The sequence below is a fragment of the Sceloporus occidentalis genome, unplaced genomic scaffold (genome assembly GCF_023333645.1).
Source record: "Sceloporus occidentalis isolate IW3139 unplaced genomic scaffold, rSceOcc1.0.p SCAF_21, whole genome shotgun sequence".
Taxonomy (NCBI): domain Eukaryota; kingdom Metazoa; phylum Chordata; class Lepidosauria; order Squamata; family Phrynosomatidae; genus Sceloporus; species Sceloporus occidentalis.
This window is the reverse complement of record NW_028317001.1, coordinates 12,224,643-12,296,536: the sequence shown is the minus strand read 5'-3', so window position 1 is coordinate 12,296,536 and position 71,894 is coordinate 12,224,643. Positions and strand designations below refer to the sequence as shown.

Below are 71,894 nucleotides of genomic sequence, written 5' to 3'. Positions count from 1 at the left end.
CCCCCACTATTAACCAGCCCCACTTTGCCATCCTTCTCACACACACAATCTCTCACTGCCCCAGACATTCGAAGAAGCTAGTTCCCTTTCTCTTACTACCGGTCCCCAAATTTCTTCAGCCAACATCCCACAAATTCCAAGTGATATCATTGCTATTCTAGCTTGCTCCAACAAATCTCTGCACCCCCATCTAACTAACCTATACCAACCCCCATTATCCCCAGCCAAATTTATAACCCAAAGCAATTATCTAGACTAGTAGCAATGAAAACCTAAACTTAACAAAATATAACATAAACAGAGATATGGACATAAAAATCGTACAAATAAAATCATAAGGGCCTTTTTTTTTCACAGCTACATTGAAAAAATATTTTTGTATTCCTTCTTTACAAAAATATTGTTTGTTCACTTCTTTGATTTGTGTGGCTTCTCTCCTGTGTAGCCTCTCTGGTGTTTGAATAGGCCTGACCTCCGAGAAAAGCATTTCCCACAATGCTGGCATTTGTACGGCTTCTGTCCTGTGTGGATTCTCTGGTGTCTCACTAGGTTTGACTCTTGAGAAAAACATTTCGCACAATGCTGGCATTTGTATGACTTCTCTCCTGAGTGGATTCTCTGGTGTGTCACTAGGTTTGATTTCAATGAAAAACATTTCCTGTGGTGGAAATATTCCTTGTTGAAATAAAAAACTATAGAAAGAGGGAGTCACCTTTGTCAGCCAGAGAGATGGTTTTTGAAATAAAGGCTTGGAGTTTAGAAAAACTAGAGCAAAGGAATAATGAGTGCATCTTGACCTGGAGGTAGAAAACTTGCTCAGGGATGTGCTGAGTACCATTTGGGTGAGAAAAGCATTAATCTCCATGGTTTCTTTCCACAAAATCCTAGAACTGGCAGTTTAGGATGGAGTGTTTACAATTCTTAGAAACTGGAGAGGAAAAGTGCCTCACTGAACTACAGATTTAAATATTGTAGAGGATGCTGCTATCACAATTAAACTAGGCTTTAAAGGCCTCTGGGACTCCTAGTAGGCCACAAGTTGAACATGGGCAAACAGTGTAATGTAGCAGCTAAATAGGCCCATGTGATTCTAGGCTGCATCAATACAAGAATAGTTTCTAGATTAAGGGAAGTAATAGTGCCACTCTATTCTGCTTTGGTCAGGCCTCGCTTGGAATAATCCTGTGTCCAGTTCTGGGCCCCACAATTAAAAAGGATGTCGACACATTGGAGCATGTCCAAAGGAGGGCAACCAAAGTGGTGAAGGATCTGGAAACCATCAAGCTCTATGAGGAGCAGCATAGAGACCTGGTTATGTTTAGCCTGGAGGAAAGAAGATAAAGAGTGGATATGATATCCCTGTTTAAATATTTGAAAGGGTGTCATGTTGCGCAAGGAGCAGGCTTGCCTTTTGCTGCTACAGAAAAAAGGAGACACCACAATGGATGCAAGCCACAGGGAAAGAGGTTCCACCTAAACATTAGGAGGAACTTGGTGACAGTAAGAGCTCTTTGACAGTGGAATATACTCCCTTAGAGTTTGGTGGAGTCCTCTTCTTTGGAGGTCTTTAAAGAGAGGCTGGATGGCCATCTCTTGGGGGTTATTTGAATGTGTATTCCTGCATGGCAGAAGGGGATTGAACTGGATGGCCCTTGTGGTCTATTCCAACTCTATGAGTCTATCATTCTAGTGGAACCAAAGCAACATGATAATATGGTATGAAAGGGCCCTCAGTCTTTATAGAAAGAGCAATAGATTCAGGTTCCTTACCTACAGAAGCCACATTCTCGTAATTGTCCATCATTACATAATTGTACAAAAGTTTCTGTTTCTTCGTCAACAAATTCCATTCACCCTCTGAGAAATATACTGCCACATCCGCAAAGGTCACCTGAAATAGGAAATAGCCCTCATCCAGAGAGTGACTATGAAAAGGGGAGGAAAGCACATGGTACATCCAAATATTATTTCATCACTTCAGAATTCAGTCCAGGAAATAAAGTTTAAATTCTGTTAGCAAGCAAAAAGCTACTGCCTTTCCCCCCCATTTTATGAATGAATATATATATATATATATATATATATGTATTTACAAAGCTTGCATTTTTACAACAAGATAAATAAAAACATATATCAACAAGCTATAAATCTGTTATATATTAGGATTATACCTGAAAACTTTCCACACGAAACTGTATAATTTTATCTCTAGGTATGAATAAAACGGTTTTGTTTCTTGTGCCTCTCTTTAATGAGCAGCCGCTAAATATAGTCTTATAGCTTCCCAATCCTTTTCCCATTTAACCATATCCTTCTTGTTTATTAATGCTGTTAATCTGTCTGGATCTTTCAATTCCCAGATTTCGTTTTGCCAAGTCTCTATTTGTGGGATTATTATAGGTAATTTCCAGTTCTTTGTTATTATCCTTCTTGCAGCCGATATTAAGTATAATAATATTTTCCAATATTTCCTTTCTTCCTCTGGGTCTAGTAATGAGGTCTTGTTTAACAGATATATTTCTGGTCTGAACTCAAAATCAATTTTTAATATTAACTTTGTTTCCAAATGAATCTTCACCCAAAATGACTTTATATATATGCTTTGCCACCACATATGTAAATATGTACCTATTTCTTTTTGGCATTTCCAACACCGGTTATTCTTTAATTTATAATTTTTTCTAGTGAGAATGGTGTTTGATACCATATATTTACAACTTTAAAATAATTTTCTTTTATTGTTTGTGCTACAGTATTTATTTTGTTTTTAATCTAGCTTCTTCCCATTTTTCCAAGTCTAAATTGTATCCTAACTCTTGTGCCCATTTTATCATCGAATCTTTAATTTCCACTTCTTCAACGGATCTTTTCAGTAAGATGTTATATATTTTACATAATATATTTTTTCATCTTATTTCATTAATATTCATTATATTCTTTCTCAAAACCAAATAAACTCTTATCCTTTGTAAATCTGGCTTGGTAGACCTATTGTGACAAGGTCTATCATGCACATGATGAATTGGGCACAAGGCCATGAAGTTTCATGTTGCCAATCTCTTCCTTTTAGTTGGTTTCAAGGTGCTACAAGATTCCTTTGCAGACTGTTGGGCATGCTTTGATTGTGAATTCCTGCATGGCAGGGGGTTGGACTTGATGGCCCTTCTGGTCTCTTCCAACCCTACGATTCTATGATTCCTTCTTTAAGTTGAATATAATTCAACCAATTCATATGACCTAGTTTAGTTATGATTTCTTCCTTTAATCTTAATATAACATTTCCTTCATTATCATGAGTTCATATGTCTCTGTACCTTATCCATTTATGATCTTTTCCCCATTGGCCTAAAAAAGCCTCTTGTGTGGAAACCCAAAGCGGAAGTCCAATGTAAAACATTTTTTCACAGTTAGCCAGTTATTAATGAAAGGTTTCCTCAGTAGATGTTCATTAAAGACTTTGTTCCATTGTGCACATCATATGCCTTTGAGATCCAGTTTGTCTTGAATCTTTTAAATATAATATAAAATATAATAAAATATAATTTAGGCCATGGCTGGGATATTGTGGATGGATTAGGATACTGACATTCCCTGCACATACAGTACATTTAGCCCCAAAATAATTATGGTGCATTTAGCCATTTCTTGCCAAATTTTGGAGGCAAATATCATTTTTAAAAAAACAGTTCTGGGGAGCACTCTGGACTTGAGGGCCACTGGGCCCACCCCCAATTTAGATCCAGAGATGGTCTTCCATATCCCCAACATTTCACAGTCAGGAAAAACAAGGCACATGTGGTCAAGCAACACCAGAAGGTGGAGAGGGTGGCCAAGGTTGTTTATGAGGAAGATCACACAAGCTAGGAAGGGCACAGCAGTTTGCTTTTGTCAGGGATGATGGGAGTTGTAGCTCTTCACCTCTGGCTCGAACTCACCATCTTGTTACGCACCGGCGCTGACCAGTTTTGGCCAGTGGTTAAAGCTTTGCTCTAAAGCAGCAGAGTTACAGAGAATAGGCTGAAGACCCTGACAAACTCTCCAAGCCTTCTCACTCTTGCTTCCACAGAAGTCTTCCCACTTCTTCAGGATCCAGCTGGCTCTTGTATCTTCACCCAAGACACCAGACAACTCAGTAGTCTTATATAAAAGATCTACTTTATTCTACTATATACAGCTCCAAAACTATCCAACACAACTCCAGTAATACTCCAATACTCCTCACTACTACTACCCACAAAATACATTGGGATTCATAGCCATTATTATAGTCATTGCAAAACACCACCCACTGTTGTCTGTTTCCACCCAGTGGGCGTGTACATCCACTCTCATTGGTTCTCTTGGTTCAACCCACAATTAATGATTTCATCATTTCACCTTGTCCACTTAACAATTCTCAGGTGTGTTCAATTATCCACTTTACATTTCTGTCCTTGGCATTTAGGACTTGCTAATTCCATTACCTTTTACACCTGTGTGGCTTCTAATTGCTTCTGCTGAGTCACCCTGACTCTCACATACATGTTTTATTTCTTTGACTGTATATCCCAAGTTGCATTTTCCTTAACAATCCCCTCCGAAATAAAATATTGTATGTGGCTTACAATGTCATTCCAACCATTTGTGTCAGCCTTTCATGTTTTTCCACTGTCAATGCTTTAGTAAACAAATCTGCTATGTTATTTTGTGTTTCTATGTATCTCAACTCTATTTCTCCTTTTTGAACCATGTCTCTTACATTTTGGTATCTTACACCCACATATTTGGTTCTGTTCTTCAAACTTTCTGTTTCAGCCATTGCTATGCATGATTGCGAATCTTCTTGAATTTCTACAGGTACTTTGAAATTTTCGTTCAAGTCATTTAACAATTGTTCAAGCCATTGTACCTCGTTCACAATTTCGTTCAAAGCTGCAAATTCTGCTTCAGATGTGCTTAATGCTACGTTTGTTTGTTTTCTGCTTCTCCATACAATTGGACTTTCACTATATTTGATGATCATTCCTGTGACTGACTTCTTGTCTCCTAATTCTGATGCAAACGAACTGTCTACAAAACAATCTAAATCTTCATTACTGCTTCTGATGATTAACTTTTTGTCTAGAGTCCCTTTCAAATATCTTAACAAGTGTTTCACAGCTGTCCAATCCTCAACCTTAGGATCACAAAGTCTTCTGGATAAAACGTTAACGGCATACGAAATGTCTGGTCTAGTGTGGCAAGAAATGAACTGTAGAGATCCTATGATGCTCCTGAAAAATGTCTTGTCCTCAAAATCTCTGGTTGTTGGCTCAGAAACGAAACCAGTTGTCATTGGAGCTCTAACTATCTTAGCATTTTGTAGTCCACACTTTTCAATCAAATTTTCTATCTTCTTTCTCTGGCTTAGTAAACAATGTCCTTCTTGTGTCCATTCAACATTAATGCCTAAATAAGACTTCAACAAACCTAGATCTTTTAAAACAAATTTTTCTGACAACTCTCTCTTAACTGACTCTATTTCCTGTTTTGACTTTGCTGCCACGCACAAGTCATCCACATAAATCACTAACACTATGTCTCCTTTTGTATAAACACAAGCATCTGCTACGCTTCTCTTGTATCCTAACTTAACTAACTCATCATTAATGCACAAATTCCATGCTCTGGCACTCTGTTTTAAACCATACAATGCCTTCTTCAACCTATAAACTTTCTGACTTCCATTCTCCTCAAAACCTTGTGGCTGTTCCATAAAAATTTCTTCATCCAAATTTGCATTTAAATAAGCTGTTTCAAAATCAAAATGTTCCACAACTAAATTCCTTCTTGCTGCTACAGCTAACACCATTCTCAAACTTTCTGGCTTTGCTGTTGGAGAATAAGTCTTATCAAAATTCTCATACTGCTGTTGTGCAAATCCCTTAGCTACCAATCTTGCTTTGTATTTAATGCTTCCATCAGGCATTTCCTTTCTCTTGTACACCCATTTACAACCAATCACTTTCTTATCTCTGGGTCTATCAACAACTTCAAAAACATTTTTGTTCACCAAGCAACTAAACTCACTATCCATTGCTTCACACCATCTTTCTTGTTCTTCTCTAGAAAAGGTTTCTAACTCTTCAAAACTCTCAGGCTCTTCTACAACTGTACAAGCTCTTGCCTGTGTCACAACAAATCTATCTGGTGACTTTCTAACTCTGTGACTACGCCTGGGTACGAATTCTGTCATTCTAGTGGTTACTGGTCTTGATTGTGTCTCCCCATCTGAGGTACTACCACTACTGCTAGTAGAGGCTTCTGGCTTGACTGAAACCCCTCCGTTTCCTGAAGTTGGTTCAGCCTGGGCTTCTTGCTCACTTGAGCTTCCTAGCCTCAAGAACACTTCCTTGTTGGCATGCAGCTTGTCCCAGCCAGCATGTCTTTCAAAATTTGCAGACCTGGAGTACTGTACTTCTCTTCCTGCCAAAAGAAATTTGTAGCTGTTCCCTGAGTATCCTAAGAACATAAGCCTTTTGCTTTTTGGTTCTCCTTTTCTACTAAAACAAGCAGGTATGTACACATGTGCATATTGTCCAAACACTCTTAAATACTTGAAATTTGGCACTCTCCCATACAAGACCCTGTAGGGAATGTCTTCAATCTCTGAATGAAATAATCTATTACTTATGTGTATGGCAGTCAGAGTAGCTTCACCCCAGAAACTGTCACCTACTCCTGCATCTGCCATCAGGCAAGCAGAAATCCTTTTAATGTCTTGGATTTTCCTTTCTGCTAGACCATCCTCACTTGGACAAGCAGGGTTGGTGGTTTCATGTCTTATCCCCACCTTCTGAAACCAATTATACAGCTGGTTGTTTAAAAATTCTCCACCTCTATCTGTAACAATTGTCCCAACTCTGCTATCAAATTGTCTCTCTATCATTCTTACCCATGCTTTCAAACGTTGCCCAGCGTCAGACTTATTTTTCAATATTCTTACAAAAGCATACCTTGAATATCTATCCACAATTACTAGGAAATATTTGCTTCCTCCTAAAGACAAACAATTTGCTTGGGCTACATCAGCATGTACAAATTGAAATGGTCTTTGAGCAATTCTTCTGGATTTCTTAGCTACTGGAAAAGCTCTGACCTTGACTTGATTACAAACTGTACAGTCTAAATGATTTTTACATTCTGCCACTTTCAGATCTGGACACATGCTTATTAAATTCTTTAAACACTTAAAACTTGCATGGCCAAATTTTCTATGGAGCTCATGTATGCAGTCTTTGTGCATCGGAACATTATCAATATTGTTAGCATTCTCAACTTTGTAATTATCAACATTTTCTTCTAAGAAATAAAGCTTATCCTTTTTCAAACCTATGCCAAGCAGTTCCCCATTCAAGGTTATTTTACACAAGTTCTTTTCAAATGTGACTATGTATTCTCTGTCTGTTAATCTGCTCACTGATAACAAGTTGTTTTCTAATTCTTTTACATGCAAAACATCATTAAAGTTTTCTTTCAGCCCTGGAATGTAAACTGTTCCCATTTGATTTACAGTACTGAGCTCATTCCCATCAGCCAAAACTACAGCATTTACATTGGCTGGCTTTTTATCACTTATCATGTTAATATTGTTACACATGGAGGATGAGGCTCCTGAATCTACAAGCCATTTAGAGTTTGCATTTCGTTTTTCTTTTATCATGGTCGCAAACCCCTTATTATTATTTCTATTGTCCTTCAAAAAAGGCGGCTTGGACTGCTTCTGCCTCTGGTCGTGCCGTGGTTGCCATCTGCTCTCTTGCTTGCTTCTATCAGCAGCCAACTGCTTGCAGTGCCTCTGCAGATGTCCTATCTTCTTACAGTAGAAACATTTTCTTTGTTCCCTCGAAGAAGCTGCCTGGTCCAGCCCACGCACATCAGGCTTGGCTTGCTTACTTGGCACGCTCTTAGAAGTTGCTGCGTCATTCCTCTCAGACAACCTCCTCTGGTTTTCTTCCAGAATCCTGGCCACAACTAAGTCTGTCGTTAATTCTTCTGTCGGTAAGTTCTGCAAAGCATTGGTGATGTTGCCCCAAGTAGGATCTAATGATTCAAGAAATATGTAGCACTGCTGTTCTCTACTTATTTCCACTCCTCTTAGCTCAGCCTGCACAAACAAGTCTTGCATCGTTTTTAAATGCTCTACCACACACTGTCCTTTTGCCATCTTCTGCCTATAAATTCTCTTAGACCATAGCATTTTTGCAAAGGCAGTAGAAGGAGTGTGTAGTCTCTGCAGAGTGTCCCAAACATCTTTGGCGGTTTCCTTATCTCTGACATCATTAATCAAGTCTTCTTCCAGCATTAGGAAAAGACAGGCCTTGGCTTTATTATCTTTCTCTTTTATGGCTGCAGTTGCTGCGGCTGGCAGCCCGGCTTCAACAGTGGCCCACAAACTTTCTTTTACTAGTAGAGACTGGGCATAAATCTTCCAGGTGGAGTAGTTGCTTATGTTCAATTTACTAAACTTCAAAATCTCCATCTTAATTTGTGCAGTGACTCAATTGACACAGTCCTTCTGAGTTTGCACAGCTGACCCCTTTCGGGCTTAATCAAAACACAGGAGGAGTTACTCACGGAGCTTATCAGTGCAGCGCAAACAGCTTGCTCTGATCTGTCTTTTACAAAACTGTCTTCCACTCTCTGGAACTTTCAGCTTCTGTGGATGCTGGGTGCTGCAGTAACTGGGCCCGTAACCCTTGTCAGGGATGATGGGAGTTGTAGCTCTTCACCTCTGGCTCGAACTCACCACCTTGTTACGCACCGGCGCTGACCAGTTTTGGCCAGTGGTTAAAGCTTTGCTCTAAAGCAGCAGAGTTTCAGAGAATAGGCTGAAGACCCTGACAAACTCTCCAAGCCTTCTCACTCTTGCTTCCACAGAAGTCTTCCCACTTCTTCAGGATCCAGCTGGCTCTTGTATCTTCACCCAAGACACCAGACAACTCAGTAGTCTTATATAAAAGATCTACTTTATTCTACTATATACAGCTCCAAAACTATCCAATACTCCTCACTACTACTACCCACTACTACCCACAAAATACATTGGGATTCATAGTCATTATTATAGTGCTTGGATCATACCACCCACTCTTGTCAGTTTCCACCCAGTGGGCGTGTACATCCACTCTCATTGGTTCTCTTGTTTCTACCCAGAATTAATGATTTCATCATCTCAGCCTTGACCACTTAACAATTCTCAGGTGTTTTCAATTATCCACTTTACATTTCTGTCCTTGGCATTCAGGACTTGCTAATTGTATTACCTTTTACACCTGTGTGGCTCCTAATTGCTTCTGCTGAGTCACCCTGACTCTCACATACATGTTTTATTTCAATCACTGTATATCCCATGTTGCTTTTTCCTTAACAATGGCAGCCAATGGGAGCGGAGGAAGGTCCAGGTAATGGGAAGGAGGCCACGCCCCCTCAGGAATGGGAGCCAATGGGAAAATCACATTAGTCCCCATAGACTTCGGTTTTATCAATCAAGAACATTCCTAATACAGCGCTGCCCTCTTGTGGATACTCAGGGCACTGCAGCCTCCTTGGGCTTCTCACCAACTTCTATCCTGGACCGCCATCTGGTGGCCACTCTTGGCAATTCACTAATAGCAGTAAACCAAATTAAACAGTATATAAAACAACAACATGAAACAAGCTAGACAAGGAAACTGTTACATGGATTTGTAATTGGTTGACCATTAACTTTGACGCCATCCACTTCATAAGGTCCTTTAATTCCTTTATGTCTTTATGTCTTCCTCCAATCAATAAACGTCTACCTGGGGTTCTTCTGTCCTGGGGCAGCTATCAAGCGACTCCCTCACTGCCAGGTCCCAGGCTGTCACTCTGCCCCCCGACGGCCTTCCTTTCCCCATTCTGGTGCCGGAAACCCAAATCCTCCAGTGGTGGCCTGGATGGTGTGAGCTTCAGGAGGTTTCCCAGTCTTGGGCTTGGCCCTAGTTCCTCTGAAGAAGGCACCTGCTCCTCCACCACCAGGATCTCCAGAACCACCGGGTTCTCCAAGAACTCTTCTTGTTCCTGGGTCTCCATTGGAGTTAAAACTGTGAGACTTTGCAAACTGCCAGATCTGGAGTCAGTCCTGTGCTCAAAAAATAAAACTCATTTGAAACAAAAGAAGCTTTATTGATGAATCCAGGCAGAAACATCCATTAACACCTTTTTGCAAAGTCTGAAGTCCAAAGGAACTTGGTCCCTTCTTAACCCACTCAACCTCTCCCTAAGCCAGCCCCCAATTCCCAAGATAAAGCAACACAAGCGGAGGTTGCATAGATACCAAGGTTGTGTATACTCCCCCTTCCCTTCCCCCAGACAGCCTCACCTTGAAGAGCGGTGTTCCCAAGCCAGCTTCCCTCCTCCTTGATAACCAGTCTCCAGCTGCAACCCCATCGATCTCTCCAAACGCCCTCCTTCATCTAAAAGCCACTCGATCTGTCCTTCTAATTTCCCACTACATGCTTTCTATAACCCATCACTCTACACTACCTACTATGAACTACAACTATAACTCCTCTTTAATAACCAAATCCTAATATTTTTACTCTTTAGGACAGAACCCTTATATACTGTTTCTGACACACAATGGACCAGTCCCAATCCTTCAGGTATACATCACCAGTCTGAAGTGACAATTCTCCCATCTCAGTCTTTCAGGCAAGGAGCATCAGCGTGAAGTCATAATGAGCCTGAGTTCAAATTGGGCCAGTCTGAATCCTTCAGGTGAAGTCACAATAGTACCATCTCAATTCCTCAGGCAAGGAACCTCAGGCTGAGATCACAATGGTTCAGTTTCAATCCTTCAGGAAAGAAGCATCAGCATGAGGTTGCAATGGGCCAGTCTCAATCCTTTGGGTAAAGAGGACCACCCTGAAGTCACAATTGTACCATCTCAATCCTTCATCCAAGGAGCATCAGACTGAAGTCACCATGGGACAGTCTCAATGTTTCAGGCAAGAAGCATCAGCCTGAGGTCGCAATGGGCCAGTCTCATTCAGGGAAGGAGCACCAGCCTGAAATCACAATATGTCATGAATACTTTTATTCATGCATTTATTCATTTGGGATTCTAGGTTTACGTTTAGATTAGAGTTAAGATAGATGGGATTTATGGTGGGTTAAAATAATATGTTTTAATATGTGCATTAATAGAAGATACAGCGCGCCCGCGCCATACGCGGGTGCGCTTTACGCGGCTTGAGCATACGCGATCAAGCCGCGGGGCGCACGCAGGGCAAAAGGGGTGGCATGTCCCATTCAATTGCATGGGCGCACGCGCCTGTTGCACCCCGCGCGCCACCGCGCCACCATGCACGAGCCCCATTGTTTACAATGGGGCTTGAGCATAGGCAGAATTTGCCTTACGTGGAGGAATCCGGAATGGATCCCCGCGTAAGGCGAGGGCCCACTGTACTAGAAAAAGGTAGAGAGATCATGGCTAAAGAATGTGATTGTTTGCTAGGATTGGAATGTGTGGGAATCATCCTTCTAACAGAGGCTTGAGTTTAAAAGACTGGTCTCTGTAAAAGGAGGGAGAACATAGAGAGTTATTGGTATTGTTATATTGTATTGTGTTGTTATGTGTTTATGCTTACTATATTTTTATACGGTATCATATTAGATTAGGATTGATGGGGTTTCATTATATATATATATATATATATATATATAGTTAAGCCATAATGTTAATTAAAACTGTTGTGTGGCTGAGTTCTGTGGTCCAAGGCCAGAGGTGCAGTGGTTGGGATAAGGCACATGAGAGCTTAATAGTTTTTAGAAACGCTGCCACAATCCCAGATGGGAGGACACTGCGCAGGGAAGTGCTATCCAATTAATTAGCTTTATTGGTTAATGGGGTGGCGTTAATTTATGGTTATAAAAGTGATATAACTATACTTTCTTTCATTCCTGACAAAAAGTCACTTCTGTTGCATGTATCTTCTTCTTCAATAAAAGCTGTTCCTTTTTCAAAGTAGTGCCTTTTGTGTTGCAAGAAGGGCTGCAATTAGGACCCTGACAGATATCTCTCTCCCCTTCCATTCCCCCTGCTATCCCAAAAGGGCTGGAGAGCATACCAAACCAACCACAGAACCTTTCCCTGCTCTTGTGTAATGCCTGGTCAGCCAAAAATAAAACACACATAGTCCATGATCTCCTTCTGGACGAAGAGGCTGACCTGGCTTGTTTCATGGAGACCTGGCTGGGTGATGGTAGCTCAGCCACCTGGGATCAGGCCTTACCAGCCGGGTTCTCCGTCAGTGAGCAGGTAAAGGGAGTGACTTTGGTCCATGAAGACAATCTTGCTTTGGCCAGGATACCTATCCGTAAAATGGACCACATCGAATTTATTTACCTCAGCTTAAAGACTAGGGAAAGTCTAGGGATTGTGTTGGTTTACCATCCATCCCATTCCTTAACAGACTCTCTAGCGGAGGTGACACAACTGGTCTTTGAGCTGCTGCTGGATTCGCCTAGGCTTTTAGTCCTGGGCGACCTCAACATCCCCCTCGATGCCCCTCAGCATGCGCAGGGATTGCCAGGGCCTAGATGCTGCTGCTTATTCCGCTGGAGGCCTTTGCAGGAAAGGAAGGTATGCTCTGGGGGTTCAGTAGCCTCCCCTTCCTTCCTTCCTTCCTTCCTTCCTTCCTTCCTTCCTTCTTTTGAGGAGACCGCAATGGAGCCCAAGGTGCAGAGCTGGACTCAGGAGAGAAAGGCAGGAAAGGAAGGCTCTAGTTTGGAAATATAGCTCTCTGTATCCTGTATGTTTGTGTGTTTCTGTGCGTGTTTGCCTCTGTTGTTCTTATGGCTGGGAATGGAGCTGAGGACTGAGGAGAGAATAAAGGGTCAGTTTTGTGCAAATGCAGAACTTCTGTGCATCAAATAGTCCAGTGTGTTGAAATAGCAAAGAACTTTATTGAGAACACATAGAAATTCAGTGTTTAAGCAAGAACTGCCCACTCCAATCCAAACAATACATTAAAACCCCAAAACCTAAAACTCCCCCCTCTTCCAATCCTAGCCCCCACCTCCAATTCCCACAGTCTATGCCCCAAAGGTAACAAGGCCCCCTTTGCCATTCCCAGAAACTAACCCTTTCTGTCAATACCTGCCCCCAACTTTCTTCAGCCAACACCCCACACATTGCAAAAGCTATCATTCCCATAACTATTCTAGACATCTATAACAAATCCCAGCCCCCGAACTACCGAACCTATACCATGACCCACGATCTCCAGCCAAATTTACAACCCAAAGTAATTATCTATACTATTAGCTATTAAAACCTTAAAATAACAAAATACAACTTTAAAACACAAACAGACATATCGACAGACAAAGCTTACAAACAAAACCACAAGGGCCTTTTCTTAGCACCACTGGATTGAAAATATATTTTTTGTATTCATTATTGACAAAAATAATGTTAATTCATTACTGGGATTTGTATGGCTTCTCTCCAGTGTGGACTCTCTGATGCTTGACAAGGACTGACTTGTAGGGAAATCTTTTTCCACAATGCTGACATTTATGTGACTTCTTTCCTGTGTGGACTTTCCCATGACTGACAAGTTCTTCTGTAAACAAGGAAAATGACAGACAAGACAATCTCAGCATTAAGAGAAGAAGATGTTACCCCACGATTTAGCCCCACGTTCACCCCTCCCTATTTCAGATTAGATTAATAAAGTTGGTGTGAGAGACCTGAGCATGACCCTGTTCTGGATGCCCCCAAATCTATATAATGTTTGTATTCTTACTCATAGGATCTAGCAAAGAAGAGACCGAGGGAACTTTGATGAGGGAATCAGTGGAAGCAGATAGTCAAAGGACTGCTGAAAAACATATTCCATTAAACATGGTTTGCAGTAAACTCCTGCGGCTGTGAGAGGGTCTCTCTGGTCCTTTTTCCAGGCAAAGCATTTTTCGAGGCAAAGCATTCTCTGAAGATGCCAGCCACAGATGCTGGCGAAACGTCAGAAAGAAACTCTGCCAGAACATGGCCACATAGCCCAGAAAACCCACAAAACACTGTGTATGCCGGCCATGAAAGCCTTCGACTTTACATATCATACAAACATCACAAAGTATAAACATTCCAATTACAGTAATCACAGGACAGTTATGCTGTTATGACTGGAAGTAAACATATATGCAATTATAATTATATATACACACTGATGTTGAACAGAACGTGGGCGGTGTATACATGTGCAGGTGCGTCCATGTGCATGCTTATGTACCCACATATTTCTCCATGCGTTTGCTTAAGTTTAAATTGTATGCAAGTAGAAGAGTATATATAAATGTGTGTGTGTGTGTGTATATACGTGTGTCTCTGTGTGTGTGTATATATATATATATAATCCAACATATATGTGTACATGTGCTTGCATCTCTCTCTCTCTCTCTTTCTCTCTCTCTGTGCGTATATATATATATATATGTGTGTGTGTGTGTGTGTTTAAATACGTGCGCATACACATGCACACGTTCAGACAGGTATCTATGGATATGTATAGGTTTATCTATGGATGTTGTATGCAAGATCTATAGACTTGAAACACTATATATAGGTTCATAAAGGTATAAGTCTGAGTGGTCTTAGATAGAGATGCCTCCACATACATACATATATGAATATTCAGAAACACACATGCACACATCCATCTGTTGTTGTCCATTGTTCTGGTCCGTTGTTCCAGGTGATGCTGGAGAAGATGCCCTGCCTCCATCAGAACCAGAGGCTGCAGGCGATGAGGAGAGGGACTCCTTGCCCAATGCATCGCTCACCTGGAGGGCCAGCACCAGGAAGGTCACAAAGGCCCCGTTCCCACTCCCTCATTTGCCCTGGATAGAACTGGGCAGATCCGGGTGCCCCATAACGAATCTCCCCAGAAACAAGTTCCTACTACCCTTTACCTCAATCAGGGTAATCTACCCCCTGAACTTGACCCAATCATGACCGGGGCTGAGTTCATATTTGCCGGCAGCAGGGAAGAGCCAGTTGTTTTCAAAAGGAAAGGGTCCATAGTCCGCTTTCAGAAAAAACGCACTAAGGGGGATTTGCCCTGGATCTCTTGTGCAAGCCCCTGACAGAGTTGTGTTAAAATTGGTGTGAGTGTGAACTTCCAACTTTTAAACTGGTTTGGGAACCAGGGTAAAATGTAGTCTGAATGGCCTTATATTTAAGGGTGAAGGAAGCAAGAAACAACAAGCAAAGTCTAAACACTTCCTTTTACCATTGCAGCGTTGGAGCGTGTCGCCACCCTTGAACTGTCAATCACTCAACTGCAGCAAGGCCAGGAGCAGCAAAGAATGTGGCTAAACAACTCCGTGTGTGGCGTTTCCAACAACAATGATGTGGGTCTTCCTTTTTTATTTTCTCTTCCCTTGGCACTTTCATTCCTTTCAGATGCCCCAAAGACCCCTTCTCAGCATGCGCAGGGATTGTAAGGCCTTTGCTGCTGCTGCTGTTTATTCCATTGTCGGCCTTTGGAAGAAGGGAAGGACTACAGCCTTTTTTCCTTCCTTCCGAAATGGAGCCCAAGCTGCGGAGCTGGACTCAGGAGGGAAAGGCTGGGAAGGCTCTGCTTTGTACATATAGCTCTGTCTCTCTGAGTATATATGTGTGTTTGCCTCTGTTTTTATGGCTGGGAATGGAGCTGAGGGCTGAGGAGAGAAGAAAGGGTACATTTTGTGCAAATGCAGAATTTCTGTACACCAATGAGTCCAGTGTGTTGAAACAACACAAACTTTATTTCAAACACATAATCAGAAATTCAGTGTTTAAGTCAGAGCTGCCCTCTGCAAAGCAAACATTAAAACCCCAAAATCTAAAACATCACACTCGTCCAAACCTGGCCCCCACCTCGAATTCCCACAGTCTCTGTCCCACAGATAACAAGGCCCCCTTTGCCATTCCCACAAACTAGCCCTTTCTGTTAATACCTGTCCCCAACTTTCTTCAGCCAACATCGAACAAATTCCAAATGCTATCATTCCCATAACTGTTCTAACCAGCTGCAGCCAATCCCACCCCTCTGTTTAACTAACCTATTCCACCACCATGATCCCCACTCAAATTTATAAACGAAAGCAATAAGCTATAATAAAGGCAATTAAAACCTCAAAATAACAAAATATAATTGAAAAACATAAACAGGCATATGGACACACAAACCTAACACAGGAAATCACAAGGGCTTTTTCTTATCACCACAAGATTTAAAATACATTCTTTGTTTTGCTTCTTGATAAATATAATGTTAGTTCATTTCTGGAATTTGTGTGGCTTCTCTCCTGTGTGGACTCTCTGATGTCTCACTAGGTTTGACTTCTGAGAAAAACATTTCCCACAACGCTGGCATTTGTATGGCTTCTCTCCTGTGTGGACTCTCTGATGTGCCAATAGGTATGACTTGGAAGAAAAACATTTCCCACAATGCTGGCATTTGTATGGCTTCTCTCCTGTGTGGATTCTCTGATGTGCCAATAGGTATGACTTGGAAGAAAAACATTTCCAACAACGCTGGCATTTGTATGGCTTCTCTCCTGTGTGGACTCTCTGATGTGCCAATAGGTATGACTTGGAAGAAAAACATTTCCCACAATGCTGGCATTTGTATGGCTTCTCTCCTGTGTGGATTCTCTGATGTGCCAATAGGTATGACTTGGAAGAAAAACATTTCCAACAACGCTGGCATTTGTATGGCTTCTCTCCTGTGTGGACTCTCTGATGTGCCAATAGGTTTGACTTTGAAGAAAAACATTTCCCACAATGCTGGCATATGTTTGGGTTCTCTCCTGTGTGGACTCTCTGATGTGCCAATAGATATGACTTGGAAGAAAGACATTTCCCACAATGCTGGCATTTGTTTGGGTTCTCTCCTGTGTGGACTCTCTGATGTGCCAATAGAGATGACTTGGAAGAAAAACATTTCTCACAATGATGGCATTTGTTTGGGTTCTCACCTGTGTGGACTGTCTGATGTGCCAATAGGTATGACTTCGAAGAAAAACATTTCCCACAATGCTGGCATTTGTGTGGCCTCTCTCCTGTGTGGACTCTCTGATGTGTCACTAGGTATGACTTGGAAGAAAAACATTTCCCACAATCCTGGCATTTGTTTGGGTTCTCTCCTGTGTGGACTCTCTGATGTGCCAATAGGTATGACTTGGAAGAAAAACATTTCCCACAATGCTGGCATTTGTATGGCTTCTCTCCTGTGTGGACTCTCTGATGTTTCACTAGGTCAGACTTCCAGGAAAAACCTTTCCCACAATGCTGGCATTTGTATGGCTTCTCTCCTGTGTGGACTCTTCGATGCATGACAAGGATTGACTTGTAAGCAAAATATTTCCCACAATGCTGGCATTTATGTGACTTCTCTCCTGTGTGGACTCTCTGATGTTTCACTAGGTCAGACTTCCAGGAAAAACCTTTCCCACAATGCTGGCATTTGTATGGCTTCTCTCCTGTGTGGACTCTCTCATGCCTGACAAATTCTTCTGTAAAGGAGGACAATGACAGACAAGACTGAATCTCAGTGTTAAGAGAGGAAAGTGTTGCCCCAAGATTTAGCCCCACGTTCATCCCTCCCTATTTGAGATTAAATTAATAATGTTGGTGTGAGTGAACTGAGCATGACCCTGTTCTGGATGCCCCAAATCCATATAATGACTGTATTCTTACTCAGAGCTACCAAAGAAGAAATTGAAGGGGAACTGTCATGAGGAAATCAGTAGAAGCAGATAGTCAGACAGTTGAAAAATATTCCAATAAATATATGTAAAAATACTTTGATTGAAAAGTGGCATCATTTCCTGTGAGACTGCCATAGAGTCTTGAGTCAGAGCACATGGCATGATGCAAGCTAACTGCAGAGGATGCTTCATGCTGTGAAGCACCAGGACATGACTCACAACCAATACAGTATACAGCTCACATGTGGATTGATGTGGGTTGGAGTTGTGTGTACAAGAGATTGTGAAGTTGATGGAAGTCAGAGAGGAGAGCTGGTACATATTTGTTTTCTATTGCAAGTCAAGCTAAAGAACCTCCAAGGACTTGGAGGAAATCAACTGTGGCTGTGAGTTATTTTTAAGTGTGGAAAGTGGTTAATGCATTGCCAATAGCTATATCTGGAGATTTGCTACTGTACTCTGCTATGTTATTATTGAACTCTGGGAGTGTCGGCTTCAGACTGTGCTATACATTGGCTTTGAATGGGACCAGAATTCAGAGCCAAGAAGGACCTGAGAGCCGGTGTGATAATCCTTTTTGGCTGAAGTATTTCCACCAAGCACCCATTTAATTTAATTCAGTTTCAGACAATTCTATCCCCACCCAGGAAACATCCTAAAGCAATTTAAACCTTTTTGAATGCTCAGTTTCTGCCCCCAAGCAACAATTTCAGTATAAATATCAGCCCCAACTGGCTATTCTTCAGCATCAGTCCAGTTGCAGACTTACACTCCGTTGGTTTACATTGCTAAACACCTCACTACACTCACCAGCCTCACTTGCTATAGCAGTTACTGACTTCTCTCCCCATTCTGGACCCACAGCAATTGGAATCAAGATCCATCTAGGTAATGTATTACCATTAGCAAAGCCTCACACTATTCACCACTCCCACCTTTGTTACCTAGTTCTTGCATGTGGTGCGTGAACACCTATATGTGTATATGTGTGTGTGCGTGCATGTATTTTGCTTTCCCCCTAAATAAAACACAAAAGCCTATTTGAAACGCCTCTGGAGTTCTGTGTGCTTCTGGGCCTGGTATAGTTGGGATGAATCCCGAGGTCACTGTTGCCTCAATCTCTCCTTTGAGCTACATATGAAATTCCCCTAAAAGCATAGCACTTGTGGGTGTCCTCCCCAGACTCCAGCATTTCGAGTGACAAAGGGCCTCTGGAATCAACCACAGAGCTAAGAAAGCTCAGGTTGGAAAAGAAACATTAGAGAAAGAGGAATTTTTGTGATACCCTTTCCTCTCTTCATAGACATTGCTCATAATTGCTAAATGGAACCCTTAATATGTATGAAAACAAGGGCCTGATTTCAAGTTCATTTCCTAAACTCAGTGTTCTACATGGGGCTACCTTTGTACCAAGTTTGGAAGCTTCAGTGAGTTGAAAACATGGCAGCCAGATTGGTCACCAGAACATCTAGGTCAGACCATATAACACCAGTATCCCTACATTGGCTGCCAATTAGCTTCCGGGCGCAATACCAAGCGTTGCTTATTACCTTTAAAGCCCTACATGGCTTGGGCCTGAGCTACTTGAGGGAAGGCCTCTCCCTACACCATCCGCCCCTCACTCTCAGAACATCTGGGAAGAATCTATTAGATTACCCAAAGGTCAGGCTAAGAACAACTTCTCACAGAGCATACACAGCCATGGCCCCCAAGTTAAGGAGCAACTTGCCGGAGGAGATCCATCTTAACACCACCTTGGATGCTTTCAAGAAAGGACTTAAGATGGATCCCTTCCAGCAGGCTTACCCAGCTGACCTCTTTAAAGAACTTAAGGAAAAATCCCACTTCTGATCACAACTGTGCATTTTAAATGATGTTTTTATTTGTCCCAAATTGAGTTTTAAGCGTTTTGTTGTTTTACTGTGTGTAAATTGGATGCTATTGTTGTTTTGTGGCTATTTTACGGTTGTAATACCGCCTTGCTCCATTGAGAGAGGCGGGTAAATACAAATAAAACATTATTATTATTAGTAGTAGTAGTAGTAGTATAATCTGTGAGGTTGGTGGCTGCCTCCCAATCCCCAAGGCCCCTCTCCTGGTCCTTCCCAGAGGTCCCTTTCTCTCCGCACAGAGCTAGGCGATCCTGGCTTTGCTCCTGCCTCCCCCTCCTGGCTCCCATAGGCCTAGAATCATAGAGATGGAAGAGACTACAAGGGCTATCCAGTCCAACCACATTCTGCCACGTAGGAATCAAAGCATCCCTGACAGATGGCCATCCAGCCTCTGTTTGAAGATCTCTAAGAAAGGAGACTCCACCAAAATCTCAGAGGGAGTTTGTTCCATTGTCGAACAGACCTTACTGTCAGGAAGTTCCTTCTAATGTTGAAGTGGAATCTCTTTTACTGCAGTTTGCATCCGTTGTTCAGTGTTCTAGTCTCTGGAGCAGCAGAAAACAAGCTTGACATTCCTTCAAATATTTAAACAGGGCTATCATACAACCTCTTAACCTTCTCTTCTCCAGGCTAAACATCCCTAGTTACCCAAGTCGTTCCTCATAGTTTCCAAATCCTGCACCATTTTAGTCGCCCTCCTTTGGACATGCTCCAGTTTCTCCACATCCTTTTTGAATTGTGGTGCCCAGAACTGGACACAATATTCCAGGTGAGGCCTGACCAAAGCAGAATACCATGGCACTATTACTTCCCTTGATCCTGACACTATACTTCTATTGATGCAACCTAAAATCGCATTGGCCTTGTTAGCTGCCACATCACACTGTTGACGCATGTTCAACTTGTGGTTTACTTGGACTCCTAGATCCCTTTCACACGTAGTTTCATTCAGCCAGGTGTCCCCCATCTTATATCTGTGCATTTCATCTCCCTCTTAAGCCTGATCCCCTTCCCTTTCTCCCTCCGCTCTCCAACCTTCCTTCTTGCCCATCTGCACTGCTTCAGTATTTCACCTTCACCATCTCTTTCCTGCCTTTCTGTTTTTCACATTCGCTCTTTCTCTCTATCACAGACACACACCAACAGAGTGTGATGCATAAAAGGGACACTTTGAGGCTCATTTGTTGAGAAAGGCAGGATAATCCATATGCAAATTACTCATTGGGAAAGGCAAAGCAAGGGGGCTGGGTCCTGGACTTCTGTTTTGGTGAGGATCAAGCACCAGGGAGCAGTATTGAGACATCTCTAAGACAGGGATGGGCTACTGTTGGGGATTGGGGGTGTCACATTGGCCCCCTGGGGATCTCAGGGGCAACTGCACATTGTATTGCCTTAAAATAGGAATAAAGTTTTGTGCCTCAGTATCCCATTGCATCCCTTTGGGGAAGTGAAGCAGAACCTCAAAAGGCTGGAAGAGGGCCAAAAAAGGAAACATACTCAGAGATGTGCTACCATTTCAATGAGAAATGCATTACTGGTAATCTCCATGCTGTCTTCCTACAAAATCCTAGCATTGGTGAGATATCTGGGGGTGGAACTTAGTTTCAGAATTAAAAAGTCCTTTGCTTCCACCAAAAGGTTTATTGAGAAACTCAGGCAGAAAGGTCCATTAATAAGTCTAAGCTGTCTCTGAAGTGTCTAAACCTTTTCCCTCCGTCATTAACTACCTTCACACTCCTAACTTTTCCTCCCCTTCAGCCCCTAACCAGCCTGGCTGCCAAGGTACCGCTTGCCTTTTTCTTTCACCGTTCACATACGACTCTCCACCTGGGGGCATGTCTTCCACCCAAAACTCACAAACCAGTCAGCTAAGAGCCTCCACAACTGCTTCCTTTCCCCAAGCCATTCTAGGCCCCATTATACTTACCAACTACTTAAAACTACTAGCATTTAAACTACTAACAATCCCCCCTAAACCCTAATACCATTCTGGATGAACCACAGAACCTGCTTCTGACAATTGGCAGTTTACAATACAGTATTTAGAATCCTTATAAAGTGGAGAGCAATAGTGCCTCACTAAACTACTAATTCAAATATTCTACAGGATGTTGCTATCACAATTAAACTGCGCTTCAAAGGGATCTAGGACTCCTAGTAGACCACAAGTTGAACTTGGACCAACAGTGTGATGCGGCAGCTAAAAAGGCCAATGTGATTCTAGGCTGCATCAATACGAGTATAGTTTCTAGATCAAGGGAAGTAACAGTGCCGCTCTATTCAGCTCTGGTCAGGCCTTACTTGGAATAATCCTGTGTCCAGTTCTGGCCTCCGAAATTCAAAAAGGATGTTGACAGGTTGGAACATGCCCAGAGGAGGGCAACCAAAATGGTGAAGGATCTGGAAACCATCAAGCCCTATGAGGAGCGGCTTAGAGAACTGGGTATGTTTACCCTGGAGAAAAGAAAATTAACAGCGGATATGATATCCATGTTTAAATATTGGAAAGGGTGGCATTGAGGATGGAGCAAGCTTGCTTTTTGCTGCTACAGAGAAAAAGAGACACCACAATGGATGCAAACGACAGAGAAAGAGGTTCCACCTAAACATTAGGAGGAACTTTGGGACAGTAAGAGCTCTTCGACAGTGGAATATACTCCCGTAGAGTTTGGTGGAGTTCTCTTCTTTGGAGGTCTTTAAACCGAGGCTGGATGGTGCTTTGAATGGGTATTCCTGCATGGCAGAAGGGGGTTGAACTGGATGGCCCTTGTGGTCTGTTCAAACTCTATGATTCTATAATGCTAGTGGATTCCGGTTCCTTACCCACAGAGGCCACGTTCTCATAATTCTCCATCATTATATGATTGTACATAAGTCTCTGCTTCTTCGACAACAGTTTCCATTCATCCTCAGTGAAATATACTGCCACATCAGCAAAGGTCACCTGAAACAGAAAATAGCCCTCATCCAGAGAGTGACTAAGCAAAAGGGGAGGAAAACACATGGTGCCTCCAAATATTATTTGAATACTTTAGAATTCAGTCCAGGAAATAAACTTTAAATTCTGCCAGCAAGAAAAAAGCTACTGCCTTTGAGATCCAGTTTGTCTCAAATCTTTTCAATATAATATACAATATAATAAACAATATAATTTAGGCCATGGCTGGGATATTGATGATGGATTAGGATACTGACTATCCCAACACATACAGTACATTTAGCCACCAAAGAATTATGGTGCATTTAGACATTTCTTGCCACATTTTGGAGGCAAATGTCATTTTTATAAAGCAGTCCTGGGGAGCACTCTGGGCTTAAGGGTCACTGGGCCCACCCCCAATTTATATCCAGAGACATTGTCCCATAGCCCCCAACATTTCATTGATGGGGAAAAACAAGACACATGTGGACAAGCAACCCAGAAGGCAGTGAAGATGGCCAAAGTTGTTTATGAGGAAGATCACACAAGCTAGGAAATGCTCAGTAGTTTGCTTTTGCTTCAGCCTCCTGGGAAGGGCCATATCCAGTCTCCCTCTTTCCTCTCCTCTCCCCACTTTTGAGCTGATAGGCTGTAAACTCAATTGCACTCAGGAACTGAAGTGAGCTGAGAAAGGGGAAAGTGGGAGGAGGATAGACCAACTGGGACATGTTTAAAAGCCCCTGAATAAGTGGGGTGACAGAGGATTAACCAGGACTGTCTCTGCCAAACTCGGACAGTATATTAATTGCTTCCTTTCATAAATTGGCCCAGAAGTGACACAGATGAAGCTAATAGGATAGTGACTCACCAAAGAGCTGTTGTACTTCGGCAGCCTCTTTCTGTTGGAGCCCAACTCCCTCCGCTTGGCCTCTGTGTCGGCCATCAGGTGGTCAAGGGGTCCTGGTGGCCCTGCACTTGGTCACTTCCAGCAAGAGAGGCCCAAAGCCGTGTCCAAAGAGGCCGAGATGGAGTTCCTGAGAAAAAGGACAAGGGTTAGGATTGGCTTGGCAAGAAACCCTGCAGCACTCAAAGACGCAGAGAACAGCATCCTGCTGGTGACACACGTAGATGACATATGCCTCATTTGGGCCAATGCAGAGGTGGGCATCCCCTTCCTCCCTCTGCTTCAAACAAAGCTTCCCAGACCTAGGATAGATTCACTGCAGCTCCCCTACACAACAGATACTCCATGCCTTATTAGAGTGGAGAGGGATTAGGGGATGGGGAATTTGAGAGGGCCCTGGTTATGTCCCCGTAGATAGATGTGAAATGAGTGCATCATAAATAAATAAATCATCTGCTGAAACCTGCAGAGGTCCCCAGTGCTTTTCCCCATCATCAGCCCCTTTCCCAAGAAGGCCGCATCCACACTATAGAAATAAGGCACTTTGACACCGGTTTAACCGCTCAATGCTATGGAATCCTGGGATTTTACATTCTCTGCCAGAGAGCTCTGGTGCCACAACAAACTACAAATCCCAGGATTCCACAAAGTGGAGCAGGAGAGTTAAAGCGGTTTCAAACTGGATTATTTCTTCAGTGCAGAAACAGCCTGAGTCGGTTGTAAAAGGGTAGAAGTGCCCATGTCTTGTTTCATTCTTGGTAATATGAGTTATTCTGGTCTGTCTCCTTCCTTCTTCCCTGAAAATCTCTCAATAAGGAAACTGGGGAGACTTTTAAAGCCTCCCAAAGGAGCCATTTTTGGCCTTTTTGGGGGACTAGCCTCCTCTTAGAAGCCAAAGCCCAACGTTTGTGAAGAATCAGAATAAGGCTTGTATTAAAACTATCCTTTCCATTTCTGATCCCTTTTAAAACCCTTGTTCCCCAGAAGGAGCAGAGCTGTGTAAGAAAACCCTCTCAGAAAAGAGACACAAAAGACACACAAAGAGACACACTTGCTTCCTTTTGGCCCAAGGAGCCTGGCCTCCTTCTCTCTCTGGAGCCTCAGGAGAGAAAGAGAAGCCTCTGTTCAACTGAGGCCTCAGAGAAGGTTCTGGAACATTACTCCCCACAGTCACAAGCAGCACAAAATGGCCACCTCCACCTTAGCGCTTGGTAGTTGGAGGCCTCAGCACAGCAGTGAAGCCTACCGCTTCCAGGCCTTGTCCCTCTCTTCTCCACTCCCCTCCTTCCTTCCCTCCTTGTCTCTATCTCTCTCTGTCCCTTTCTCACTCTCTGCTCCTCACTCACTCTTCCGGGCGCAGAGCTAAATAGAGAGGCAGAAGCTCCTCCCCTTCTTCATTCTGGCCAATGGGGCAGAGGAGCTGGAAGGCCCCGCCCCCTGCCCCACCCTCACAGGCTCCTCCTGCAGTTAATATGGAACAAGGCAGGAGGGACTGAGGGACCCTGGAGCCCCAGCCACACGGACACTGGCCAAAGGCACACATTCCCAGAGCCTAAGACCCATGAAATGGCAACACTATGCAGTGCAGGACCCTCCTCTTTCTGGCCCTGTGGATGCTGGGAAATACAGTCCAGGAAATACACTTTAAGTCCCATTGGCAAGAGAAAAGGCTACTACTACTCTCTGATGTCTCACTAGGTGTCAGAACCTGTTATTAAGATCAGTTGTAAGGTTATATCTTTTCAGTTCATGTACATTTACTTGATTTTAAAACCTCCCAAAGGAGCTACTTTTGGGGTAGTTTGGGGGACAATCGTCATCTTAGTGGCCCTCCTATTAGAGACCCCTCCTCTTTTGACCCAAATCCTTATGAGGCCCAAAACCCCTTTGTTAGGAAGCAAACACCAAATATCTCAGGAAGGCTCTATATCTGTGAGGGTTGGAATCCTCTGATCAATGGCCCACAACCAAATGTATACCAAAAGTAGAAAGTCTATTGTAAGAGCATTGAAGTAGTGATCTGTAACACTTTTTTGCAGAGTCTGAGGCTTCAGAGAAAAATGTACACTTTTAAAATTATTATGATGATTAACCTTTATGTATAAAGCGCTGTAAATTTACACAGTGTTGTACATACAAAAACACCCCCTACTTTCTCCCCTCTGCTAGTTCCCCACCCCAGACACACTTAGCCAGGTCCCCATCACAACCTAGCCTCACTCAAGACATTTGCAACATTGCCAGCTAAGAATAGTTGTCTAAAACAACACTCCAAAGCAGTTAATGGGGCCCCACTTAGAAACTAACACCACTTTAATATTCTTCCCATATACTCTCCACCCCCCCAACATCTTAGCTAACAGAACAATATAGATCAGATATCTCAAAACATACATGAAGTGATTATACATGAACTGAATATATACAGCATTATAACTGATCTCAATAACAGGTTCTGACAATATCTCCCAAGGCCCCCTCCCTCCAGGACCCCCTTCCACTCTTCCCCTCAGTCTCTCTCTCTCTCCTCTGAAGGCCTCCAACTGCCAAGAGCTCAGGCAGAGGCAGCCATTTTGTGTTCCAGTGGCCATTTTGTGTTCTGGGGGCCATTTTGTGCTGTTTGTGACTATGGAGAGTGTTCCAGAACCTTCTCTGAGGCCCCAGTTGAACAGAGGCTTCTCTTTCTCTCCCTGAGGCTCCAGAGAGAGAAGGAGGCCTGGCTCCTTGGGCCAAAAGGAAGGAAGTGTGTCTCTTCGTGTGTCTAGTCCTCTCCTTTCTTGGGAGTCGCTGTGGGGCCATGAGAAACCATGGAACCTCAGAATATGATCAAGATTGCAAGGTTCTTTCTGAGGAAGGAGAGGCAAACTAGGAGAGGTTACAGCCTTTTGCTTTTGCCTGAGCCTCTGGGAAGGGCCCCTCTTCTCCTTTCTCCTTGGCTGTCTTCATGGAGGGCAGACTCCTTTTGCCCTTTGGACTCAGTTTGCAGCAATGGCAGTGAGCTGAAGAGAAGGGGAGAAATGACAGCAGGAGGAGGCAGAAGAAGAAACCAGGACATTTTAAAAGCAGCTGAGAAGATTGGAGGGCAGCGGATGAATCAGGGGGAGGGTCCCTGCCAAACTGGGAGAGTTGGAGGACATGCAGAAGGAGCTGGGCCTGGAAATGGAGGAGGAGGGGGGGGCTTGCAAAATGACCTCCGTGGATGAGAAAGCTGGGCCAAGTCCATGAAATGAAATGGCCCAGTGAAATGGTGTTCATAATATAGGAGCCAGTGTGGCATAGTGGTTTGAGCACAGCTGAACTATGACTCTGGAGATCAGATTTGGAATCCCAGCTCTGCCATGGAAGCCCATTGGGGGACTTTGGGCAAGTCACACTCTCTCAGCCTCAGGGAAAGGCAATGGGAAAACTATTCTGGAGACATTTGCCAAGGAAACCCTGTGATAGGTCTGCCTTAGGGTCACCATAAATTCAAAACAACTTGGAGATACACAATAATAACAACAACAAAAGCAATGTCTATTATATAAAATGACAAAAACAAGAGTTGCTCTTGGAATTTACATTGTGTTTCTATGTTTTGAAGCTTTGGATGGTTCAATCCATTGGTAAAGAAATCTGTAGATAGAGAGGTCCATCATCGTCCTCCTCCTCATCATCATGAAAAAATAGAGGGTCTTCTTTATCAGATTTTTATCAGGAGGGCAACTAAAATGGTCAAGGGTCTGGAAACCATGCCCTATGAGGAACGCCTTAGGGAGCTGGGGATGTTTAATCTGGAGAGGAGAAGATTAAGAGGTGATATGATAGCCTTGTTTAAATACTTGAAGGGATGTCATATTGTCATATTCAGGATGTCCTGAAGATAGAGGCTCCTCCCTCCCCAACTGTCATCGTTTGGCCTCTGAGGGAGAGAGAAGGCTGGCCCAGTACCATCAGGGGCTAGCCTGAAGACAGAGGCTCCTCCCTCCCCAACTGTCATCGTTTGGCCTCTGAGGGAGAGAGAAGGCTGGCCCAGTACCATCAGGGGCTAGCCTGAAGACAGAGGCTCCTCCCTCCCCAACTGTCATCGTTTGGCCTCTGAGGGAGAGAGAAGGCTGGCCCAGTACCATCAGGGGCTAGCCTGAAGACAGAGGCCCCTCCCTCCCTAACTGTCATCTTTCGGCCTCTGAGGGAGAGAGAAGGCTGGCCCAGTACCATCAGGGGCTAGCCTGAAGACAGAGGCTCCTCCCTCCCCAACTGTCATCTTTCGGCCTCTGAGGGAGAGAGAAGGCTGGCCCAGTTCCATCAGGGGCTAGCCTGAAGATAGAGGCTCCTCCCTCCCCAACTGTCATCGTTTGGCCTCTGAGGGAGAGAGAAGGCTGGCCCAGTACCATCAGGTGCTAGCCTGAAGAAAGAGGCTTCTCCCTCCCCAACTGTCATCTTTCGGCCTCTGAGGGAGAGAGAAGGCTGGCCCAGTACCATCAGGGGCTAGCCTGAAGAAAGAGGCTCCTCCCTCCCCAACTGTCATCTTTCGGCCTCTGAGGGAGAGAGAAGGCTGGCCCAGTACCATCAGGGGCTAGCCTGAAGAAAGAGGCTCCTCCCTCCCCAACTGTCATCTTTCGGCCTCTGAGGGAAAGAGAAGGCTGGCCCAGTTCCATCAGGGGCTAGCCTGAAGAAAGAGGCTCCTCCCTCCCCAACTGTCATCTTTCGGCCTCTGAGGGAGAGAGAAGGCTGGCCCAGTACCATCAGGGGCTAGCCTGAAGAAAGAGGCTTCTCCCTCCCCAACTGTCATCTTTCGGCCTCTGAGGGAGAGAGAAAGCTGGCCCAGTACCATCAGGGGCTAGCCTGAAGACAGAGGCTCCTCCCTCCCCAACTGTCATCTTTCGGCCTCTGAGGGAGAGAGAAGGCTGGCCCAGTTCCATCAGGGGCTAGCCTGAAGATAGAGGCTCCTCCCTCCCCAACTGTCATCGTTTGGCCTCTGAGGGAGAGAGAAGGCTGGCCCAGTACCATCAGGGGCTAGCCTGAAGAAAGAGGCTTGTCCCTCCCCAACTGTCATCTTTCGGCCTCTGAGGGAGAGAGAAGGCTGGCCCAGTACCATCAGGGGCTAGCCTGAAGAAAGAGGCTCCTCCCTCCCCAACTGTCATCTTTCGGCCTCTGAGGGAGAGAGAAGGCTGGCCCAGTACCATCAGGGGCTAGCCTGAAGAAAGAGGCTCCTCCCTCCCCAACTGTCATCTTTCGGCCTCTGAGGGAAAGAGAAGGCTGGCCCAGTTCCATCAGGGGCTAGCCTGAAGAAAGAGGCTCCTCCCTCCCCAACTGTCATCTTTCGGCCTCTGAGGGAGAGAGAAGGCTGGCCCAGTACCATCAGGGGCTAGCCTGAAGAAAGAGGCTCCTCCCTCCCCAACTGTCATCTTTCGGCCTCTGAGGGAGAGAGAAGGCTGGCCCAGTACCATCAGGGGCTAGCCTGAAGAAAGAGGCTTCTCCCTCCCCAACTGTCATCTTTCGGCCTCTGAGGGAGAGAGAAAGCTGGCCCAGTACCATCAGGGGCTAGCCTGAAGAAAGAGGCTCCTCCCTCCCCAACTGTCATCTTTCGGCCTCTGAGGGAGAGAGAAGGCTGGCCCAGTACCATCAGGGGCTAGCCTGAAGAAAGAGGCTCCTCCCTCCCCAACTGTCATCTTTCGGCCTCTGAGGGAAAGAGAAGGCTGGCCCAGTTCCATCAGGGGCTAGCCTGAAGAAAGAGGCTCCTCCCTCCCCAACTGTCATCTTTCGGACTCTGAGGGAGAGAGAAGGCTGGCCCAGTACCATCAGGGGCTAGCCTGAAGAAAGAGGCTCCTCCCTCCCCAACTGTCATCTTTCGGCCTCTGAGGGAGAGAGAAGGCTGGCCCAGTACCATCAGGGGCTAGCCTGAAGAAAGAGGCTCCTCCCTCCCCAACTGTCATCTTTCGGCCTCTGAGGGAGAGAGAAGGCTGGCCCAGTACCATCAGGGGCTAGCCTGAAGAAAGAGGCTCCTCCCTCCCCAACTGTCATCGTTCGGCCTCTGGGGGAGAGAGAAGGCTGGCCCAGTACCATCAGGGGCTAGCCTGAAAAAAGAGGCTTCTCCCTCCCCAACTGTCATCTTTCGGCCTCTGAGGGAGAGAGAAGGCTGGCCCAGTACCATCAGGGGCTAGCCTGAAGAAAGAGGCTTCTCCCTCCTCAACTGTCATCTTTCGGCCTCTGAGGGAGAGAGAAGGCTGGCCCAGTACCATCAGGGGCTAGCCTGAAGAAAGAGGCCCCTCCCTCCCTAACTGTCATCTTTCGGCCTCTGAGGGAGAGAGAAGGCTGGCCCAGTTCCATCAGGGGCTAGCCTGAAGAAAGAGGCTCCTCCCTCCCCAACTGTCATCTTTCGGCCTCTGAGGGAGAGAGAAGGCTGGCCCAGTACCATCAGGGGCTAGCCTGAAGAAAGAGGCTCCTCCCTCCCCAACTGTCATCTTTCGGCCTCTGAGGGAAAGAGAAGGCTGGCCCAGTTCCATCAGGGGCTAGCCTGAAAAAAGAGGCTCCTCCCTCCCCAACTGTCATCTTTCGGCCTCTGAGGGAGAGAGAAGGCTGGCCCAGTACCATAAGGGGCTAGCCTGAAGAAAGAGGCCCCTCCCTCCCCAACTGTCATCTTTCGGCCTCTGAGGGAGAGAGAAGGCTGGCCCAGTACCATCAGGGGCTAGCCTGAAGAAAGAGGCCCCTCCCTCCCTAACTGTCATCTTTCGGCCTCTGAGGGAGAGAGAAGGCTGGCCCAGTTCCATCAGGGGCTAGCCTGAAGAAAGAGGCTCCTCCCTCCCTAACTGTCATCTTTCAGCCTCTGAGGGAGAGAGAAGGCTGGCCCAGTTCTATCAGGGGCTAGCCTGAAGAAAGAAGCTCCTCCCTCCCTAACTGTCATTTTTCGGCCTCTGAGGGAGAGAGAAGGCTGGCCCAGTACCATCAGGGGCTAGCTTGAAGAAAGAGGCTCCTCCCTCCCTAACTGTCATCTTTCGGCCTCTGAGGGAGAGAGAAGGCTGGCCCAGTACCATCAGGGGCTGGCCTGAAGAAAGAGGCTCCTCCCTCCCTAACTGTCATCTTTCGGCCTCTGAGGGAGAGAGAAGGCTGGCCCAGTTCCATCAGGGGCTGGCCTGAAGAAAGAGGCTCCTCCCTCCCTAACTGTCATCTTTCAGCCTCTGAGGGAGAGAGAAGGCTGGCCCAGTTCCATCAGGGGCTAGCCTGAAGAAGAAGAGCCCTCCCTCCGGTCCATCTGCCTTGGTCCAGGCCTCAGAGGGAGAGAAGAATGCTGGACCTGATTCCCTCCCCCCTCACCATTCCCTTCTCCTTTTGTGTCGTGTCTTTTAGATTGTAAGCCTGTGGGCAGGGAACTGTCTGTTATCCCCTCTATTGTAAACCGCTCGGATTCCCAGTGATTGGGCGGTATATAAATAAAACCTATTATTATTATTATTATTATTATTATTATTATATTGAGGAGGGAGCAAGCTTGTTTTCTGCTGCTCCAGAGACTAGGACCCGGAGCAATGGAAACAAGCTACAGGAAAAGAGATTCCACCTCAACATCAGGAGGAACTTCCTGACAGTAAGGGCTGTTCGACAGTGGAACAAACTCCCTCAGAGATTTTGGTGAGTCTTCCTCCTTGGAGGTCTTTAAGCAGAGGCTGGATGGCCATCTGTCAGGGATGCTTTGATTGAAAGTTCCTGCATGGCAGAATGGGGTTGGACTGGATGGCCCTTGCGGTCTCTTCCAACTCTACAATTCTATGCTCAAAAGTGTTAAAAATCAAACAGGAGAAAGGCACCACTGTTTTGTGCATTTTGGATGTTATTGTTTACAGTGTGGCCAAAACACCTTCTCCTGGATATGCTTTCTAGATTCCAGGATACTACATTTTTTTTTTTTAACTTTGGTGCTAAAAGGAAAAAAAACCATATAGGACCAACAACAATAACACAGATACAATTAAGAGACTTGACAAATACAAATATTTACAAGCAACAAAACTTGTGAAACATACTAAGGCGTGGTACAGGCCGCCAGAAAGAGGCGCATCCCCGGCGCCACTCTTTCCTCTGCAGAAGCGCCGCAACAACCAAATTGAGCAGCGCTGTTGCAGAGCAAAAAAGGAGCGCACGGAAGTGTCTCCTTTTTGCGGCGCACTTCTGCCACCCCAAAGCACCAGCGATGGCGCAGGTACATTGCAGTTGTGCCGCCCCATTTGGAGGTGGCACATCTGCAGTTTCATCGTTATGCGCTGTGTATGGTGGGTGCACTGCAGCTGCGACGCCCTCGTCACATGCGAGGGTTGCTGGCTGTGTGGTCACTCCACCTACCAGGCAACCCTCCCACGTGACGAGGGTGCCTCAAAGGCTTCTAAAGGCTTCTAAAAACCGATCAAAGCAGCTAACAGTAAAAGCACTGGTGAAACACAATAACAACTTGTCATTGCTGTGTCCCAAACTCTCCCAGTTCCTCCCATCCATAATAAAATATAATTAGTTCTTAAACAATTATTAAAACAATTATTAAAAATAGGGCAGAAGCAGATAGAGCAGTTGCTGAACAATTAAATTAACAAGAGATTGCTGGAATGCTAATCTGGAAAGAGATATGTCTTAATGAACTTTTTAAAGCCTTAAAGACTGGTGATATGTCAGATCTCTTCTGGAGGCTGTTCCATAACTTGGGAGAAGGTCCTTTGTGTAACTGCAGAGAGCCTTGTTATTGATGGCTGCAGTAAGTTTTTACTAGAGGACCTCAAAGTGTGGGGCAGATTGTATGGGAGAAGGCGATCCCATAAGTAAGCTGGACCCAAGGCATGGAGGGCTTTAAAGGTTATAACCAAGACCTTGTACTGTCCCAGGAAATTAATGAGCAGGCATTATAGGTGTGATATGGACACCTCTAGATATTCCAGTGACCACTCTGGCTGCCATATTTTGGATTTGTTGAAGTTTCCGGACTAAGTGCAAGGGTAGCCCTATGTAGAGCTCATTGCGGAAGTCAAGGCATGAGGTTACCAGTGCATGCATCATAGTTTTCATGTCCTCAGGTTCCAGGAAGAGGCGCAGTTGGCGTATCAACCAAAGCTGATAACAGTCACTCCTTGCTATTGCATCTATCTGAGCTGACATCTGGAGTGACAGATTCAGGAGCACCCCCAAACTGCAAACATAGTCCTTTAGGGGAAATGCAACCGCTTCCAGGACCAGTTGGCAAACCTCCATACCTGGATTAGGACCTCCAACAATCAGCACCTCCGTTTTACCTGGATTCAGTTTCAGTCTGTTTTTCCTCATCCAGCCCATTACTGCCCCAAGACATTCATTCAGAGGGGAGATGCCTTCCTTAGTTGATGCTGAGATATATATATCTTGGTGTCATGAGGATACTGATAGCATCTCACCCCATGCGCCTGGATGATCTCTCGCAGCAGTTTCATGTAGATGTTAAACAGCACTGAAAGAAAGCATTCTTAAAGTTGTGCATAGATGGTACCTCACACCATACAACTTGCACGCCTTACTAAGAGGATGTAATACTAGAGGTACCTTCCTGCGCATGTGGTATGGTTGTCCAAATGTATATGCATTTTGGCATTCAGTAGTTAACTTAGTTTCAGAAATCAATGATCAAAAGATTGTCCCTTCTCCAGAACTTTTATTGCTTTCAGTGTTTATTAGTGAAAACAAGACATTACACAATAAAGACATTGTGGCACTTTTGTTGGCATTGGCCAGGATTGACATTGCCAGGGCTGGGAAAACTGGAAAGGTCAATATGACTGATTGGTGGTCTTGATTTTGGGATTTTTGGTTTATGGAAAAGCTCACTGATCAATCCAGAAGGTTGCGGGGGGGAATCTTCCTCTGCCTTTTGAAGAACGATGGTCCCCACTTATATCTGATCTCAACCACATTGGAGCAGAAATGGGCCTTCCTTTGTAATAGGATTCCCTTTCGATGACTGAACTGGTGCAAAGAAGGTATCTCTGTCTTCTGAGTCCATCCCTGTTTTTATGTAATGTTGCCCTTTTACATCCCATGTGACCTTGAATTTTTGAAGTTGGTTTTTAAGGTTTAAGAAAAAACAGCATTAGTGACAGGATGACGCCCCGAGGAACGCCAGATTTAAGCCCCCTTTTAGAGGAGCAACTGTCCTCAAGTATCTCCATCTGGAATCTGCCTGAGAGATAGGACCAGAACCACCGCAACGTATTGCCCCCGATCCCCAATTCCCAGAATCTCAAATCATTTCCCAAGCTGTCAGGGAGGGCATTATGAGGTAGGAAGGAAATTTGCATGTGGATGGTGATTGGCTGAGGGACAAAGAGGAAGGAGGAGCCTTTGTGGGGCTCTGGAAGTCTATTCAGATTGGCTGTAGAGTACTGAGGTAGGAAGGGAATTTGCATGTGGATGTTGATTGGCTGAGGCTTCTGGGAGATGAAGTCCAAAACACCTGGAATGCTGGAGTTTGAGGACCCCTGATTTAAAGCATCACAGTGAGCTGTGATAGCTCTTACAATGGGTGCTGGGGGGTGGGTACATCAGTCTGGTCCAAGATACCCCCACCTCGCTTCAATAGTCCCATTATGCTTCTCTTCCCTTGGCAATTTCCTTCCTTCCTTCCTTTCCCTTCACCTCCAGCCAGCCAGGCAGAGAGCTGAGCCAAGCCAAAAGCAACCCTTTCTCTCCCCCAATTCCTCCAGGGGCCAAGGAAGGCAGCAGAGGCAAGGCAGCAGTGAGAGGGGCATTGCCAGGACTGTAGATTCCCCCGAGGCCAGAGGACACCAGCCAGGAGACAGCCTTCTCCCTTAACATCCCTGGCTCCCAGTGGCAGGGACGCAGTGGTGAATGGAGGGTGAGGCTGTGGGTGCCATTTAAAGGGTCCCTTCAGTCTGCCCTGGGAACAACCCTCACACATCCGAGGACAGACGATGCCAACTGGAGGGTACCTTTTTCCTTGTGTACTTTCATTTCATATGTGTTTGGACAGATCTGTGGTGGGACACTTGGAGGAAGATGAGCATGGGCAAGGAGAATATGATTCAGATGGCGAATTGGGGGGGAGAGAGATATTGACTGTGGAGCGGCTATACAAGATGTGCATGGTGTGCTAACAGGGTGAAATGTCGTTACAGCAGAAGGAGAGATTGATGTTTGATATCTATCTCCCCTTCCATTCACCCTGCTATCCCAAAAGAGCTGGAGAGCATACCAAACCAGCCACAGAATCTTTCCCTGCTCTTGTGTAATGCCAGGTCAGTCAAAAATACAACGCAGATAGTCCAGGATCTCCTACTGGACGAAGAGGCTGACCTGGCTTGTTTCACGGAGACCTGGCTGGGTGATGATAGCTCAGCCACCTGGGCTCAGGCCTTACCAGCCAGGTTCTCCATCAGAGAGCAGGTAAGGGGACATCGCTTTGGTCCATAAAGACAATCTTGCTTTGGCCAGGATACCTCTCCGTAAGATAAACCAATCGAATGTATTTGCCTCAGCTTAAACACTAGGTGTTTTGTCCCAAGAGCGATGCTATGGACTTTGGGTGTAGTAAGGCCTCTGGCTCTTGGGAACACAGCCAGAACAAAAGACTTGTCTACAAATTTCTAAAGTTTCAAAAGCTTTACTGGTTATAAACACAAATAACACAAAACTGATTTCTTCTTTTTCCTACTATAGTCCTTTCTAAATACCTTGCTCTCTTCTTGATGTATCTTTCTTCCTTTGTGGACTTATCTTTTTGTCAAAGGAAAATACTCTCTCCAGCTCTGACTTGGCTGAAATCTTACTACACACTGAAAATAACTAGAGGGAGACAGTATGAGACCCTGGGATTTCCCACAATCCTTGCCTTTCTTAAAGCTGTAGCTCTTTATTTTCCCTCTTAAACTAATACATAGAAAACCTAATATAATGTCAACTAAATATATGTCTCAAGAGCATCAAAGATGCTCTGGAGGCATGACACTCCCCACCAAAACTCTTAATGAGTTTTCCATATAACTTTATATTAACTTTAAATATTAACACTGGTATGCTTTATATTTCAATAAACACATATTAAAGTCCAAGTCTCTAAATAACATTGTCAAGAAAAACCAAGTCTGATATTGGTCTATCAAATGTCTTTTAGTCTGGATCTAGCAAAAATGAAGGACCGTATAGCCAGTTTGAATCTTGAAGGTTGCCTGCTGGAATGGCTCTGGATCCCTGGTCGGCAGGATTGAGGTCTGTGGGTATGCGAAAAGGTAATGGAGCAATCCAGTTACCTTTGTCGTCTTGCTGACAGTGCTGTTCCATGATGCTCAGGAACTGCTTGTCTTTAATGGATGGCACGAGTTGTTCATCACGGAAGGTGGTCCGGAAGAGTGCAGGCTCGAAGTTAGTGATGTCCAGTTGGTGTATACGGATATGAGGTGGGACATTCTTCCAGCTGAGAGGGACAACCTCTGTCTACTAGTGTTGTCGCAAAAGTCTTTATCCTTGTTGGTATTCTTTTACGATTCAAACAGACTGGACCTATGATGGCCCAACCTAAAGACATCTCTTGAGCGAAAGGTGCTCCCGCTGGGCCTGTCACTTGCCGCTTGATATGCAATGAATCTGGACAGTCTGTACCTATTAGTAATAGGATTTCTGCTTCAGGATCTAACTCTGGAATCTTGTGGGCTATTTGTTTTAAGTGAGGATGGTGAAGAGCAGTTGCTTTGGTTGGAATCTGGTCCTTGTTTCTGGGAATGGACTTACACTCCATTAGCATAGGCAGCTCAAATCTTTCGCCATTGTGCAATGTCTCTATTATGAAACCTGAGGTGCTCCTCCCCACCATAACTTGGTTTCCTGTGCAAGTTGTCATGACATATTCGATCTCTTGAGTCTGGACATCAAAGAGGTCAAAGAATTCTGGAGCTGCTAATGAAGTATCACTTTGTGTGTCTAAGACAATGTACATCTTCCTGGAGGCTTCAGGGTGCCCACTTGGGAACACCTTGGCCAGGCATATTGGATGGCATGATCGCACTTTACCTGGTTCTTGACACAGGGCTGTACAACTGGTTCCTGCTGTCTTGACCTCTGAAGAAGTTACTGTCTCTGGTTGAGGTGTTGGCTTAGCAGTTGTTTGTTCCTGCTTTTGTGGTGGTGTGGCTCGATGCAACGCCGTGCAGTGTCTAGTACTGTTGCATTCTAGACATTTTACCTTTTCATTACAGTCTTTGGCTCTATGCTCTTTAGATGTGCAGCACTTGAAGCATATATCATGTTCCTTTAACAAGGCAATGCGGTCATCATAAGATTTTCTGCAAAATTCTTTACAGTCACTGATAAGGTGCGGTGCCTTGTGTATTGGACACAAGGATTCAGTTGCTGATTTGGAATCCACTGTAGACTTGGAGAATGAAGTCTCAGTTTTCTTGACTGAGATGATTTGCTTGGCTCTAGGTGTTTCAGAAGGACCCTTTTCAGTTTCGTGACCCTGGTAAAGATCAAAAAGCCCTGTCTGAGGGTCATTTCTCATATGAGCCATGGTGGCAACAAAGTTCACTAAGTGTGAGAAAGGTGGATATACTTGGCTGTGCTGTCTTTTATACTCGAAGACTTCTTGACCCCACTTTTCTCTAAGTTGGAATGGGAGCTTTCTTACAATGTCTGCTTGTGACATATGTTGGTCTAAGGAAATGAGACCAGGTAACTGTGGATTATTTTTAGCATTCTGTAGCTCTTGTAAAAGATCTAAAAGGTCCCACAACTTCTTGCTGTCTCTCATTGTGAGCTGAGGGAAGTCTTTTAATCTACATAGAAGAGAGGTCTCAATCTGAGCTGCACTTCCATATCTCTGGTCCAATCTGTCCCATGCAGCTTGTAAGGCTGCCAAAGGGTCTGCTATGTGAGCAGCATAAACTCTTTTTACCTGCTCTGAAGATGAAGGGCCGAGCCATGCCATTAGCAAAGTCAGTTCTTCCTTTACAGATAATCCCATATCTTCCATGGCTCCTTGGAAGATGGCTTTCCAGAGGATGTAGTCTTCAGGTTTTTCTGAGAATTTTTGAACACCTTTGTCTGTTAAGTCTCTCCTTGGGTTCCTTGTTATAGTTGTGAAGTATGGATCTGGCACATTTTGTAAATGTGGCTTTGTGCTGAGTGAAGCATGGATTGGTTGCTGTTGGTAACCAGGTTAGTAAGAACAGTGGTATTAACTGGGTATGTGATGGGTTCTCTTTGTCTGTTGAAGGACTGGCTCTGGTACAGCAGTGAGGCAGGCACTGAGGTTACTGCTAAGGTCTGCACTAAAGGTGGTGCTTCTGCTGGCTGAACAATGGGTGCAGCAGCTGGCGTTAGAAGTGTCTTGGGCTGAAACTCCTTTGCCTTGGGGTCTAGTTGTTGACCAGCTAAATAGGAAATCACCTTCTGTTTAGGGTCTTCTTCTCCTAGGTTAGACAGGTTAGATGCCAGCGATTTCTCTTTGAGACCTTGTTCCAAGATCTGAGCTTTTTCTTTTAGCTGTTCTGACTTTGCTATTTGTTCCAAGGTTTCCAATTCAGCTTTCATTCTAGCTTGCTCTATTTCAAGTTCTTGGTTATTTTTGGTCTGTTCCATTATGAGTTCTTGCTTTCTTTTGGTCTGTTCCATTATGAGTTCTTGCTTTCTTTTGGTAAATTCTGCCTGTTTTGCAGCTGCCACTGCCTCAGCCTTTGCTTGGAGAGCTATCATCTCCAGCTCTGCTCCTACAGATCTTCGTGAGGAGCCATTACTACGGAAAGTGGTTTTGGAACTCCTGGTCTTGTGGGAATGCCGGGATGAAGTCACTTTTGAAGATGCCAAACTTGGTGCTTTGCTTGTCTGAGGCTTTATTTCTTTTTTTTTGAGCCTTTGGGAGAGGTTGACAGTTTATCTTCTGTTATGATGGCTGTCTCTGGTGACTGTTGAGATTCAGCTTGGTCTTTTTCCCATTGCTGAATTTGGTCATCTAGACTTCGAATAGCTTTGCTGAAGTCTCCTTCTTCAAGCTCTGACTGATCCTTTATTTCTGCCTTCTTATTTAAGGCTTCTGGAGTATTTATACGGCTTAGCAGCTGGAAGATGCGCTCTAACAGTGCATTCCAGCTCACAAAGTGGTGCATCATATTTTCTTTCAGTTCAAATGTTGCTTTAATGCTTAATGCCTGTTGGCTTGTCTTCATGTCTTCTTGCAAAGCTGACAAGACCTTTTTTCTCTTTTCCTGAAGAGAAGCTAACTCTTCTTCTATATTTTGTTCCATCTTTTCAGTGAGTTTCCTAGTTCTCACTGATTTGGTTTCTGAATCTGCAATTCCAATTTCAATAAGCTCTTCAGATTCTGTGTTCTGCTGTTGCAGTATTAGGACTCTCCTGCAGGGGGCGCTCTGCAGTCTTCACAATGAGGACTGAGCTATGGCTGCCTGACTGCTTCCAGGATTTCCTGCCCTTTTAGCTCTCCTGCAAATGCAGACTGCTTAGGCCTTTTGCATGCAAAGTCTTTGTAATTGCAACAGTTTGCACAGACCTGGGTTGCTTGGAATGCACACAAAGGGTTGCAAACAGCTTTAGTTGCAGTTTGCACAGACCTGGGTTGCTTAGCATACACACAAAGGGTTGCAAAGGGCTTTAGTTGCTCTGGCCTTTGCTATCTAGTCTTCCAACTGTCGGTTAGGAAAACTCCCTTTCTTAGCCGGCTCTGTTAGCAGAGCTTTCTTTATCTGGCCTGGGAAAGAGCTTTCCTTTGGCTGGCTCTGTTAGCAGAGCTTTATCTGGACCTGGGAGAGAGCTTTCCTTTGACTGGCTCTGTTAGGAGAGCTTTCTTTATCTGGACCTGGGAAAGAGATTTCCTTTGGCTGGCTCTGTTAGCAGAGCTTTATCTGGACCTGGGAGAGAGCTTTCCTTTGACTGGCTCTGTTAGCAGAGCTTTCTTTATCTGGACCCGGGAAAGAGATTTCCTTTGGCTGGCTCTGTTAGCAGAGCTTTATCTGGACCTGGGAGAGAGCTTTCCTTTGACTGGCTCTGTTAGCAGAGCTTTCTTTATCTGGACCCGGGAAAGAGATTTCCTTTGGCTGGCTCTGTTAGCAGAGCTTTATCTGGACCTGGGAGAGAGCTTTCCTTTGACTGGCTCTGTTAGCAGAGCTTTCTTTATCTGGACCCGGGAAAGAGATTTCCTTTGACTGTTTTGTCCCAAGAGCGATGCTATGGACTTTGGGTGTAGTAAGGCCTCTGGCTCTCGGGAACACAGCCAGAACAAAAGACTTGTCCACAAATTTCTTAAGTTTTTTTTTTAAAAGCTTTACTGGATATAACACAAATAACACAAAACTCATTTCTTCTTTTTCCTACTATAGTCCTTTCTAAATACCTTGCTCTCTTCTTGATGTATTCTATCTTTCTTTGAGGACTATCTTTCTTCCTTTGTGGACTTATCTTTTTGTCAAAGGAAAATACTCTCTCCAGGTCTGACTTGGCTGAAATCTCACTACACACTGAAACTTAGCTAGAGAGAGACAGTAAGAGACCCTGGGATTTCCCACAATCCTTGCCTTTCTTAAAGCTGTAGATCTCTATTTCCCCTTCTAAACTAATACATAGAAAAGCTAATATAATCTCAACTAAATAAATGTCTCCAGAGCATCAAATATGCTCTGGAGGCATGACAGTCATTGATAAAGATGTTGAATAGCACTGGGCCCAGGACAGAGCCCTTGGGACCCCACTGGTCACTTCTTTCCAGGCTGAAAAAGAGCCATTGTTGAGCACCCTTTGGGTTTGGCCGGTCAACCAATTACAAATCCATATAACAGTTACTTTGTCTAGCCACATTTTACAAGCTTGTTTGCAAGAATGTCATGGGAAACCTTGTCAAAGGCCTTACTGAAATCTAGATATACTATATCTACAGCATTCCCTTCATCTACCAAGCTGATAATTTTATAAAAAAAAAAGAGATCAGATTTGTCTGGCATGACTTCTTTCTCTGAAACCCATGTTGACTTTTTGTGATTATGGCATTCTAGATGTTCACAGACTCTCTTTTTAATGATCTGCTCCAGAATCTTTGCTGGTAATGATGTCAGACTAACTGGATGATAATTGTTGGGATCCTCTTTTCCCCCCTTTTTGAAGATGGGGACAACGTTTGCCCTTCGCCAGTCTGCTGGGATTTCTCCTGTTTTCCGGGAGTTTTCAAAGATTATTGCCAATGGCTCTGATATTACATTTGCCAGTTCTTTTAGTACCCTTGGATGTAGTCCTGGAGACTTAAATTCATTTAGATTAACAAGGTATTCCTCTACTATCTCTTTACTTATTCTGTGCTGAAATTCCCCTATTCTGTCCTCTGCTCCATTATCCTCAGGTTGAGCACCCTTTGCCTTTTCTGAGAAGACTCAGGCAAAGAAGGTGTTGAGTAATTCTGCCTTTTCTCTATCTCCTGTTAGCATTTTGCCATCTTCTCCACGCAGTGGCCCTACCGTTTCCTTCTTCTTCCTCTTGCTGCGGACATATCCAAAAAAGCCCTTTTTATTGTTCTTAACCTCTCTAGCAAGCCTGAGTTCATTCTGCGCTTTAGCTTTTCTGACTTTATCCCTACACATGCCTGCTATTTCTTTGAATTCCTTTTTTGTGATTTCCCCCTTTTTCCATTTCTTATACATGTAGGGATGCCATATCCCGCCTGTAGGCGGGGCAATCCCGCTTTTGGGGGTCCTGGCCCGGTCCCAGTCCGGTTTCCAGGCAAAAGGGGGGACTGCCCCGCCCGCAGCCACCCACCTCCTCCTCCTCCGCCGCCTCCTCTGCCCCCATGCGCTCCCTGTATGGCCGCGGCTGCTCATGCAGCCGGCCGGCCATTTACTGCCTCCGCCTCCTCCGCCTTTCTAGCCCCGCACGCAAGCAGGGGCGAGTGCGCGCTGCTGCCGACCAGCCAGGGCCAAGACAAGCGCCCAGCGCGTGAGGCAGAGGCAGAAGAGGAGGTGGGTGGCTGCTGCCTGCCTGCTTCTGGTGTGCGGACAGGGAGCGCGCAGGCAGGCCCCTCCTCCTCCTCTGCCTCCGCCTGCCTTGGCGCACTCCCCGTCCACGCACCGGAAGCAGGCAGTCAGCAGCCACCCACCTCCTCTTCCGCCTCTGCCTCGCGCGCTGGGCGCTTGTCTTGGCCCTGGCTGGCCGGCGGCAGCGCGCACTTGCCCCTGCTTGCGCGCGGGGCTAGAAAGGCGGAGGAGGCGGAGGTGGCCGCCTGCCTCTGCCACTGGAGTGCGCAGAGGGGGAGTGCGCAAGGCAGCGGCGGAGGAGGAGGAAGGATGAAGGAGGAGGAAGGAGAGGAGGAGGGAGGAAGGAAGGATGAAGGAGGAAGAAGAGGAGGAGGAAGAAAAGGAGGAGGGATGAAGGAGGAAGAAGAGGGGGAGGAGGAAGGATGAAGGAGGAGGAAGAGGAGGAGGAGGGAGGAAGGAGGGATGAAGGAGGAAGAAGAGGAGGAGGAAGAAAAGGAGGAGGAATGAAGGAGGAGGAAGAGGAGGAGGAGGATTTCCATTCCATTTGTACAGGTTTGCTTTAACAATGATACTGGTGATGATGATGGTGGTGGTGGTGGTATTGATATCAGCAAGCCTCGGAGGTGATTTTTACAAACTCATGTGCAGTAAAGAAAAACCAAAGTCCCTTGACCAAGTACACACTTCTGAGAAGTATAGTTGGTGCGAGACACATGAAACCAAGGGCAAATCACTTCTTGTTAAACCACCTTGACATATTCAGTATGCATAGCTATGTGAACCCATGTTCAGTGTGAAACCCAAAGAGTATGGTTATGCAATAAGCCTCTGAAATATGCAAGAGATTACCATGTTAAGTAAAGCCATGTTCAATGCCCAAATGTGCTGTCCTGTGTTTTGGGATGGGGAGGGGGATGGTTTGGCCAGAAAGGGAAGTACATTTGTGCCATCTGTCTAGGAATAATGCCCAAATGTCCTCCATTTTGATCATGCCTAAGAAACATGCATTTATATTAACATTGAAAAAAAAAAACAGCCATTTTTTCGTGTGTCCTCCATTTAAAAAAAATTGCCCTACATTTGAAAATTTTGTCCTACACGTGTCCTACATTTGTCCCAGTTTGGAAGTCCTGACTTATGGCAACCCTATATACATGTTCCGTTTCAAACTTAGTTCGGTTGAAAGTCATCCATCCTGGTTTCTTGAGACACCTCCCGTTTTTCTTTCTCACTGGAACTGTTTGAAATTGTGCCTTCAGTATCTCCCTTTTGAGAAAGTCCCATCCGTCCTCAACTCCTTTGTCTTTTAGTATTTCTGACCATGGAATCGCCCTCAATACTTCTCTAAGTTTACTGAAATCCGCTCTCCTAAAGTCTAGAATGTGTGTCTGACTCTGCCTGGCTTCTCCTCTCCATTGTATAACAAACTCCAGGAGAACATGGTCGCTTCCACCTAAGGATCCCACCACTTGCACCCCATTAACCAAGTCATCCTTGTTGGTTAGGATCAGATCTAAAATAGCTGACCCCCTTGTTGCCTCTTCCACCTTTTGGACCATGAAATTGTCTTCCAGGCAAATGAGGAATTTGCTAGACCTTGAGGATTTTGCTGAGTTTGACTTCCAGCAAATATCAGGATAGTTGAAGTCGCCCATCACTACTACATTTCTCTTTTCTGACTGTGTGGTCATCTGTTCTAGAAAGATATCATCCAGTTCCTCCGTCTGACTTGGGGGTCTGTAGTAGACTCCCACCGTAACACCCTTGTTGTTTCCCTCCCCTTTGATTCTTATCCAGATGCTCTCCACCTGGCTTCCATGATTGATGTCCAGGATCTCTTCACTGGTGTAAATATCTCTGACATATAGTGCTATTCCTCCTCCTTTCCTGTTTGGCCTATTTCTCTTTAAAAAGGTTATACCCCTCTATTTCCACATTCCAATCATGAGACTCATCCCACCAGGTTTCAGTGATGCCTATTATATCATATTTGCTTTGCTGTACTAGGAGTTCAAGTTCATCTTGCTTATTTCCCATGCTCTGTGCATTAGTATAGAGGCATCGCAGACCACGGGTCCCATTTACTTTTTGCTTGTGCAAGTTCATTTGCCTCCCACTGTTGTGTCCTTGCACTTTTTTTCTTGTTACCTCTATGTCTGTTTGGCTATTTTCTCCAGCCCTTTCGCCTTCCTTAATATTATCTCCCTTCCCCACGGAACTCAGTTTAAAGCCCTCCTGATCAAGTTCTTGAGACTGTTGGCAAAAACATTTCTTCCAACTGGTGTGAGATGCAACCCGTCCGTTGCAAGAAGTCCCTCCTCATGGAACCGCAGCCCATAGATTTTCCAGTGACCACTCTAGCTGCCATATTTTGGATTAGTTGAAGTTTCCGGACGTGATACAAGGGTAGCCCTATGTAGAGCACATTACAGAAGTCAAGACATGAGGTTACCAGCGCATGCACCATAGTTTTTAGGTCTTCAGGTTCCAGGAAGGGACGCAGTTGGCGTATCAACCGAAGCTGATAACAGGCACTCTTGGCCACCACATATATCTGATCTGACAACTGGGTAGATGGATCCAGGAGCACCCCCAAACTGCAAACACAGTCCTTTAGGGGAAGTGTGACTCCATCCAGAACCGGTTGACAGACCTCCATACCCAGAATAGGACCTCCAACAATACACACTTCGGTTTAATCTGAATTCAATTTCAATCTGTTTTTCCTCATCCAGAGCATTACTACCTCAAGACATTCATTGAGAGGGAGATGCCTTCTTTAGTTGACACTGAGATATCTCTGGATGTCATGAGCATAAAGATAGCACCCGCCCCATGCCTCCGGATGAACTCTCTTAGCAGTTTGATGTAGATGCTGAATAGCATTGGGGATAGGAAGGCACCCTGGGGAATGCTGGATTTAAGATCCCTTTTAGAGGAGCAACTGTCCCCAAGCATCTCCATATGGAATCTGCTTGAGAAATAGGACCGGAACCATTGCAATGCATTGGCCCCGATCCCCAATTCCCTCAGGCTTTCCAGAAGGATGCCATGGTCAATAGTATCAAAAGCCACTGAGAGGTCCAAAAGCATCAACAGGGTTACGCTTCCCCTGTCAATACTCAAACGGAGATCATCTAAGGTGAGCATAGCAATCTAGACTCCGTATCCCATCCTGAAGCCAGGTTGAAATGGATCTAGGTAATCTGTTTCATCCAAGACCATTTGGAGTTGAAGAGAAATGAAAGACGGGAGACCGCTCTGTAATTCTTCATGTCCAAGGGATCTGGGGAGGGCTTTTTCAGAAGCAGACGTATCACTGCTTCTTTTAAGCAAGATGGAAAATAGCCTCCCTAAGAGATGCATCTATGATATATCTCTGGTGAGTCCCAAGTGCATCTCCTCCTTGGAGGAACAGCCATGAAGGGCAAGGATTGAGAGGGCAAGTTGTCTTCTTCACTCTTCTAAGGAACGTGTCCACATCCTTGGTAATCAGATTCAAATTGATCCAGTATGATCTTATTCACGGAGTCATTGGACACCTCACCTATAGCTTCAATAATTTTAATCAAATGTTTTTACTGTTTTACTGTTTTTATTGTTGAGGTATGGAGCAGCATTGAAAATGTTCCGATGTGGCAGAGAAGCTAATGGACACTTGCTGCTCTTAACCAGGAATTGGTTGCAGCTGTGGCTCCAGACAGCAGGTGATTGTCCAAGATTGTGGCGGAGTGTGCCAGAGAGCGCATAGCACTTATGGAAATATGCTGTGTCATCTGGAATGGTGGACAGTAATCCAGGTAACACAGGAAATTGTACAGGAAGGGCTTGAGCTAGATTGCCACATGGCAAATGTGTATATAAGCTCAAATCATCATTGTACAGTGTGGGTTTTGTAATTGGTGGTTGGTGTTGGTCTAGCTCTCATGTATGTTTTGCAACCAAAAATAAACAGTGCCTCTTTGGAGAAAAGCAAGCCTACAGTGCTTTAATCTAGCAGCTGTGTTTCCTGGCAAAGCTCCAGTCTGCCAGTTTGTCTATCTACTCACAAGCTTCCAAGATTACTCTAAGTTCATCTCTGCATTTTCTCCCAACATTTATACTGTCATTGTTTAATCCAGTTTTAGTACTGGGATCGGGAGGGGAGTAGGCATAGGGATTGATTTCTTTGGGATTTTATTGTAACCTCGATGTATTTTATTGTTGTAACCAGCCCAGTTTCTCCTTCATAGAGTGGGCTAGAAATAAATCTTTTCTTATTATATTATGCTGCCATCCAAGTCGGCTCGTATGTCGTCTGTGTGTTTGCCTTTGCTGTTCTTATGGCTGGGAATGGAGCTGAGGACTGAAGAGAGAAGAAAGTGTCAGTTTTGTGCAAATTCACAACTTCTGTGCATCAAAGAGTCCAGTGTGTTCAAATAGCAAAGACCTTTATTGAAAACACATAGTCAGAAAATCAGTATTTAAGCCAGAACTGCCCTCCCCAAGCCAAAGAATAGATTGAAACCCCAAAACCTAAAACTCCACCTTCTACCAAACCTAGTCCCTACCTACAATTCCCACCATCTACCCCCCACTATTAACCAGCTCCACTTTGCCATCCTTCTCACACGCACAATCTCTCCCTGCCCCAGACATTCAAAGAAGCTAGCTCCCTTTCTCTTAAAGTCCCCAACTTTCTTCAGCCAACATCCCACAATTTCTGAATGCTATTATTGCTATTCTAGCTAGCTGCAACAAATCCCACCCCCCATCTAACTAACCTAAAGCACGGCCCACAATCCCCAGCCAAATTTATAACCCAAATCAATTATCTATACTAGTAGCAACCTAAACCTAACAAAACATAACTTTAAAAAATAAACAGACATATGGACAGAAAAACTGTACAAATAAATTCATAAGGGCTTTTTAGCACCGCTGGATTGAAAAAATATTTTTGTATTCCATCTTTACAAAAATAATGTTCATTCACTTCTTGGATTTGTGTGGCTTCTCTCCTGTGTGGACTCTGGTGACAGAATAGGCCTGACCTCCGAGAAAAGCATTTTCCACACTGCTGGCATTTCTATGGCTTCTCTCCTGTGTGGACTCTCTGATGTCTCACTAAGACTGCCTTCAAAGAAAAACATTTCCCACAATGTTGGCATTTGTATGGCTTCTCTCCTGTGTGGATTCTCTGATGTTTCACTAGGTCTGACTTAGAAGAAAAACATTTCCCACAATGCTGGCATTTGTATGGCTTCTCTCCTGTGTGGATTCTGTGGTGACAGAATAGGCCTGACCTCCGAGAAAAGCATTTTCCACACTGCTGGCATTTGTATGGCTTCTCTCCTGTGTGGATTCTCTGGTGTCTCAATAAGTCTCCCTTCAAAGAAAAACATTTTCCACAATGTTGGCATTTGTATGGCTTCTCTCCTGTGTGGATTCCCTGATGTCTCACTAAGTCTCCCTTCAAATAAAAACATTTCCCACAATGCGGGCATTTGTGTGGCTTCTCTCCTGTGTGGATTCTCTGGTGTCTCAATAAGTCTCCCTTCAAAGAAAAACATTTTCCACAATGCTGGCATTTGTATGGCTTCTCTCCTGTGTGGATTCTGTGGTGTGTCAGTAGGGTTGACTGCTGAGAAAAACATTTCCCACAATGCTGGCATTTGTATGGCTTCTCTCCTGTGTGGATTCTCTGATGTCTCACTAAGTCTCCCTTCAAATAAAAACATTTCCCACAATGCGGGCATTTGTGTGGCTTCTCTCCTGTGTGGACTCTCTGATGTCTCACTAAGTCTCCCTTCAAATAAAAACATTTCCCACAATCCTGGCATTTGTATGGCTTCTCTCCTGTGTGGATTCTGTGGTGACAGAATAGGCCTGACCTCCGAGAAAAGCATTTTCCACACTGCTGGCATTTGTATGGCTTCTCTCCTGTGTGGATTCTCTGGTGTCTCAATAAGTCTCCCTTCAAAGAAAAACATTTTCCACAATGCTGGCATTTGTATGGCTTCTCTCCTGTGTGGATTCCCTGATGTCTCACTAAGTCTCCCTTCAAATAAAAACATTTCCCACAATGCTGGCATTTGTATGGCTTCTCTCCTGTGTGGATTCTCTGGTGTGTCACTAGGTTTGACCTCCGAGAATAACAGTTCTCACAATGCTGGCATTTGTATGGCTTCTCTCCTGTGTGGACTCTCTGATGTCTTACTAGGTGTGACTTCACACAAAAACATTTCCCACAATGCTGGCATTTGTATGGCTTCTCTCCTGTGTGGACTCTCTGATGTCTCACTAAGTCTCCCTTCAAATAAAAACATTTCCCACAATGCTGGCATTTGTATAGCTTCTCTGATGTGTGGACTCTCTCATGACTAACAAGTTCTTCTGTAAAGAAGGAAAATAATACTGAATATCAGTTAAGAGAGGAAAGTGTTAGCCCAAGATTTAGCCCTACGTTCACACCTCCCTATTTGATATTAAATTAATAAAGTTGGGGTGGGTGAACTGAGCATGACCCTGTTGCAGATGCCCCAAATCCATGAAACGATTATATCATTACTCACAGGAGCTGGCAAAGAAGAGATTGTGGGGGAGCTACCTTGAGGTAATCAGTAGAAGCAGATAGTCATAGAGACTGTTGAAAAAAAGATTCCTTTAAACATGTGTAAAAATATGTTGATTGAAAAGTGGCCTCATATCTTGTGAGATGGCCAGAGAGTTCTGAGTCTGAGCACATGGCATGATGCAAGCTAACTGCAGAGGACGCTTCATGCTGTGTGGCAACAGGAGATGAATCACAACCCATATAGTATACAGCTCACATGCGGATTGCTGTGGATAGGATTGGATTGGAGTTGTGTATACAAGAGATGGTGAACATGATGGAAGTCAGAGAGGAGAGCTTGCAAATATTTCTATTATTTTGCAACTCAAGATAGAGAACCTCCAAAGATTCGGATGAAATCAACTGTGTCTGTGACTTATTTTTAAGTGTGAAATGTGGTCAGTGCATTGCCAATACCTGTATCTGGAAATTTGTTTCCATACTCTGCTATGTTATTGTTAAGCTGCATCTGGGAGCATCGTGCTCACATTGCGCTGTACATTGGCTTTTGAACAGGACTGGAATTCAGAGCAACAAGGACCTGAGGACCGGTGTGCTAATCCCTTATGTCTGAGGTATTTGCACCAAGCACCCATTGCATTCAATTTGATTTTGGACCATATTTTCCCCACCCAGGAAACTTTCTACAATGATTTAAACCTTATAGAAAACTTGGTTTCTGTCCACTAGCAACAATTTCAGTATAAGACAGACACTCTGTTGGTTTACATTGCTAAACACCTCACTACACTCGCCAGCTCCACTTGCCATGGGAGTTACTGACTTCTCTCCCCATTCTGGACCCTCAGCAATTGGAATCAAGTTCCGTTTAGGTTATGTATTACCATTAGCAAAGCCTAACATCTATTAATCACCCCTACCTTTGTTAGCTAGTTCTTGTGTGTGTGTGGGAACACCTATATGTGTGTGCATGCGTGTACAGTGCACCTGCGTCATACGCAGGCACGCCTTACGTGGATTTCAGCATACACTAAAAGCTACACTGGGAAAAGGGGCGACGTGCCCCATAAGGGTTAATGGTGCCTGTGTCTGTGGCGGGAGCGGCCGCTCCACTGCACAGAGCTCCATTCATTTAAATAGGGCCCAAGATTACAAAAATTCCCCTAACGCCGGCAGGGGTGTGTGTGTTTGAGTCCGGAATGGGATGATTCCCAAGGTTGCTTGGGCCCAGAGTACTTGAGGGAACACCTTCTTCCCTATTGTCCGTCCTGCACACTAAGGTCCTCTGGAAGAAATCTACTACAGCCAAAAAAATCTAGGCTAACATCAGTCTCCTAAAGGGCCTTTTCTATTACTGCTCCAAAACTATGGAACGACTGCCGGAGGAGATCCATCACATTCCCACTCTGACAGCCTTTAAGAAAGCACTCGAGACGGACCTCTTCCGGCAGGCCTTTCCAACCTAGTTACCCTCCCCAGATATAGAGATATTTGTCCCCTCATCTGTCTACTCTTCCCCGCCTATGTTTCTACCTATTTTTTAAATGTCTTTAATGTTTTTACTGTTTTTATAGTATTACTGTTTAATCCTGTTTTAATCCTGGGAATGGGGGGGGGGGGGGGTAGGTCAAGGGTTTGCTTGTTGTTGTTTTTAACTCTATTGTAATTTGATGTATTTTATTGTTGTAACCCGCCCGGATTCTTCGTGATTGGGCGGGCTAGAAATAAATGATGATGATGATGATGATGATGATGATGATGATGATGATGATATATTGCTGTTGCCCCAATATTTCCTTTGAGCTAAGTATGAAATTCCCCTGAAAGCATAGCACTTGCGAGTGTCCTCCCCAGACTCCAGCATTTCAGGTAACAAAGGGCCTCTGGAATCAACCATGGAGCTCAAGTTGGAAAAGAAACATTACAGAAAAAAGAATTTTTGTGTTCCCCTTTCCTCTCTTCATAGACATTGTTCATAATTTCTAAATGGAACCCATTAATATGTTTCAAAACAAGCACCTAAGCTGGTTCTCACCAGTTCAGTTCTTAAAATCTGTGAGGTTGGTGGCTGCCTCCCAATTCTCAAGGCCCCTCTCCTGGCCCTTCTCAGAGGTCCCTTCCTTTCCGCACAGAGATAGGAGATCCTGGCTTTGTTCCTGCCTTCCCCTCCTGGTTCCCAGATGTGTGACCTCCTTCCCTTTCTCCCTCCGCTTATCCAACCTTCCTTCTTGCCCATCTGCACCGCTTCAGCATCTCATTTTCAGCCTCTCTTCCCTGCCTTTCTATTTTTCACATTCCCTTCATCTCTCTATTACAGATACAAACCCACAGAGTGTGATGCATAAAAGGGATCATAGAGTCATAGAGTTGGAAGAAACCGCAAGGGCCATCCAGTCGAACTGCCTGCCATGCAGCAACTCTCAGTCAAAGCATCCCCAATAGATGGCCATCCAACCGCTGCTTGAAGACCTCCAAGGAAGGAGACTCCACTACACTCCGAGGAAGGAGTGTGTTCCACTGTCGAACAGCCCTTACTGTCAGGAAGATCTTTCAAATGTTGAGGTGGAATCTCTTTTCCTGTGGCTTGCATCCACTGCTCCGGGTCCTAGTCTCTGGAGCAGCTGAAAACAAGTCAGCTCCCTCCTCAGTATGACATCCCTTTTAGGCCCATTTGTTGAGAAAGGCAGGATAATCAATATACAAATAATTCATTGGCAAAGGCAGAGCAAGGGGGCTGGGACCTGGACTCCAATTTTGGTGAGGGTAAAGTGCCAGGGAGCAGCCTTAAAACAGCCTTAAAACATCTATAAGACAGGCATGGACTACTGATGGGGTTTGGAGGAGATCTCAGGGGCAACCCCACATTGTATTGCCTGGGGGAGATGAAATAATATTTTGCCCCTCAACATCCCAAAACATCCCATTGGGGAAGTGGAGGCCATTTTGCCACTGTTGTGCCCTCTCTGAGCCATTGCAGGCCCAAGGGAGGATTTCTCCTAAGGATGGAAAAGACCTTTGGAGGTCTTTAAAGAGAGGCTGGATGGCCATCTCTTGGGGGTGATTTGAATGTGTATTCCTGCATGGCAGAAGGGGGTTGAACTGGATGTCCCTTGTGGTCTGTTCCAACTCTATGATTCTATAATTCTAGTGGAAACAAAGCGACATGATAATATAGTATGAAAGGGCCCTCAGTCTTTATAGAAACAGCCATGGATTCAGGTTCCTTACCTACAGAAGCCACATTCTCGTAATTTTCCATCATTACATAATTGTACAAAAGTTTCTGTTTCGTCGTCAACAGATTCCATTCATCTTCAGAGAAATATATGGCCACATCTGCAAAGCTCACCTGAAATAGGAAATAGCCCTCATCCAGAGAGTGACTAAGCAAAAGGGGAGGAAAACACATGGTGCCTCCCAAATATTATTTCATCACTTCAGAATTCAGTCCAGGAAATAAACTTTAAATTCTGTTAGCAAGCAAAAAGCTACTGCCTTTGAGATCAATTTGGTTTGAATCCTTTCAGTATAATAAAAAATATAATTTAGGCCATGGCTGGGATACTGAGGATGGATTAGGATACTGACTATCCCAACACATACAGTACATTTAGCCATAAAAGAATTATGGTGCATTTAGCCATTTCTTGCCAAATTTCAGAGGCAAATGTCATTTTTAAAAAACAGTTCTGGGGAGCACTCTGGACTTAAGGGCCACTGGGCCCACCCCCAATTTAGATCCAGAGATGGTCTCCCATATCCCCCAACATTTTACAGACAGTAAAAGCAAGGCACATGTGGACAAGCAACACCAGAAGGTGGAGAGGATGGCCAAAGTTGTTTAGGAGGAAGATCACACAAGCGGGGAAGGGCACCGTAGTTTGCTTTTGCCTGAGTCTCCTGGCAAGTGAAGACCCTTGCAGTTTATCTCCTCTCCACTCTCCCCTTTTGAGTTGATGGGGTGGAAACTCCTTGGAAGTCATTTTGCAGCAGCTGAAATGAGTTGAGGAGAAAGGGGAAAGTGGGAGGAGGAGAGAGAAACCCGGACATTTTTAAAGCCCCTGAAAAAGTGGGGTGACAGAGGATTAACCAGGACTTTCTCTGCCAAACTGGGACAATATGTTCTCCACTTGCTTTCATGAGCTGGACCAGCAGTGACACAAATGAAACTAATAGTCAGGATGGCAACTCACCAAAGAGTTGTTGTACTTGGACAGCCTCTTTCTCTTGGAGCCCAACTCCCTCCGCTTGGCCTCTGTGTTGGCCATTGGGTGGGAAGGGGGATACTTGTGGCCCTGCACTTGGGTCTCTTCCATCAAAATATGCCCCAACGCTGTGTAGAAGGAGACCGAGATGAGGTTCCTGAGAAAAGAGACTAGGGTTAGGCTTGGTTTGGCAAGAAATCCTGCACCACTCAAAGACAAAGAGAACAGCATGCTGCTGGTGAGATACGCAGGTGACATATGCCTTTGATCCAATGCAGAGGTGGGTGTCTCTTTCCTCCCTCTGCACCAAACACAGCCCAATGGACCTAGCATAGATTCACTGCAACTCCCTTACACAACAGATACTCCATGTTAAAACATTTTTGACGTTGCTATGTTGCACAGCATGTGAGGCAACACGTTACTGTATGGCGCCAGATTCTGCACCTTGACTGTAGTCAGTAGCTTGTGAGGTGAAGAAACACCTGTCGCTTTCTCAATGAGCGAAGAGACACTGTAATCTTCTCTCAAATGAGGCATTTATTCATATAAGAAGTTCCACTGTGTACAACACTATATACTTCGACACCCTCCACCATCCACACCAGTAACAACCCACTCTGAGGCACACACTGTCTGACTCTTCCTCAGTGACAGTTGAGAATGACAGTTGGCAGTTGCATCAACATTCCAATGATGACTGTTTAAATGCTGAGACATCTAACTGCCACTAGAGCTGTCAATGGCTTCCACAACAGCTCCACCTAGTGGCCACATGCATGTCATTTCCTCAGACCTGTTCACCATGGTCCTGACACTCCATGCCTTGTGAGAGTGGAGGGGGGTCAGGGGATGGGGAATTGGAGAGGACCCTGGCTATGTCCCTGTACCTAGATGTGAAATGAGCGCATCATAAATACATATCTGGTCCTCAGAAATGGATCTGAGTTTTTATTACTTAAATTTATTCCTAGATATTTAACTTTCTTTCCCTCTTTAAATCCAGTAATTTCTTCCAGGATTTGTTCTTCCTTTTCCCCATATTTTTGTTATTAATGCTGTTTTGTCTCTGTTTCCTTTTAGTACTGAAACATATTCCAATTCCATTATTACATCCATCAATTCTCTTGTGCTCTTTTCTGGGTTCTCCAGGGAATACAAATGTCTCCTGAGAAGAATCTCATTTTAAACTCAGTTGTTTTTAATTTTTATTCCACTGATCTTATTTTCTAATCTTATCCTATTATTCAGTGCTTCAAGGATCAGAAGGAACGAAAGGGGTGATAGTGGGAAAGCTTGCTATTTACGTTTAGAAATCTTAAATTCCTCTGGATTTTTATAGTTAACAGTTAGTTTGGCTCTTTGATCTTTATACATTGCCTTTATCTATATTAAATAAGAAGCTCCTATTTCTATTTTTTCAAGTGTCACAAATAACATATCCCATCCTATGTTATCGAAGGCCTTTTCTAAATCGACAAAGATAAGTGCAAGATTTTTTTCGTTGTGCCTTTCAAAACATTCATTTATATTTATGATGTTTCCTATGTTATCACAGAGTTATCTGTGAGGGAGAAATCCCGATTTGTCCTTATGAATCCAGTGTTTAAGAACTTTTTTGAGTCTTATCAGCCAAAATCATAGAAAATAATTTATAATCCATATTTAAAAGGAAATTAATCTATAGCTCTTTACCTCAGTTACATCTCTATTTTCTTTTAAGAGCAAAGTTATATTAGCTTGTTTCCATATTTCAGGATAATGGTTTTCTTTGATGGCATTTATCATTAATTTGAGTGGTGTTAACAATCGATCCTCAAATACTTTATAATAACTGGCTGTGAAGCCATCAGTCCTGCTATTTTCCCTTTTTTTAAAAAACTTTTTCTAATTACTTCAACGATTTCTGCTATTGTGATCAGTCCATTTAATATATTTCTTTGTTGGTCTGAAAGTGGCTTTAAGTTAGGTATTTTGAAAAATTCCTCTATTTTGGCTCTAGACGTTTGAGATCCTTTATACAATTTAGCATAGAATTTTTGGAAGGTCTTTCTAATTTTATTTTGGCCAGAAGTTAATGTTGAATCTTCTTTTATTTCCGTAATGATGTTTCGTTCTTTTAACTTCCTTATTTTATTGGCAAGCCATCTTCCTGTCTTCTTAGTTTGTTCAAAATCTCTTTGTTTTAGATATATATGTTTATTCTGTATAGGTTTATGAGTGAAGATTGCATCCTGGATTATGCTCATTTTTGGGAAGTGAAGACATATGTAAATTCATTATATAAACCCATTGAAACACATTGGCAATAGCTTTCTTTCTTTCTTTCTTTCTTTCTTTCTTTCTTTCTTTCTCCATAGCTGGCTTGTGAGGTGTGATTAAGGCCTCTAAGTGGTGTTACTGCTCTTCTTGTTGTTGTGTGCATCCAACTTGTTTCTGACTTATGGCAACCCGAAAGGAAGTCCTTCACAGGCTTTTCTAGGCAAGATTTTTCCAGAAGTGGTTTTGCAAGTGCCTCCTTCTGAGGCTGAGAGAGTGTGACTTGCCTAAGGTCACTCAGTGGGTTTCCGTGGCTAAGAGGGCATTCGAACCCTGGGCTCCAGGGTCATAGTCCAATGCTCCAGCCACTAAAGCACAGTGTCTCTTTCTTGAGGCTTTGTAGTTGTTTGTGGAGTGGCTCCAAATCATTGCCGACTTCTGGGGAGCCTCTCCTGGGGTTTTCTTGGCAAGAGTTGTTCAGAGGAGGTTTGCCATTGCCTTCTCTGAGGCTGAGAGAGTGTGACTTGCCAAGGGTCACCTAAGTCCAAAATACATACAGCAATAATCCAATCTGAGACCCCTTTAACTGCCCTGGCTCAGTGCTAGGGAATTCTGGGAAATGTAGTTTTGTGAGACATTCAGCCTTCTCTTTCAGAGACCTCTGGTGCCACAATAAACTCCATTTCCCAGGATTCCCTAGCACTGGGCCAGGGCAGTTAAAGCGCTCTCAAACTGGACTATTGCTGCCATGTGTTTTGGACATTACTTGGCCGCAAACTGTCCATAGCCTGCAATGCATCTCCTAATTCTGTTGGCAGTCCCTCCCTCCCAACACTTTCTCATTTCCCCCCAAAACCAGCGCAAAGCTGGCAGATGGAAAGAGGTTTTAAAGCAGAATTTAAATCTGCCATACAGTATTTGTTTTTAAAAGACTAAATGTCCCAAATGCTATTATCAGTTTTGTAGCTATTATTACAGAAAGGTATTAGGAGTCTTGCAGGTACAATATTTGTAAGTATATCATATTCAATTCATACAAGCTATTAAAACAAATAAATAAACCTAAACGTCCCATTCTGAGACTAACTTCCAAGATCCACTCTTTAACTCTCTCTCTCTCGATCTCCAACCGACACAATTCCCCCAACTGTCTCTTGGTCTCTCAGGCCTTATATCTCCTTCTCACGGAAGCTTCCAGAAGAACCTTTATCTTGCTCTCTGATTGGTCAAGAGAGCCTTCCGTAGCAGTGATGTCACTCTACATTTGCATAAACCTCCCTTTACTGCCTGAAGAAGACCTCCATTGACTGGAGCCCAGTCATTACACTTTCCCAAGGCAAGGCTTGCCCCTATTTCCCAATGTTGTTCTTAGGGTCTGCCTTCCAGTTGTTTCCAGGTCTTATGGTGACCTTATGGGAATCTCTGAAGGGGTTTTCTTGGCAGGTTCCTTCAGAGTGGGTTTCCCATGGCCATCCTCTGAGGCTGAGAGAGTGCGACTTGCCCAAGGCTTCAGTTCTTTTGGAAGCCTTTTTGCTTTATCTTCTAGAAGGCAGCAGTTGCTTCTTCCTCTGAAGAATGAGATGAACCTTCTGGCATCCAAAAGGATGGCATTTTCTGTAGTTATGTCTGATAATATGTATATATAGGATTGCAATCCCTGTTCATTTATCAAAAGGTTTATAGTGCACCCCATATCATAGATTCTCATAGCTATGTCTCTTAATAGCAGTTAACCAAATTAAACAGTTTATAAAACAAAAACACGAAACAAGCTACACAAGAGGCCTCCAGGAGCAGCACCCGGTCTTTTCCCCGGCAGTGTGCTGGCAGTGGAAAGGAGGCTGAGGAGCAGTGCCAGAGGCTTCCTCGGCCTCCTCTCTACCGCCGCCATGACGCAAGGGCCGGGTGGGGCTATTGGAAGCCAAGAGGCCTCTGGGTCACCACCCGGCCCTTCCATGGTGGCGGCAGTGGGGCCGTGGAGGCTGAGGTGGAGAGGAGGCCTCTGGTGCTGCTCCTCCGCCTCCTCTTTGCTGCCACTGCCACAAGCACTGCCACATCCACAGAAGGGCCGGATGGTTGGCTGGAGGCCCCTTGGCCGCCAATAGCCCCACACGGCCTTTCCCCAGAGCGTGGCGGCAAGGAGGGAAAAAGTTGGGGAGGGGAGGGGAGGAGAGGGACTCTTGTCCCCAATGTCGGCGAGTGTGGACTTGAGCATACGCGGATGTTGGTATACATGGGGGGGGGAGGTATACCAGGGGCCCACTGTATTCGCAAGCAAACGAGGGCCAAGAGAGCCCTGGAGAGCCTTGTCTTGGGGTGGCTCTGGATCTCTGGTGCCGCAACAAACTACAAATCCCAAGATTCCACAGGATGGAGGCAGGAGAGTTAACACAGTTTCAAACTGGAATATTTCCGCAGTGCAGATATAGCCTGAGCTAGATGTAAAAGGGTAGAACAGGGATAGGCAACCTGTGGGCCGCGGGCCGGATGCAGCCCGGCAAGGCCTTGGGACCGGCCCCAGCCCAGTCCTGCCGCCGATTGCCGCCAGGGCCTTTGGCCTCTCACACGCAGAGGCAAGGGGGGCAGTTGTCTATAGACATCTCAGAAACATGCATTTATATTAACATTTTTTTAAAATTCAGCACATTTTTTGCGTGTCCCCCACTTTTTTTAAAAAAAGTGTCTACCATTTGAAAATGCTGTCCTACAAGATATTACTAATGAGAGATCTTGAAAAGGAGACAATAAAAGAAAATGTGATAAGATGGGCACGGGATAAAGGATGTGCAATCCCATATGAAGAATGGCTGAAGGCCTGGGACAAGACAAATAAATTCACCGCCTCACAGTCTCTAAAAGAAAATCATCTCAAAATATACAATAAGTGCTATTTCACACCAGCTAAAATTAATATATATATATATATATAATACCGAACTTAATATGTTGGAGATGTGGCATATGTGGTGGTCTTGTAAAAAAGTCAAGAAATTTTGGTTTAAGGTTCATTCTGAGATACAAACAGCCTTTTCTTTTCAATTTAACATGTCTCCAGAGTTCTATTTACTGAACTATTTACTGCCAAAGATGGAAAAAAGATGGAAAAAATATTGGATAACTTTTTATACAGTCCGTCCTCACCTTACGCGGGGATCCGTTCCGGCGCGTAAGGCAAATTCCGCCTATGCTCGAGCCCCATTGGAAACAATGGGGCTCGTGCGAGGCGACGCGGGCGTGCGCAGGGTGCGTGCGCCCATTCAATTAAAAGTTGCCTATCCCTGGGGTAGAAGCACCCAAGTCTGGTTTTTCCCCTCTTAATAATGGTTTTACTTTCATAAACTAAGCAGTATGTTTTTCTGTCTAATCTTTATTTTTGTTGTTTGTTTGATGCATTCTTGGTAATAGGAGATGGTCTCGTTTGTCAACTTCCTTCATGCGTAAAAATCTATTAATAAGAAAACGGGGGAGACTTTTAAAACCTCCCAAAGGAGCCACTTTTGGCCTTTTTGGGGGGAGAAGCCTCCTCTTAGAAGCCAAAGCCCAATGTTTGTGAAGAATAAGGCTTGTATTAAGACTATCCTCCCCATTTCTGGTCCCTTTTAAAACCCATCTTCCCCAGAAGGAGCAGAGAAAAGAGACACAAAAGACACACAAAGAGACACACTTCCTTCCTTTTGGCCCAAGGAGCCTGGCCTCCTTCTGACTCTGGAGCCTCAGGAGAGAAAGAGAGGACTCTGTTCAACGGAGGCTCAGAGAAGGTTCTGGAACATTATTCCCCACAGTCACAAGCAGAACAAAATGGCTGCCAGAACACAAAATGGCCGCCAGAACACAAAATGGCCGCCTCTGCTTCAGCGCTTGGCAGTTGGCAGTTTGAGGCCTTCAGGGAACCCAAAATAGAGGATGAAAGGGCCCAAAGTCAGAAGGGACCCCAAACAGCATTTCCAAACCTTAACAACACCTAAAATCTTTCCTGATGCTATAATACAGAGACTCACTGAGATACTCTTTATAAATACGTCTTTCCATGTCTTTATAAATAAATAAAATTTAATAATACTAATGCTACTAGTAATAATAGTAATAATAAGTTACAACCAGGAGATTTCTCCCTGTGGCTTCTCCCCCAGAGGCCTCTGCGTATGCTCAGGAGCCCCTTCTTCTTCACCTTCTCCTTCCTCTGCAGAATCCTCCAGAGGTCTCTCTGCTCCTCCTCCTCCTTAGGCTCTTCCTCTAAGCCTTCCTCCTCCTCCTCAGGTCCTTCTACTAAGCCTTTCTCCTCCTCCTCCTCCTCAGGTCCTTCTTCTAAGCCTTCCTCTTCCTCCTCCTCTTCCTCAGGCCCTTCCTGTAAGCCCTTCCTCTTCCTCCTCAGGTCCTTCTTCTAAGCCTTCCTCTTCCTCCTCCTCTTCCTCAGGCCCTTCCTGTAAGCCCTTCCTCTTCCTCCTCCTCCTCAGGTCCTTCTTCTAAGCCTTCCTCTTCCTCCTCCTCTTCCTCAGGCCCTTCCTGTAAGCCCTTCCTCTTCCTCCTCCTCCTCAGGTCCTTCTTCTAAGCCTTCCTCTTCCTCCTCCTCTTCCTCAGGCCCTTCCTGTAAGCCCTTCCTCTTCCTCCTCCTCCTCTTCCTCCTCCTCAGGCTCTTCCTCTAAGCCTTCCTCCTCCTCCTCAGGTCCTTCTACTAAGCCTTTCTCCTCCTCCTCCTCCTCAGGTCCTTCTTCTAAGCCTTCCTCTTCCTCCTCCTCTTCCTCAGGCCCTTCCTGTAAGCCCTTCCTCTTCCTCCTCCTCCTCAGGTCCTTCTTCTAAGCCTTCCTCTTCCTCCTCCTCTTCCTCAGGCCCTTCCTGTAAGCCCTTCCTCTTCCTCCTCCTCCTCAGGTCCTTCTTCTAAGCCTTCCTCTTCCTCCTCCTCTTCCTCAGGCCCTTCCTGTAAGCCCCTCCTCCTCCTCAGGTCCTTCCTCTAAACCTTCCTCCTCATCCTCTTCCTCTAAGCCTTCCTCCTCCTCCAGCCCTTCCTCTAAGCCCTCCTCCTCCTCCTCCTTCTCCACCTCAGGACCTTCCTCTAAACCTTCCTCCTCCTTTTCCTCCCAGATTTTGGGGGAGAATTGTGTGCCTTCAATTCCTTTCTGGGGATCCTAAGGCAACACTGTCACAGGAGTCTCTTTGTAGGTTTTGTTGAAGGGTGTTTACCATTGCCATCGTCTGAGGCTGAGAGAGTGTGCCTTTGGGGCTGGGGGTGTGCTGCGTGCCTTGAACTCGTGTCTAGTGACCCTATTCCCAGGGTTTTCTTGCCTTCAGGTTTGTCTTCCACTTTGCCCTTTGTCTTCCTCTGACACTGAGAGAGTGTCTACTGCCCAAGGTTCCCCCGCAGTGGGTTTCATGGCCCAGAGTGAATGCCATTTCCATCATGTAGATGTGTGTATGTCTGTCTGTGTGTGTGTGTGTGTGTGTTGTGTGCCTTCCAGCTGGTCATTGGTCTTCCTCTGAGGCTGAGAGAGTGTGACTTACCCAAGGTCACCCATTTTATATAATGGGACTTGAGCACCCATGGATTTTGCTATCCAAACCAAATCCCAAGGGATACCCAGGGCCCATTGTTTTTCCATCTTTTTTTGCAAACAGCAAAGCAGATCTTGCTTGCCTGATCTTTGCATGTTGGGCAAATGCTAAGAGCTGCCTTGTAAGGTTAGGAAGAGGGTCCTGGAAAACAGTCCTCTTCCTCTGGACCCACAGACTCAGAAAGACATGGGCCCCCCATTCAATGGGACCCCTTTCTTTGAGGCTGCCCTATGTCCAGGAGGGTCTCTCAGGAGAGATTGGGAAAGTCAGCCTTTGAGGACTTCTCTTCCTTAAAGGTTAATATCTCCAGGCTTTCCTGAGAGGGCAATATTTGGGATTTGGGCAGATCCAGGCTGCAGGGCTCTCTCAGATCTGGTTCAAAAACACTGCAGAAATGATGATGATGATGATAATGATGATGATGATGAATCTTCCATTCAAACCCACAGAGCTTTGTGGATGCTCAAATAGTAACAGAGGTCAAAAACACATTTTTGCAAATTGGAAATAATCCAATTTGCAGAAATAAACCACTTCAACTGCCCTAGTTCAGTACTCGGGAATCCTGGGAATTTTCGTTTATTATGGCATCTGAGTTGTCTGACAGAGAAGACTAAATATCTCACAAAACTAGAGTTCCCAGAATTCCCTAGCATTCAGCCAGACAGTTAAAGCAGCCCTGAACTTGGACCATTGTTAGCGGTTGGCTTGGAGCCTGAATAGGGTTCTAGAAGGCTGGTGGGTTTGGTCATTGGCTGCTTGGGAAGAGGGGCTCCTTCTGGGTTTCCTTGGCAGGAAAGGAAAGGAAAGGTAGGTGCCTCAAGATGCCTTTGGGAGACCCCTAAATTTGGTTCCTTTGTAAGAATGCTGACTGAGGGGGAAGAGAAGGTGATGGATTTGGTCCCCAGGGAGGCCCCCGGTCAGGCAGGGCAGGCCACACAACATTCGCTAACTCCCAAGTCAAATCCTGGTTTCCCTTCTTTTGCCCAGGACCTAAACCTGGACCAGAAAGGATCAGGTTTTATTTGCTTTCTTCTCCTGTAACAGGTGTTTTTCCTTGCCCTTTTTACACGTGGCAGTAAAGATACGATACATCAGGGCCTGGCATTGAGCTTCCAGTTTTCATGCATGATCTTCAGACAGGAGATGAGGCTGCCTCTTCTCCATTTTGGAGGGAGCCCAATTCCAGGAAAGAGGAAAGGTCAGATGTGATGTGAGAGCAGTAGCTTATTATAATTTGCGAGGCTTGGTTAATTCGTTTCTTCAACTAGAAAAATTGCAGGGGTCTATGGATTGGTTTAGTTTCTTGCTTTCTCTCAGTTGTGGTGGTACAAGGGCTCACTACTATACTCTGCATTCACCATCTGGCTATAAAGAAGGAGACTAAATTAAATGCTTTTTATCCTTAGTTTTTTGTGGATATTTTGGGCTATGTGGCCATGTTCTAGAAGAGTTTCCTGATGTTTTGTCAGCATCTGTGGCTGGCATCTCTGAAGAAACTCTTCTAGAACGTGACCACATAGCCCGAAAAACCCACAAAACCTATGGAAGCCGGCTATGAAAGCCTTCGACTTCACACTTTTTATCCTGTCTCTCCAAGCAAGTGAGAAAGAATAATTCTCTCATTTCCCCTTGATCTGGGAACAGACCTCTAAAATTTTCTTTCTTCATTTCTACACAGGAAAGTATATTAGTACAGTGGAACCTCGCCATACGCGGGGGATCCATTCCGGATCCCGCCGCGTATGGCAATTTCCGCCTATGCTCGAGCCACATTGTAAACAATGGGGCTCGTGCACGGTGGCGCGGAGGTGTGCGGGGCGCAACGGGCGCGCGCGGGGTGCAACAGGCGTGTGCGCCCATTCAACTGAATGGGACGCGACGCCCATTCTGCCCCGCGCGCGTGCCGCGGCTTGAGCGCATATGCTCAAGGCCGCGTATGGTGCGCCCGCGTATGGCGAGGTTCCACTGTAGATTTGAATGACAAACTGTGAGCGACTGTGGTTAGTAATTTATGCATTGGGCTGAATGAGATCGCTAGAGGCCCTGCCCCAGGTCCTAGATTTTAGCTCACAAACCTCAGGACCTGAATTCACAACCCTATAAGAGAGATGGAGGGACACCAGAAAGTAGGCAACCAAAGTCCTATACATATTATCCAATTGTACCAGTTTGGTGCCATGTTACCGGCTGTGGATCCATCCTACAGAAACCTGGGAATGGGGTGCTTAGAACTGGATGATTGGTAGAGAGCCCCAGTGCAGTCCTTCATGAGTTGCTATATAATTCTAAGTACTTCATGAAATAAGAAATCCCAGGATTCTATGGGACAGAGTCCTTTAAGTTTCATGGTGTCAAAGTGCTAAGTTTGAGCAATGGAGACACAACCCAGGTGCCAAAAATGACCCCTAGCAATTCTGGACAGACTCATTCAATCTCTGTCTCTATTGGTGGAGGGCTATTTACACCAAGAAACCCATTGATCTTCAAAGGATCTCCAGTTTATTTAGTTTATTTATATACAGTGGGTCCTCGCCTTACGCCGGGATCCGTTCCGGATCCCTCTGCGTAAGGCGATTTCCGCCTATGCTCAAGCCCCATTGGAAACAATGGGGCTTGTGCACAGTGGCGCGGCGGTGCGGGGGGCGCAACGGGCACACGTGCCCATTCAATTGAATGGGACGCGCCACCCCTTCCGCCCCGCGCACGCCCCACGGCTTGAGCGGGTATGCTCAAGCCGCGTAAAGCGCGCCCGCATATGACGCGGGCGCGCTGTACATCCATCCTTTCTCCCAATATAGGGACTCAGGGTGGCTAACAATAAATTTAATACAGTACAAATTCAAGACAATGCAAATGTATTAAAATTATAACTATTTTTTAAAATTAAACTATTTATATAATTACACCTTGAAAAAAACCATATACAATTGCACCTTGACCTCTGAATTGCAGTTCAAACCTTATCTCTCGTTTTGCTTAGGATCCAGCCCTTGAGGCATCAGCATTTCCAGAAAGGAGAGAAAGTGGAAGAGCAAAATACTTTTTGTTTGGAGGAAGTGTCTGTCCAGGTTCTGTCCTCTAAAACTATTAGAGCCTCTTTGATGCTGTCTTTGATTCAGAACATATGATTTTAAGGCATCTTGCACTTCTATCTCCATCCAATAAACTTTTGAATTCTTTGAAGCATTCTGTTTTCCTGGCTGCCCATCCCAAGAGTATGAAACATAGCACCAGTCATGGAGATTCAGTCTTTTTCTTGATGGGGATACAGAGCAAAGGCCACAGGATCCCCACTCCTGACATAACATTTGGCCCAGTTCATTGCAGATATTTGACATACTTAATGTTAGAGCCAGACTGGGAGGTTTTGGGAGTCCCTGTCCCTCCAAAAGTAACTTTCCCAAGAGCACTCTAGGTCTTCCTTCCAAAGACCAGCAGTGGATGGAGAAGGAGGCCTTGGGGAAGCAGAGGAGAGCTTGGCTTGACCCCCACGGACTCTCCCTTGAAGGTTTCCATCTCTCTAGGAAACGGTGGAACCTGGGAGGGAGACTGAGGACTAGGGCATGCTGGGAAAAGCTTCAGGGGAGCTTATGGGAGCAAATGTGGGTCTTTGCTTTCTCCTCCTGATTACTTTCCTGCTCTCTTTTGACAGCCTTGAAGTCAACACAAGGTAAGCTCAATGGTGGAAAAGATTACCAAAGCCATCTTCCCTGTACGTTCCATGCTCACCTCCATGGCACCTTAGGAGCAAGCAATCTCCACTGAGGGCAGCACAGTCAAAAAACAAAATCCAAAATGGGGAGTGGTCCTTGAGACCCTGATGGTCCTCTGAGAGGAAAATGCCAGCCCCTGAAACCAATCCTGGCCAGCTTTTGGGAAAGTGCCCTCAAGGTTTGGTCCAAGCGGCTCTCAGCCCCTGGCAGACTGTCCCTTCCCTGAGTCTTGCTCTCCTGAAGGCTCAGAGGAGATTCTGGGGGGTCCTGGCACCTCCTCTTCTTAGGGACCCTGAGCCCCAAGTTCAGCTGACAAATGGTAATTCGCCCACGATGAACCCCCCCAGTCCCTGCTCTGTCCTGGCACATGCCTTAGGAAACCTCTTCCATGGACATTTGTGAGCTCCTAATCTTAGTGGAAATGGGAACCTCAGGAATTCTCCTATTCTTCCCAACCGGGAAACAAGGTATAGTTGTGAATGTCTTCCAATAAAAAGAGGGGTTGTCGTTGTTGTTGTTGTAATAACGGGTCCAGTCAATCGAGGTCTTCTTCAGGCAGAAAAGGGAGGTTTATGCAAATGCAGAATGACTGCTACGGAAGGCTCACTTGACCAATCAGAGAGCAAGATGAAGGTTCTTCTGGAAGCTTCCGCAAGAAGGAGATATAAGGCCTGAGAGACCAAGAGACAGTTGGGGGAATTGTGTCGGTTGGAGATCGAGAGAGAGAGAGAGTTAAAGAGCGGATCTTGGAAGTTAGTCTCAGAATTGGACGTTTAGGTTTATTTATTTGTTTTAATCCCTTGTATGAAATATCTTGCATGACTTATATTTATTATTTATAATACATATCTCCATGGAGTATCTACTACTCGACACTCCTTTTACACGTGTCTTGGTTCGGTTGATGCTTTGGAAGATCAGTAAAGAAGTAGAAATAAGGTTCCTTAACCGGTTCCAGTGTAGGTTAAGGGAAATCCTTTTATAATTCACTGGGTGGAGGCAGCGTGATTTAAGGAAGTTAAGGGTCTGCTGGGCTAAGAGCCATAACAGGGCTGTGGTTTGGCTGCTTGGACCCCAGGAGATCATCACAATCTTTGATCCCACGCATTGTGCAGGTCATACTCTCAATGTGGTCTTCTGTACTGAACAGGCACATCCGTGGGTGGAGGTAGTCCATATCTCCGCACTGCCATGGACCATGGACCGTTTCCTGGTCAAGGTTGGGCTGAAGGTCACTATTCCCTCCGTTGGGGGCAGAGGACCTATTAAAATGGTCCCACATAGAAGCTAGTAGAGCAATGGCTGTGAGATCTATTGGAGCAATCCTTAGATCCTACAACCAGGCAGGGGGTCATCTGGTCACACCAGCTCTAAAAATATTTCAGAGTAACGTTATAGCTCAAATCCTATATGGCGCTCTGTGTGGGGATGGGATGGTTCCCAATTGGTGAAACCGGAGGCCATCCAGAATACATTTTTCAAGAAATTGCTTCTACTTTCACCTGGCACACCTGCAGCTTTGGTTCGGTCTGAGATCTTCCTCCCTTCCATCAGAGCTTGTATTCATTTTGCTTTATTTAACTACTGGAGATCTGTAATGGGTTCTCCGGTTAAGGTTTTTCCTAAGTTGTGTTTCCAACATTTACCAAGCTGCAAAGTCTGGAGTTTAAGATACAATAGGTTGCTTGAATCATATCCTGCTCTAACTGAAAATCCTTCTATCCGGAATTCAAGAGAGAAGCTTCGTGAATACATTTTTAACCATGATGTGTATCTGGATACATTGGCTATTAACAATTTGAAATTTTCCAAATGGTTTAGATTATATAAATTGGACCATCAGAGGGCTGTTTACCGAGGGAAGCTTACATTCCCAAAGCTTAGGCAGGCTTTTACAGCTCTTCGTTTCCAAACAATGCCTTCAGCCACGATCGATGGTAGATATTCACACACACCTACGGATTCTGGTTTATGTATTTGTGGAGCTCCACAAATCGAGGGCTTGCCTCATTATCTGCTTTTTTGCTCACTATATACTGATCCAAGAACTAAATTTATGGGATCTATTCTGTTCAATTTACAGTCTAATACCACTTCTGAAAAGATTTTTTTTCTCCTGTATGATATTGATTCTCAGGTAACTTATAAAGTTTCACTGTTTGCCTCAACAGCAATCAAAATTCGGGCAAGGATAATAGCGGACATAGCAGTTGATTGTCACGGGGATGATCTTATCTAAACTTTGAAGTTCATGTTGTTTTATTTAATTGTCTGTATTTTATTATGTATAAAATTTGGATGTTAGTTATTTTATGGAGCAATTTATAATTCTGAATTTCTGTCACCGATTTTACATTGTAATCATGCAAATGGCCTTTGGCTTAAGCATTAATAAAAAAAATTGATTGATTGGTCTAATGCTATTGAAGCCTATGCTGTGTGATGTTCTTTATTTGGCACAAAACTCTCCCCCAAATGAGGCATCAGAAGAGAGGGTCTCTCCTCTGCCCCACTTTCCAGGAGGAAGGGGGCTCCTCAAACCCCTTTTTACCTTCAGATCCCCCTCCCCTCCATGGCCATGCCTCTCCCCAAGGGTCCCCCCTGCCCTCTTTTCTCATAATAACCTCCCAAGTACCTGGGCCCCAAGGACCCCCTTCGAAGAAGGAGGCAGGGAAGGGAAGAGGAAGAGGTGGACTGGCAAGTCCCCTGCCTTTCTTTGGGGTGAGATCAGGGTTTCATCCCTTCTTACAACCCCCCCAACCCCCCAGAAGACCCTCCAGCCAATCCTTCAAACGAACAAGGGCTCTCCTCCACTTCCCTCCCTCAGAGCAGGTTGTGAGGGCAACAATGGCTTCAGAGGCTGAAACTCTGCATGCACCTTAGCAACCAAAGGCCCCTCCTGAGTATGCGCATGGATCGCAAGGCCCTTGCTGCTGCTGCTTATTCCACCCTCGGTCTTTGGAAGAAGGGAAGAAGTACACCCTTCCTTCCTTCCTTCCTTCCTTCCTTCCTTCCTTCCAGAATGGAGCCCAACCTGCGGAGCTGGACTCAGGAGAGAAAGGCTAGGAAGGCTCTGCTTTGTACATATAGCTCTGTTTCTCTGAGTGTGTGTGTGTGTGTGTGTGTGTGTATTTGTGTGTGTGTGTGTGTGTGTGTGTTTGTTTGCCTCTGTTCTTATGGCTGGGAATGGAGCTGAGGACTGAGGAGAGAAGAAAGTGTCAATTTTGTGCCAATTCACAACTTCTGTCCATCAATGAGTCCAGTGTGTTGAAACAGCAAAGAACTTTATTAAGAACACATAGTGAGAAATTCAGCTTTTAAATCACAGCTGCCCTCCCCAAGCCAAAGAATACATTAAATCCCTAAAACCAAACACTCCAACCTCTTCCAAAACTAGCCCTCACCTCCAATTCCCACAGTCTACGCCTCATAGGTAAAAAAAGCCCCCTTTGCCATGCCCAGAAACTAGCCCTCTATATGTTAATACTGACTACCAACTTTCTTCATCCAACATCCCACAAATTCCAAAAGCTATCATTCCCTTAACTATTCTAGCCAGCTGCAACAAATCCCACCCCTCTATCTAGCTAATCTACTCCACGACCCATAATCCCCAGCCAAATTTATATACTAATAGCAATTAAAACCAAAACTTAATAAAAAATAACTTTAAAACTTAAACAGACATATCGACAGACAAACCTAACACACAAAATCACAAGGGCCTTTTCTTATCACCAGTGGATTGAAAATATATTCTTTGTATTCCTTCTTGAGAAAAATAATGTCATTTCACTTCTGGAATTTGTGTGGCTTCTCTCCAGTGTGGACTCTCTGATGTATCACTAGGTGTGCCTTCTGAGAAAAACATTTCCCACAATGCTGGCATTTGTATGGCTTTGCTCCTGTGTGGATTCTCAGATGCATAACAAGGACTGATTTGTAGGCATAACTTTTCCCACAATGCTGGCATTTGTATGGTTTCTCTCCAGTGTGGATTCTCTGATGTATCACTAGGTTTGATTTTGACGAAAAACATTTCTCACAATGCTGGCATTTGTATGGTTTCTCTCCAGTGTGGATTCTCTGATGTATCACTAGGTAAGATTTCGACGAAAAACATTTCCCACAATGCTGGCATTTGTATGGATTCTGTCCTGTGTGGATTCTCTGATGTCTCACTAGGTGTGCCTTCTGAGAAAAACATTTCCCACAATGCTGGCATTTGTATGGCTTTGCTCCTGTGTGGACTCTCAGATGTATCAGTAGGTATGATTTCGACGAAAAACATTTCCCACAATGCTGGCATTTGTATGGCTTTGCTCCTGTGTGGACTCTCTGATGTGTCACTAGGTTTGACTTCAAAGAAAAACATTTCTCACAATGCTGGCATTTGTATGGCTTCTCTCCTGTGTGGATTCTCTGGTGTGTCACTAGGTCTGACTTCTGAGAAAGACATTTCCCACAATGCTGGCATTTGTATGGCTTCTCTCCATTGTGGATTCTCTGATGTCTCACTAGGTGTGACTGCCAAGAAAAACCTTTCCCACAATGTTGGCATTTGTATGGCTTCTCTCCTGTGTGGATTCTATGATGTATGAGAAGGATTGACTTGTAAGCAAAACGTTTCCCACAATGGTGGCATTTATATGACTTCTTTGCTGTGTGGACTCTCTGATGACTCAAATGTTGTTCTGTAAATTCTTCTGTAAAGAAGGACAATGACAGATAAGACTGAAAATCAGAGTTAAGAGAGGAGGGTGTTACCCCATGATTTAGCCCTCATTAACCTGTCCTTATTTGAGATTAAATTAATAAATTTGCTGTGAGTAACCCAAGCATGACCCTGCTGCTTATGCTCCTAAATCCGTGGAATGATTGTATCTTTACTCATAGGAGCTATCCAAGAAGTGACTGCATGGGGACTGCCTTGAGGGAACGAGTAGAAGCAGATAGTCAAAGGATTGTTGAAAAAATATTCCATGAAATATGTACAAAAATACTTTGATTGACAGGTGGCATCATATCCTGTGAGACTGCCATAGAGTGCTGAGTCAGAGCCCAAGGCATGATGCAAGCTAACAGCAGAGGTCACTTCATGCTGTTTGGCACCAGGATATGACTCACAACCAATACAGTATACAGCTCACATGCAGATTGGTGTGTATTGGATTGGAGTTGTGTGTGCAAGAGATGGTGAAGTTCATGGAAGTCGGAGAGGAGAGTTTGCAAATATTTGTATTATTTTGCAACTCAAGATAGAGAACCTCCAAGGATTTCAATGAAATAAACTGTGTTTGTAACTTACTTTTAAGTGTGAAAAGTGGTCAGTGCATTGCCAATATCTCTATCTGGATATTTGCTTCTTTGCTTCTGTACTCTGCTATGTTATTGTTGAGCTGCATCTGGGAGTGTCACCCTCAGATTGTGCTGTATATTGGCTTGTGAACACAATGGGAATTCAGAGCCAAGAAGGACTGAGAGCCAGTGTGCTCATCCTTTTTGTCTGGTTTATTTGCTCCAAGCACTCATTGCATTCAATTTAGTTTCAGACCATTGTTCCCCCCAGGACACATTCTAAGGCGATTTAATCCCTTTTGGACACTCGGTTTCTGCCCACAAGCAACAATTACAGCATATATATCTGCCCTGATTGGGTGTTCTTTGACTTCAGTCCAATTACAGACAGACAGTTTGTTGGTTTACGTGGCTAAGCACCTCAATGTAGTCACCAACCCCACTTGTCGCATGAGCTCCTGACTTCTCTTCCCATTTCGAACCCTCAGCAATTGGAATCAAGACCCGCTTAGGTAAAGTATTACCATTAAGAAAGTCTTACATCTCTTGACCACTCTGACCTGTTATCTAGTTCTTGTGCGTTTGTGTGAACACTTACGTGTGTGTGTGTGTGTGTGTGTGTGTGTGTGTATTATGCTTTTCTGCTCAACAAAACAAAACAAAACAAAACAAAAAAACTATTTCAAATGCCTTTGGAGTTCTGGGTGCTTCCAGGCCTGGTATAGTTAAGCTGAATCCCGATGTCTCTCTTGCCCCAACCAAACTTTATATCTCCTTTCAGCTAAGTAACAAATTCCCCTAAAAGCATAGCACTTGCGGCTGTCCTCCCCAGACTCCAGCATTCTGGGTAACAAAGGGCCTCTTGAATCAACCATGGAACTAAGGAAGCTCAGGCAGGAAAAGAAACATTAGAGAACATTGCCATTGTTCTTTAAGCCATTGCAGGGCCAACAGAGGGATTTCACCCAAGAAATCTCTCCAGAGTCTCAAAAGGCTTGAAGAGGGGCCAAAAAAGCCAGGAAACTTGGTCAGGGATGGGCTGAGGAACATTTGGAGCCAAAAAGCATTTATCTCCATGGTTCCTTCCCACAAAATCCTAGAATTGACAGTTTAGGATAGGATATTTAGAATCCTTAGAAAGTGGAGAGCAATAGTGCTTCACTAAACTACAAATTTCAAGATTTCACAGAAAGCTGCTACGACAAACTATGTGTGAAAGGGATCTAGGAGTCCTGGTAGACCACAACTTGAACCTGGGCCAACAGTTTGATGCAGCAGCTAAAAAGGCCAATGTGATTCTAGGCTACATAAATATGGATATAGTGTTATGGCAGGGGGTTGGACTGGCTGGCCTTTCTAGTTTCTTTCAACTCTTTGATTCTGTGTTATAGATTAAGGGAAGTAATAGTGCAATTCTGTTCTACTTTGGTCAGACCCTCACTTGGAATACTGTGTCCATTTCTGGTCACCATAATTCAAAAAGGATGTTGAGAAGCTGGAGTTTATCCAAAGGAGAGCAATAAAAATGGTGAAGGGTTTGGAAACCATCAAGCCCTATGAGGAGTGGTTTAGGGATCTGGGAATGTTTAGCCTGGAGAAGAGAAGGTTAAGCGTGGATAGCCCTGTTCAAATATTTGAAGAGATACTGAGTATGGAGCAAGCTTGCTTTCTGCTGCTCTAGAGCAAAGGACATGGAACAATGGAAGCAAGCCACAGGAAAAGAGGTTCCACTGAAACATTAGGAGGAACTTCCTGACTGTAAGAGCTATTCAACAGTGGAATATACTGCCTCAGAGCATGGTGGCATCTCATTATTATTATTATTATTATTATTATTATTAATTTCTAAAGCACTCCTTCTTTGAAGGTCTTTAAAGGTCTTTGAAGGCCTTTAAAGGTCTTTAAACAAAGGCTAGGTGGCCATCTGCTGGTGATGCTTTCAATGTGTATTCCTGCATTGCAAGGGGTTGAACTAGATGATCCTTGTTATCTGTTTAAAGTCTTTGATTCTATAATTCTAAAGTGGAATCATAGTGCCATGATAATGTAGAATGAAAGGGCCCTCAGTCTTCATAGTAAGGACAATGAATTCAGCTTCCTTACCCACAGAGGCCACATTCTCGTAATTCTCCATCATCACATCCTTGTACATAAGTCTCTGCTTCTTCGTCAGCAGTTTCCATTCATCCTCAGTGAAATATACTGCCACATCCGCAAAGGTCACCTGCAATAGAAAATAGCCCTCATCCAGAGAATGACTAATAAAAGGAGAGGGAGAAGCACATGATGCATCCCAAAAATAATTTGATCACCTCAGAATTTAGTCCAGGAAATAAACTTTACATTCTGTTAGCAAGAGAAAAGCTACTGCCTTTGAGATCCAGTTTGTCTCAAATTCTTTCAATGTAATATACAATATAATTTAGGCCATGGCTGGGATATTAATGATGGATTAGGATACTGACTATCCCAACAGGTATAGTACATTTAGCCTCCAAAGATTATAGTGCATTTAGCCATTTGTCGCCAAATTTCACAGGCGAATGTCATTTTTAAAAAGCAGTTCTGGGGAGCACTGTGGGCTTCAGGGCCACGGAGCCAACCCCAATTTAGATCCAGAGACATCCTCCCATATCCCCCAACATTTCACAGATGGAAAAAAACAAGACATATGTGGACAAGCAACAGCAGAAAGTGGTGAAGATGGACGAAGTTGTTTACGAAGAAGATCACACAAGTGGGAAAGGGCACAACAGTTTGTTTTTGCCTCAGACTCCTATCAAGGGCAAGTCCCTGCCCCTTCTTTCTTCTCCAACCCCCACTTTTGAGTTGATGGGCTGCAAACTCCTTGGGAATCATTATGCAGAAATTGAAATGAGCTGAAGA

The 71,894-nt window shown here is 44.7% G+C and overlaps 1 protein-coding gene across 1 annotated transcript; it reads right to left on the bottom strand.

Annotated features, from left to right (window-relative positions):
• Positions 1-46,007: 46,007 nt before the first annotated feature.
• LOC149301616 (uncharacterized) lies at positions 46,008-71,164 on the bottom strand. The gene is made up of 3 exons (XM_089484023.1): positions 71,112-71,164; positions 67,550-68,416; positions 46,008-47,367 (listed from the first exon to the last, which is right to left on the bottom strand). The coding sequence occupies exons 1-3, from the start codon at positions 71,158-71,160 to the stop codon at positions 46,496-46,498; spliced, it is 1,788 nt and encodes a 595-aa protein (XP_089340149.1). The 5' UTR covers positions 71,161-71,164; the 3' UTR covers positions 46,008-46,495.
• Positions 71,165-71,894: the final 730 nt, after the last annotated feature.

What these genes read in the sequence shown, in the direction of transcription:
- LOC149301616 (XM_089484023.1), bottom strand. Translation starts at nt 71,160, where the DNA reads ATGTACAAGGATGTGATGATGGAGAATTACGAGAATGTGGCCTCTGTG. An exon ending in CGAGAATGTGGCCTCTGTGG is followed by an intron (nt 68,417 to 71,111) that starts GTAAGGAAGCTG and finishes CCTTCTTTACAG; the next exon opens with AAGAATTTACAGAACAACAT. An exon ending in GAAGGCACACCTAGTGATAC is followed by an intron (nt 47,368 to 67,549) that starts ATCAGAGAGTCC and finishes ACTTATTGAGAC; the next exon opens with ACCAGAGAATCCACACAGGA.